The sequence below is a fragment of the Gastrolobium bilobum genome, unplaced genomic scaffold, assembly GCF_033153095.1.
Source record: "Gastrolobium bilobum isolate Gb01-03AN ecotype WA unplaced genomic scaffold, APGP_CSIRO_Gbil_v1 utg26468, whole genome shotgun sequence".
NCBI classification, from domain to species: domain Eukaryota; kingdom Viridiplantae; phylum Streptophyta; class Magnoliopsida; order Fabales; family Fabaceae; genus Gastrolobium; species Gastrolobium bilobum.
The window spans coordinates 443399-515140 of record NW_026898419.1 but is presented as its reverse complement, the minus strand read 5'-3'; the positions used below and the strand labels follow the sequence as shown (position 1 = coordinate 515140).

The 71742-nt window shown below is 33.6% G+C and overlaps 7 protein-coding genes across 8 annotated transcripts; 5 read left to right on the top strand and 2 right to left on the bottom strand.

Moving 5' to 3' along the window:
* The first annotated feature begins 12778 nt into the window (after positions 1 to 12778).
* Positions 12779 to 14954, top strand: LOC133316145 (protein TIFY 5A-like). The gene is made up of 3 exons (XM_061517860.1): positions 12779 to 12843; positions 12994 to 13129; positions 14769 to 14954. Exons 1-3 carry the CDS (start codon positions 12779 to 12781, stop codon positions 14952 to 14954), a joined length of 387 nt encoding a protein of 128 aa, XP_061373844.1.
* A 9618-nt stretch (positions 14955 to 24572) lies between these two features.
* On the bottom strand, positions 24573 to 29885 carry LOC133316122 (glycolate oxidase 1-like). 2 transcript variants are annotated; one of them, XM_061517835.1, is made up of 13 exons: positions 29805 to 29885; positions 29579 to 29627; positions 28490 to 28661; positions 28199 to 28323; positions 27370 to 27416; positions 27119 to 27196; positions 26540 to 26664; positions 26333 to 26399; positions 26172 to 26237; positions 25987 to 26056; positions 25791 to 25891; positions 25430 to 25534; positions 24573 to 25073 (listed from the first exon to the last, which is right to left on the bottom strand). In XM_061517835.1, the coding sequence occupies exons 3-13, from the start codon at positions 28633 to 28635 to the stop codon at positions 24888 to 24890; spliced, it is 1116 nt and encodes a 371-aa protein (XP_061373819.1). In that variant the 5' UTR covers positions 28636 to 28661; positions 29579 to 29627; positions 29805 to 29885; the 3' UTR covers positions 24573 to 24887. The 2 variants fall into 2 exon arrangements, with proteins under 2 accessions (XP_061373819.1, XP_061373820.1); XM_061517836.1 differs by lacking the exon at positions 29805 to 29885 and having other exon boundaries at positions 29579 to 29710.
* Positions 29886 to 31452: 1567 nt separating this feature from the next.
* LOC133316141 (pentatricopeptide repeat-containing protein At5g66520-like) lies at positions 31453 to 32409 on the top strand. Its single transcript, XM_061517853.1, has one exon. The coding sequence runs from the start codon at positions 31453 to 31455 to the stop codon at positions 32407 to 32409; it is 957 nt and encodes a 318-aa protein (XP_061373837.1).
* A 2507-nt stretch (positions 32410 to 34916) lies between these two features.
* On the top strand, positions 34917 to 35640 carry LOC133316102 (uncharacterized). Its single transcript, XM_061517800.1, has one exon. The coding sequence runs from the start codon at positions 35119 to 35121 to the stop codon at positions 35464 to 35466; it is 348 nt and encodes a 115-aa protein (XP_061373784.1). The 5' UTR covers positions 34917 to 35118; the 3' UTR covers positions 35467 to 35640.
* A 3467-nt stretch (positions 35641 to 39107) lies between these two features.
* On the bottom strand, positions 39108 to 40517 carry LOC133316140 (receptor like protein 29-like). The gene has a single exon (XM_061517852.1). The coding sequence runs from the start codon at positions 40515 to 40517 to the stop codon at positions 39108 to 39110; it is 1410 nt and encodes a 469-aa protein (XP_061373836.1).
* Positions 40518 to 48701: 8184 nt separating this feature from the next.
* On the top strand, positions 48702 to 58668 carry LOC133316115 (KH domain-containing protein At4g18375-like). The gene is made up of 8 exons (XM_061517826.1): positions 48702 to 48779; positions 49233 to 49843; positions 51319 to 51810; positions 52220 to 52459; positions 52699 to 52968; positions 54736 to 54791; positions 55227 to 55323; positions 56378 to 58668. Exons 2-8 carry the CDS (start codon positions 49256 to 49258, stop codon positions 56507 to 56509), a joined length of 1875 nt encoding a protein of 624 aa, XP_061373810.1. The 5' UTR covers positions 48702 to 48779; positions 49233 to 49255; the 3' UTR covers positions 56510 to 58668.
* Positions 58669 to 60253: 1585 nt separating this feature from the next.
* Positions 60254 to 67866, top strand: LOC133316107 (ornithine aminotransferase, mitochondrial). Its single transcript, XM_061517811.1, has 10 exons — positions 60254 to 60483; positions 61090 to 61198; positions 61430 to 61660; positions 62592 to 62751; positions 62858 to 62913; positions 63778 to 63930; positions 65149 to 65246; positions 66329 to 66409; positions 66924 to 67157; positions 67548 to 67866. Exons 1-10 carry the CDS (start codon positions 60344 to 60346, stop codon positions 67690 to 67692), a joined length of 1407 nt encoding a protein of 468 aa, XP_061373795.1. The 5' UTR covers positions 60254 to 60343; the 3' UTR covers positions 67693 to 67866.
* Positions 67867 to 71742: the final 3876 nt, after the last annotated feature.

Below are 71742 nucleotides of genomic sequence, written 5' to 3'. Positions count from 1 at the left end.
CCTTAAATTATTTATAAATTTTATTCTTATAATTTTTGTTATATTTATATTAGACATGCATGGGCTCTTAGTCCCGAGAAAGCCTCAATGGAGGCAGGGATTTATACTTTTTCTTTCTCATGAAAAGTTCTCTCACTTTCAGTAGACACAGCTAATGTGGAACCATTAGCAGAGAGAAAAAAAGTAAACAAGCTTTGCTATGAATGGCTCAGCAGGAAAATTTCTTCTTATATGACTGTAGAAGTATATATAATTCCAATAAAATATTACTGAAAAACAATTCCATGTTTCATCCGCACTAAATATATAATCTCACGTGATTCGTGGGGAAAATTTATTAATAAAGACTTACCTAACACATACCAAATAAAATTCTTTAAAATCGATGGAATCTTAGCTACTTAGCTACTCTTAAATAGCATATGTTATGACTTTTTCATTATTGATTGTTTTTATAAAGAATCAATTCTAACTGTGACTGTGAGTTTAAGGATCTGTGCTTGTGATTTCAAGCCTCTATATTTTATAAAAATAAAATACTTATTTTTCTTCCCAAAAACATATTTTACAATATATATCAATTTGTAAGTGAGTATGATGCATATTATTTTAATCATATGTTATGACATTTTTGGCTGATTGACCATTTTACTCCTCCTTTAAAATTATTATTTTATCCATTTTCTCAAACTATATATTAATTTGTCATTCTTCTTAAATTATATACTAATATGCTCATGTTTAACTAAAATTTGACCAAACCATTAAAAAAATGAGTTTTAGTCACGGTTTTGTAACTTGATGAAAAACCATAACTAATATAAGTGAAGATATATAATTAACATATATTTAAAAAAATGTTTCATTCAAATTTCTCCAGTTTCATACAAAATTTGTAAAGTTATTGTAATAAGGTAATAAATTTTATTTCTTATCTTCTCTTTGATGAATTTTATTTTCTAGAATTAATAGATACAAATACATTTCCAAAATTGTTTTCGCTCATATTCTTATATTGGGTATGTGTGTTGTGTTTGAGTTATGCTAACTCAAAATAATGTAAATGCTCATGCTTTATATACATATGTATTGTCACACTCATAAACCATAAATTGAGATAAGAAAATGGTTGCTCCACATGACTGGTAACAGAAGCATCAAGCATAAGATGTGTGCAACAATAAATCTTCTGTTATTTATTTATTTATTTATTGATAGCCAGATTCTTCTGTTATTTAAAAACAATTGCAATGAGATAAAATTTACAAAAAAATAGCCAAATGTCAAAGGCAAAAACTGAATATTTACTTGATGAATTTATACCACATTTTTACATTGAAATGAGCCAGATGACAAAAGCCAAAACTAGAGATTTACAAAAAAATAGTCAAATACCAAATTGCAAAGGCATCGAACATCATTTTATTATAATTAGTAATAGAATTTTTTTAGAAAATAATCAATCTACTTATGCACAGACAATGGCCAAACAGGAAAAAAATACTTTAGTTTCTAATCAAAATATTTTGTTTTTAAAAAATAAAAAAACACTTAATCTTGTCACTAGATTGAAATATACAATTTCTTGTAGATATTAAAAGACAACAAGAGCTCTTTGTACTGGGATAGATTCTGGGCTCACCTTTTGTTCTATGACATCTACAAACTCATGCTCTCCTACCATTGTTGGATTATATAATTTGAGTTTCGTAGTCTATTATTCATATTATTTTCTTCTCATTGCAACTAACCTATTTGATGCCTTTGGCATTTGATATATTTTTATTTTTATTTTTTTATAAATCTATAATTTCAACCTAAGCCATTTGGCTGATATTTTATTAATTTTTGTAAGAAGAGTAAAATAGACATGTTGATTAAATTTTTAACTCTGTTGTGAAGGACTTGGATGGAAAACAATATGGGGTAAATGATAAAAAAAAGTACAATGAGGCAAGTGATTCAAAGGCAAACCATAAGAGGTATTTGAACTTTTCTTAATAGAGAGGTAAAACAGTCAATCAGCCAGGCGATCGGAATAAAAATAATAATTAATATATTCAAAATAATTATATATATACAAAATACCATCTCAATTTCCTATTTCATCAAATTCTGAATGATATGATTCCTTATTTTATTTTTTTAAAATGTATGTCACATGAGATAAAATATTCTTGTATAATCTTAAAATGATATTATTTTAAAGTTTGAGGAAAATATATGTCATATTTAAAAAAAAATTATTTCTTTCTTGTGATCTAATGTTTTTTACAATGTTCTTTTGAGGTGAAGAACATAACTTTATAATTTATATCTACTACCTATAATTTTTAATTGCTTAACCAATATGGTTAGCTATTGTTTAAAAAAATTAATTAAAATAAAAATCATCTCCTTTTATTAATTTTTTTTTTTATCTATTATTTTGCGATTAATCTGATTCGGGATGGGTTCAGAATTAAAACTTTAAAGTCTTCCTAAATATGATACTAAAAAAGAACCAAATATATACTCTTACCCTCGTATGATAATCTTCCATATACTAATTGAACTGTTATCATTTGTTCTTTTTATTAAATTAAAACATATTTATTTTATATATAGTTTGCATTAAAGCACGTGCATTCTGAGGCGGTGCAATAAAAGTCAAAAGTCAATCACATTCACAAACAAGTGTGGCAATTTCGTCTCGGGTGTTACACACCACGCGGCAGCATCCCCATCTATCCAATCTCATCATGTCATGCGATCAAATTTTAGATTTGAGAATAGGTGGATTGGGACTTTGGGAGAACAAAGTCAAAAAGATAAGTGCACATTATAACATAAATGGCATTAAGTTATGAAAGCTGAGTAGGGTTTTTTTTTTGTCAGAAATTTAAATCTTATCTCAAATAAATTATTGAAACAAATTTAGGAATCACAGAACATGCCTCTTTTCAAAAAAAAAATTAGTCTCATTTTTTTTCCAATAGCAAAATTTAATGCACCCGCTATTTCAATAAAAAATATCATTTGGGTCGTACTCTTAGAATAAGGTGATTGAAAAAGATTGAATAAGATACCTTAAAGATTATACCAAAAAAAACAAAAAAAAACAAAAAAAAAGTTTTAATATTTCTCAAATACTTTTATCTTTTAAATTTATGAAAGTGGGTAAAGTTTTTCAAGAAAAGAAGAGAGAAATAGAAAAATATGAATTTAATCTACTTTTATATGAATGTATAGGATAAAATTATTTATATTTTATGGGAAAAGTATTTCTCCAGTCATCGGAGATAAAGTTGTCTCCAGTGAGTTCAAAACGAGGTCGTTTTGGGTTATAAGATTAAAAATTATAAAGACAAAGACTAATATAACCCTGCAATATATTATAATTACAAAAATACCTTGATTTCCGTCACAAAACGACGTCGTTTTGAGTTCACTGGAAATAACTTTATCTCCGGTGACTGGAGAAATCTTTATCCATATTTTATATGAAAAATATTAATCCCTAACTTAAATATAATTTATATATACGTTGTTGTATTGAGACAATAAATTTTAGCATTTAATTTATTTAATTTTTGGATATATTGATAAAAATTAAACATATACTTTATACAAATTAACTAAATCCTCACTAGATGAAAAATATTTAATATGTTCCAGGATCACCCAATGATTTAGTGCTCTCTCTCACAACACTAATTTTTTCTTTCCTTTTTTACCCATGTTATTTTTCTTCTTTTCCAATTTTACCCTTCCATTTACACTAAGAAACCACCTAAAAAATGGTGGTCTCGGATCAGACTAAATTCTCTCCACTAGATGAATCCAAGTTGCTTTTAACATTTGATTTATGGGGAATCATCCGTTTACAAATTTTTACAAATTACATTATCTTCTCCCGGTAGAAGATAGTGTAACTAGTGTTTTCTCGAGGAAAAATAATGTAATTTGTAATAGTTCATAAACAAAAAAGTTTGTAAATATAAGATTGATTTATTACCAGTACTGTTTGGTGCCGTGGCTAAAACAATTTGACACGTCCAAGTTTCATATTTGATCTCACATGCTATTTGTTAGGTACTGATTGTGATCAAAACCTACTCTCTACAAGATCAATTCGTGGAGCTTTTGAACAATCTAAACTGGCCAAAGAAAGAAAACCTACAAGTTATAAATTAAAATTATCACCCATGTGAGGAAAAAAAAGCATCCCTTTGACCGTCTGGTTTTATGGATGCCATTTTCAATTTTGTTTTCTTTATTTTTAATTTGAAGAATAAAAATATTAAAAACATTATTTGATAAAAATTGTATAATATGTTATCAGCATTAAATACATATTATTTAATAAAAATTTATTTATTAAATATACACTCTCTATTTAGATATATAAATAAAGGGTAAAAGATTTTTTCAGTCAATAAAGATAAATCATTTCTTATGAGCACAAAACGACGTCTTTTTGTGACAAAAATCAAGGTATTTTTGTATTTCTAATTTATTGCAGGATTATATTAGTCTTTATAATTATATTTTTTTAATTTTACAACCTAAATTGATATCGTTTTGGACTCACTGAAAATAGCTTTATCAGAAATACTTTTCCCATTAAATAAATTGGGTTATCAAACACATATTTTTTTCTCAGAAATTCTTTTTAAGTATAGAAATAAAAAATTTATTTTCTTTCCAAAAAGCATACCAAAGAACAAAATTATTGTGATACATACCTTAGTTGCACGACAAAAATAGAGAAAGTAATTTAAGAGTTCATTTATTTGGTTTTATTTTTCTTTAAAAAGGGGGCTTTTAAAGTTAAGGAACATGTTTAAATAATTTTATTTTTTATAAAAAATATAAAATTTGTTTTGATATTTTTTAAGAGCTAAAAGCGGTAACTTCTAAAAAAATTATATCACAAATCGTTTTTTTTTTTTAAAGAAAAACTGAAACAAACGCACCCTAAAATTGAAACTAAAACCACTTACTTTTTTTTTTTTGGTGTGGAAAACCACTTACTTTAATTACCAAAAAATAACCACTCACTTTATTATTTTGAGACTTAAATTTTATTGTACCGTTAGTCTAAAAAAAAATCTATTTATATTCAATAATCGTTTAACATATCATTTAATGAATATGACTATAATCATAATTGTTTAAGATGTCAAATTTATTAAGGGAAAAAAGTTTCCGATATTATTTTAGATAACTTTATCTAATGTTTATCAAACGGTGTCGTTTTGGAGTTGAAAAATTAAAAAATTAGAGTGATAAAGACTATTATAATCCTGAAATAAATTAAAATTACAAAAATACCATGATTTCCCGTCCCAAAACGACGTCGTTTTGATGAACATTATATAAAGTTATCTAAAGTAACATCAGAAAAAACAAACTCATTTATTAAATAGTGTGATAACATATTATGGGATGCAACTGCAAAACCATTTTACATTAAAACTGAATTAAATGGGCTATGCCCTCTTCATGTAAAAAAAAAAAACTGGATTAAATGTTTTTTTTTTTGGTATGGAAATGTTTTATTATTATTGTCATATAAGATACTTTCACAAAAACTACAAACTTCATTAAATAATATCGATTCATAGTAAATATTAGTACATCGAATTAAATTATTTTTTATTACAATTAAAATATTATTTCACTCTTCTAAACTTCGTTTCCATTCATTAATATCAAAAGTAAGATGTAAATATAATTGATGTTTCATTAATTTTTAAAACAACAAATAATATGAGTGTTTTTCTTTCAAAAGTTGGGGGGTATGTCCAAATTAAAATATAATTTATTTTAAAAATGGATAACTTTGAAAAAGTTAAGATAAATTATCTATTCTGTCCTATCGTGATGACAGAGATATCTATGTTTATATTGGATCTTTGTGCTCTATTTTCGGCATATGTGGACAAGGTAACTTAAAGATCAGCGGATCATTGTGTACTATAATAATGATGGTATAGTCCGTGATTGTGGTGTATGCAAAGTGACAACTAAGAGAAATAGTCTAAAATATGTATATCTTATTGATTTAACCATTTATTTATAGACGGATTATCTGACAGAAATATATTTCTGAGTCTCTTGACAATATTGGAGATCCAAATTCAACTACTTAGCTGATAATTAATTTACTTGATTTTTTTTATATTGTTATTTATTGAATCTTCTAAAGCACGAGCCTTTTTCATTTTCGTAATGTTGGAAAAACTCGGTTCCCTCAAACTCGGCTAAGCAGCCTTTGTGCAGAAGTCAATCAACAAGATCCTGATCTCGGATCGCAGCAATACCTCGGCCTGAACTTCACCAGGTCGGGAAGTGCAGCGGAAAAATCAAAACGAAAAACACAAAACAGAAGAGAGAGAGAAGAAGAACACAACCAGATTTAACGTGGGAAAACTTTCTCCAATGAAGAAGTAAAATCCCACGGGACCTAGTCCAGATCAAAAATCCACTATGAAAATAATGGTTACAAAGAATCAAATACACCAATGTGGTGGTTAACTCAACCTCTCCAACAATGGTGATAATCAAATTACCCTAGAGATGTTTCACTCAAACTTTCTTTAGAGATCTCTCAAATGGAAAGCAAGAAGCTTTGCTCAAACAATGAAATAATTATTTCTCAAAATTTCTCTCTAATCTCTTAACCTAGCCTCCACCCACAACTAATGAATATATAGAGGAGGTGAGATCTAGGGTTAGGGTTTTTAGGAAACCCCTCAATGGGCTTGGGCTTAGCATTGAAGGAGGAGGCCCAACAAATCTCCCCCTCCGACTTCTATGCGTCGGCTTCAGCATCAATCCGGCTCCTTCACAGCAGTCTTCAAATTTTCTTGCTGGAACCGGCTTTGTCATCATGTCGGACCAATTTTGGTCAGTGTGCACCTTGACGAGTTCGAGCTCTCCACCTTCCACCACATCTCGGATCCAGTGATACCTCACATCAATATGCTTAGTGCGGGAGTGATAGGTCGAATTCTTCGCAAGATGGATTGCGCTTTGATTGTCACAACCCAGCTCGTACTTGTCTTGATCATGGCCGAGTTCCATGAGGAACTTCTTCATCCACATCATCTCTTAGCTTGCCTCAGTAGCGGCAGTGTACTCAGCCTCAGTTGTCGATAGTGCAACACATTTCTGAAGTCTTGATTGCCAAGGGACAGCTCCTCTGGCAAATCTCATCAAATATCCTGTAGTCGACTTCCTCGAGTCGGCGTCTCCACCTAAATCAGAATCCGAATAGCCTTGCAACTCGGCTTTGCCTTCTCCAAATCGGAGACATAAGTCGGTCGTACCTCAGAGGTACTTGAAGATCCACTTCACTGCTTCCCAGTGCTCTTTGCCGGGGTTTGACAAATACCGGCTTACCATTCCAACAGCATACGCCAAGTTGGGTCTAGTGCAAACCATTGCATACATCAAGCTTCCGACGACGGATTGGTAAGAGACCTTCATCATCTCATCTTTGTCTTCATCAAATCTCGGACATTGCTTCTGGTTCAGCTTTATGTGTCCGGCAAGGGAGGTGCTCACTGATTTGGCTTTGTCCATGCTGAATCTCTTCAGAATCTTCTCAATATATTTCTCTTGACTCAGCCACAGTAGCTTCTTTTGTCTATCTCAGATAATCTTGATTCCGAGAATTTGCTTTGCAGGGCCGAGGTCTTTCATTGCGAAGGACGAGCTCAACGCCTTCTTCAGGGCGGCTATCCTCAATTTGTCTTTCCCTATAATAAGCATGTCGTCAACATATAACAACAAAATCAGAAAATCTCCGGCCTCATACCTCTTCACAAATACGCAGTGGTCAGCTTCTGTCTTTTCAAACTTATGATCAGTCATGAATGATTCAAACTTCTTGTACCACTGCCGAGGTGCTTGCTTCAAGCCATATAGACTCTTATTCAACCGACATACCAAGTCTTCTTGGTTTGGAGCTTGGAATCCTTCAGGTTGCTCCATATATATTTCTTCTTCTAAATCACCGTGAAGAAATGTCGTCTTCACGTCCATTTGTTCTACCTCAAGGTCCATCGAAACCGCCATGGCTAACATGGTTCGGACCGAGGTCATTTTCACCACAGGAGAAAAAATCTCCTCAAAGTCTACTCATTTCTTCTGATTGCAGCCTTTCACTATAATCTGGGCTTTGTATCTCGGCTTTTGTCCGTTCTCTTTATTCTTAATCTTGTAGACCCATTTATTTTTCAAAACTCGTCTTCCTTTAGGCAACTCAGTCAGCTCATAAGTCTGATTCTCGTGCAGAGACTTCATCTCGTCTTGCATTGCCTTTTTCCATTCTTCTTTCTCTGAGCTCATCACAACCTCATCATAACTCTGAGGCTCACCGTCTTCAGCAACAACGGTGTATTCATCAGATGGGTATCTTGTAGAGGGTCTTCTTTCTCGAGTTGGATATCTCGATTGTTCTTCAGCATGAGAACTCGATTCATCATTCTCATCCCGGATCTCATCATCAACTCGGACCTCAGTGTCTTGGTCATCTTCAGCTTGTTGCTAATCATCAATTCCTTCATTCTCTTGATTTTCTCCTCCTGCTTCAGCTCGGACAGGAGGGATGGGTTCATCTCGTCTGACACTAACTCGGACTTTGGGCTTCGAGATGTCATGAATGTTCTCACCTTCATGAAAGATCACATCTCGACTTCTCACTATCTTCTTATTGATTGGATCCCAAAGTCAGAACCCGAACTCACATCTCGGCGAACCAAGATAGATGCATTCTTTTGTCTTCGCATCAAGTTTTGCCCTTTCATCTTTAGGGATATGCACGAAAGCTCGGCATCCAAAAACCTTCAATTGATTATAGGCCGCTTTCCGACCTGTCCAGACATCTTCTGGAATTTCTCCTTCAAGTGGCTGTGATGGTGAGAGGTTGATCAAGTCAACAGCTGTTTTGATGGCTTCTCCCTAGAATGATTTCGGCAATCCGGCATTGGACAACATACTTCAAACCTTCTCTTCAATAGTTCTATTCATCCTCTTAGCAAGTCCATTCAATTGTGGAGTCTTGGGGGGGGAAGCGTCTTCTCAAGTCGGATCCCGGCCGCTCTGCAATATGCATCAAAAGGGCCGCAATACTCACCACCATTATCAGATCGGACCACCTTCAATTTCTTGTCAGTCTCCCTTTCAACCATCGCATGGAATTTTTTAAAATATTGGAGTACCTGGTCTTTAGACTTCAACAAATATACCCATACTTTACGGGAATGGTACGTCATCAATAAATGAAACAAAGTACTGAGCTCCTCCAAGGGATCTTTCCGACATGGAGCAGACATCAATATGGACGAGGTCAAGAATAAACCTGCGTCGTCTTGGTTGATCCGGTCTCACAAAAGAAACCCGGTGCTGCTTTCTAGCTAGGCAATGCGTGCAACTGGCCTTTCAACCCGGTCAATAATCCTTTCTTGTTCAAGATCTGGAGCTCTTTCTCGCTCATGTGGCCGAGGCGCTTGTGCCATAGCTCTAAGCAAGGTTTATTTTGAACAGAATTGGCTTCTCCGCCATTGATCTTTCCTTGCATCACGTACAAGGAGCCTTCCTTCTTACCTCGGGCCACGACCAAGTTTCCCTTGGCCAGCTTCCATCTAACACTACCGAAGTAGTTCGCTAACCCGGCATCATCAAGTTTGCCTACCGAGATTAGGTTCAAACGCATGTCAGGAACATGCCTTACATCTTTCAACACAAGTCGGCATCCGACATCTGTGGTCAGAGTTACATCACTGACACCAACAATCTTGTTGGTCACTTGATTTTCCATCTTCACGACTCCAAAATCACCACCTCGATAAGAAGAGAAAAAACCTTTGTGTGGAGTAACGTGGAAGGAGGCACCGGAGTCAACAATCCAGGTGTAGTCATCATATGCAACATTCAAATAATTATCCTCACCAAGGAGGAATATCTCGGTATTCGGGTTGGCAGCCACCACAGTAATGCTCTTGTCTTCCCTCTTCTTGGGAATAATCTGATCCGATTTCACAGAGCCGTTCTTCTCATCATTCTGCAGGGTCCAACAGTCTGGCTTTTTATGGCCTGTCTTTCCACAGTAAAAGCACTACAACTCATATTTCGGCTTTGACCGACCTCTGGACTTTTCTCGTCTGTCACGACCTCTACCCCTGCTTTTGCTTCTACCCCGGGAGTCGGATTTCCCTTTGTTTTCAGCAACGTTGGCCTCAGACGTGCTTGAAACACCTCGTTATCTTCTCCTGACTTCTTCGCTCAGGAGGCTGTCTGTCACGACATCCATCTTCAACTTTCCTTCTGGAGCTGAATTACTCAAAGTCACCACCAGAATATCCTAGCTTTCTGGCAGTGAGCTCAACAGCAGCAAAACCTGCATCTCATTATCAATTTTCATCTCAGCTTTTGACAGCTGATTCACAATACCTTTATAGGTGTTGAAGTGTTCAATCATGCTCATGTCGTCCTTGTATTCAAGCTTCACAAGTCGGCGAACCAGGTATGCTTTATTCCTGGGAGTCTTCTTTTGAATCATGGACTCCAGCTTCGTCCACAACTCATACGCGTTTGTGAACTTGGACACGTGCTCAAAGAGGCTTTTATCAATATATTTTCTGATCGTGGCTACCGTCTTCCGGCTCAGGATCTCCCACTCCTTATCGGTCTTGCCTGCCGGTCTCTCATCAAGGGTAATGGGCTCATGTAGATCTTTGCAGTAGAGATGATCTTCCATCATCGGTCTCCAATAGGTGAAATTATCAGCGGTCAACTTGAACATGTCTCCATCATTGGTTATGCCACTGGTCTCCATCTCGTCTCCCTTAGAACTCGTCGAACTCGGGCTCTGATACCACTGTTAGGAAAACTCGGTTCCCTCAAACTCGGCTAAGCAGCCTTTGTGCGGAAGTCAATCAACAAGATCCTGATCTCGGATCTCAGCAATACCTCAGCCTAAACTTCACCAGGTCGGGAAGCGCAGCGGAAAAATCAAAACAAAAAACACAAAACAGGAGAGAGAGAGAAAGAGAGAGAGAGAGAGAGAGAGAGAGAGAGAGAGAGAGAGAGAAAGAGAGAGAAAGAGAGAAGAACACAACCAGATTTAACGTGGGAAAACTTTCTCCAATGAAGAAGTAAAAACTCACGGACCTAGTCCAGATAAAAAATTCACTATGAAAATAATGGTTACAAAGAATCAAATACACCAATGTGGTGGTTAACTCAACCTCTCCAACAATGGTGATAATCAAACTACCCTAGAGATGTTTCACTCAAACTTTCTCTAGAGATCTCTCAAATGCAAAGCATGAAGCTTTGCTCAAACAATCAAATAATTATCTCTCAAAATTTCTCTCTAATCTCTTAACTTAGCCTCCACCCACAACTAATGAATATATAGAGGAGGTGAGATCTAGGGTTAGAGTTTTTAGGAAACCCCTCAATGGACTTGGGTTAGCATTGAAGGAGGAAGCCCAACACGTAACACATTTGATCATGAAATTTTCAAGGGTGGGAAGATTTATCCAAATTAAAGAATCACTTCAACCCAAAACTTTAAGGTGTTGGGTAAGAGCCTTTTTAATTATTTATATTATTCTTTAACACAAATTAAAATAGGGTAATATTTCTCTCAAATTGCATAAGAGATAAATATTTTTCTACACTCACGTACAATTGGAGGGCCCAACAAGAGAGAAAAATAAAATAAAATAGTAACTCAATTATCAATGTGATTATGTGACTGTAAAAAAATATTTCTCTCATTTTAACTTGAGTGAAACATTACCCATTAAAATATATAAATGCTTGCATAATGTATCTCGATTAGACGCTGTAAGTAATTGGCATTGAAAATTCACTTCGAGTGTTCTAACTTTATACTGCTATTCCTGAAAGCGTAGAAGTGACGTAAAGTCGTAAAGAACGAAAAAGCACAAACCCTCAAAGTCAGTTCTCTAAGCCGACAGGCTGACAGAATGTTTGGTTTACAATTAAGATTAATTAATCGATTTTATTTATAATATTCTATTGAATATTCATGCATACTTTTTTCGGTTTTAGTTTCGTTTCATACTGATCACCTTCATGAAGTTATAAAAAAAAGTAATAGTCGATTAATATTTTAAATCAACAGATAAAATAAAAAATCATCAAAAATAATTCATTAAAAACCAACTGTAAAAGCATTAGTTGACGAATATTAAAAAAAAATTATCAACCGAAATTGTTAATATATTAAATTATATTTTTTATTAAATAATTAACCGATAATTTTTAAAAAAAATTTACTTAAAATAAATTGATCTGCTTTAAAAATTAAAAACATTTATTTAATGGTTTGCATTAAATTAAGCACGTGTATTTGGAGAGGCGGTGCAATAAAAGACAATCACGTTCACAAGTGTGTCAATTTCGTCTCGGGTGTTACACATCACGCCGCAAGGATCGACATCTTATATCAATCTCGTCATGCCATTCGATCATTCGATGCAAATCGTGAAACACGTGCTCAAATTAAAAGAAAAAAACAGCTCCCACCGTTTCCTACCCGATGTTTTTTATTTTTGTTGTGCTTTACGTGTTTTTCAAGTACTTTTCCAACACCCATTTTGAACTCATATATACACCTTCTCATTCCCCATTTTTTTTTCAAAATTTTCTCTGTACAGCATTAACGTTATCTCTTTTTTTTCGGAAATTACGTCAACGTTATCTTTGGTTCTTCAACTTGAGTTTTCTCTTGAAACTCTCAAAGATAAAGAAGATGAGGAGGAACTGCAACTTAGAACTTCGCCTTTTTCCTTCCTGCGATTCCGATCCCCAACCAATGTAAGCAGTTTTTCTTTCTCTTATTCTCTTTTTTCCTTGTTTCAGTTTGTTTGTGAATTCTGATATCTGTCTATATATCTTCACTACCCTGCATATATTTGGATTCAGTTCTTAGTTTTTTCTTTTGGTTCTTTTGTTTCTCCAATGAAGGATGGAAGCAGAAGCCGGTGAGAGCCCACTACAACAATCCCACCGCCAAGACAACCACCACCACCAGAACCAGCAACAACCGTTGACTATTTTCTATGATGGCAAGATTTGCGTTTGTGATGTCACAGAGCTTCAGGTATATATATATATATTTTTTTTGTTGATGATTCATGATTGCTCTTCTTTTCTTTTTCTTTTTTAATTTAGTTTTCTTTAACATTTGAGTGTTCTCTGTTTTTTGGGCAAATCCTTCTGGTAACCTGAAAATTCATAGGATAAGTTAAGCTATTAGGGACTATCGATCCATTTTTGTAATTGTGGCTAATTAATTTGATTTTTAATTTCCCAGTATAATCAGATACGATGAATATTATGATTATCACTACGGTATAAATGGGTTACGCTCGGGGCGGCTCAACTTACATCAGATGGCTCACCCTATTATATATAGTTAAATAGAATATTTAAAAATTTTAAATAAAATAAATAAAATTATTATTTCAATAATTTTTAATCATAAAATAATATTATTTTAATTATTGAATGCCTAATAAATTTAGGTAGTATTTGGTAGGAGATTTATTTTGGGATTGATGAAAAAATGTGAGTGGATATTAAAAAATACTAAGTTTGATTCAGGTTTTTAAAAAAATACTAGGCAAATAAGATAAATGGGGAAATGACTTTTGTGTTGATTTTTGGATGAATTTCACTGTTAGAGAATACCACTTGAATTCGAAATAACTGTGGACCTAAAAAAACAAGTGTGAAGTTTCTCCCGAACATAGATTTTGCAAATTTAATTAAATTTCTCTGGTAATATTTCGGTCAACCAAACAACTTTTTTTACATTTTTCTACCAAACTCACTTTCTTTCCAACCATTTTTCTAGTAATTACTTTTTCATTTTCCTAGTAATTACATTTTCCTAGTATTCAAAAAATTTCTAAATTTCTCCTCAAGTAAATGACCTATTAAAGAGCCTAATAAATCTAGTAAAGTTTTTGTTTTTCAAAAATATAGGTCATAAATTGAGTCCAATAAATCTAGTAAAGTTTTTGTTTTTCAAAAATATAGGTCATGAATTGAGTTCACATAAGACTTACAGATCAGGTCAGACTTAAAGTATTTTATGCAAATCTGATTTATTTAGGCCAAAATTTAATCCAATCTAACCTCTTTATAACCCAAATTATCGCTAGTTATTATATATTATGGTAGGTTTTTTTATACATTTACTATATGATGAGTAACTACTATGTAACTTAATATTAAGAGTGCCTACCATGAAAGAGAAGGAGCGCGGAGAGAGAAAAACAGAAAGTTTTGTAAAGGACAAAGACCTTTGCTGACAAGTCGTTGGTGGTAAACCAGTACAAGACAAACCATAAGACGCAAAAACAGTAGCTAGGTACTGGTGTATCTGAAACTTTTGGCAAGTTTCCAAGTAGTTTCGGAGTATGAATCCATAGACTCATTATTTGACTTTTGACCTCAAAAATATTGGACACAACTGTATACACCGATACCTTAGGTGCATGTTTTTCTCAAGAGCGTTTTCTTTTATCCAAGCCACCTTATAATTTTATACTTTATGAAGGCAAATAAAATTAATGAATGAATCAATTTTTTTTAGTATAACCATGTAGAGTTGTAGACCCACTCTTTTATTTATATTAGGTGCTGGACTTTCACGTGTTGCCATGATTCATGATTTCAATTATTTTGAATATGAGAGAAGGAATTTTAATTGGGGTCATGTAAATTGCATGCAGGCGAGATACATTTTAATGCACGCAAATAAAGAGATGGAGCAAAGAATGAAGACACCAACTGGGTCAGAGCCATCTTCACCAAACTTATATAGCCCTGGCACTGGTCTTTCCATGAAAAGATCGCTTCAGAGGTTTCTCCAGAAGAGGAAGAATCGGATCCAAGAAGCATCCCCATACCATCACTAGCTTAAGTTGAATGAAGGGAAACGAATGAAAATTTTGGTTGTTTGTGTATGAAAAATTATGATGAGTTAGTTACATCTTTTGCAAACAGATCATAGTCCTGTGACTCAAGGGCTTGTAAATTATGTAGATGTGTAGATCAGGAATCCATGCTCACGGTTGTCAAGCTTAAAACAATTTCTTTATTAACATATTCGTTTTTTGGTTTATTGATAATGTCCTTTTTCATTTTGTTGAAGATTTAACTATTAGATCTTTTTCTAATGATGAAATACACTTCAATTTTTCTATAAAAAAAACGCTTGAATTTGATGATTGAATTTTTTTTTTTTATTTTAGTTTTCAGATCAGCATTAATGTATCAATCACAATAAAAAAAAGAAAAATGTTATTTAATTAATGTACCAATCACAATTAATATACCAATCATCAATCACAATTAATTTTGATAACAATTAATGTAACAATATTGGTACATTAATTGTGATTGGTAATTGATACATTAATTATTTGTGATACCATTGTTACAAACTCGAACGATATTTGTGAGAGATAAAATATATCAAACGATGTGTTATTGCTTAGGTCTCGAAAAGTTATATGAAATAAAATAAAAAAACATCTGATTTGGATATCCGAATCAAAAGGTATTGCCTTCCAAAGTGATTGGTGATTGGTATAATCAAAAGTTAATCTCATTGGTACACTAATTGTGATTGGTGATTAGTACGCATTAATTAAAAGCTTTTTTCCTTCATTTTCTTTTTCTATTGTGATTGGTACATTAATTTTGATTGAGCAACGAGATTGTGCCATATAGCACACCAAGTTCGCTACCCCTGGTAGCGAACTGAGTCCAGTCATCTTTTCTGCCACGTGTAACGAAATTATTGGTTATTGCAAAGAAGCCTAAAGTCATTTTGTTGGTTATTGCTCCTAAGTAGCAAATACATAATTAAATTAATAATTCTTATTATTTTATTTTATATTAATTGAATTCATTCCTTAATTATTTTTATTATTTACGTTATTTCTAGTATTTTTTTTATATTTCATTTATGGTGTTTTTATTGTTGAATATTATTGAAGAAACATATTTTGTCTTGAGTTTGTTAATTTTTATTAACTTCTTGAAGAAGTTATGTTTTATATATTTTATTAATTTGCAGAATATTGCAAATATTTACAAATATTATTATGTGACTGATTGTCAATGAAGGATATCATGTGAATATAATAAATTTAAAGTACATAATCAATTTTATTCTTTGAAGAAAGAAAATAAAACTTCAAAGTGACACTCTTAAATAAGGCAATCTAGCAACTTTATATTTATAAAAAAGGTGACCCCAGGAGTGGCCCAATTATACAAAGATTATGAGAAACCAATAAGTTCTAAAAATATGAAAAGAAGATATGAAATAATATTTGTGTATATATCATTGACCATGAACCTAAAGTTCACTGGCTCGTATGCTTTCAAGCATACCCCCCTCTTGAACTTGTACGTGGATGTAAACATGACGTTTACCATATGCACGGTTTTTTTGGTTGCATTATATATGTCCTTATGTCACTTGAAAGTTTGACATTTACATGAGTTTTTGAGACTCAATATAGAATCAAGTACTTGGAGCCCTTGATGGGCAATTTGTTTAATACATTATTCACTAATTAAACATTTAATGAAGGACATTTCTCGAAATTAGGGGGACAAAGCTAAAAGCTTAAAAGAATCCCGGGAAAATTATTTTGAATGAAAATAAAACCAAATGAATTATTTTGACTCATGTACAAGTATAATTGAACTTGAAGTTCAAAATAAATGCCAAATATTTCTGATCACAAATGAGTGATTAAGTCTCATATCCTTGCAGAAAGTGAGTCACATATAGTGGAGAATTTAATGAAACAAAATTTGTTTGAGTCTAGTCAACGACGGAAGCATGAATAAGACTAAATACATAAATCCGCGAAAAATAAAAATAAGTCACTCATCGTGCCTCCTGAAGAGGTCAACCGTGAAGAAAGCAAACCCGGTGAAATAAATGCAACTGCTAATTTTTAACAATCCCAGGAATACGAAACGACCAAATTTGAATGTCTTGGGAAACGACGAATATTTGGTTGATATTGACATAAAAGTATGCAATAAAACTATATTAATAAGGGAGAAAATATAATAATATTATCTGTCGCTGGCGACACCATTGCCTTCTCGGTAGCTCTTGTTGTCTCAAGAGATAATCTAGATCCAGAACCCAAAACCATTCAAGAATGCCAGAAGCATTCAGATGATAATGAATGAAAGGAGACAATTACGAAAGAACAAGGGTTTTTGATGAGACCCTATATCAATTATGATATTTATTCTCTTGTAATAAATTCGATTACATTCTGTTACTTGATCAGTATGGCAACAAGGATGCATATTAAAATGCATTTATGGACTTCGTGACTACAACGTCACTTGACGATGATATTTATATAAAAATCCCTGAAGGATTCTCCATACCCTGTATGGGAAGAATAAAATTCGTAGTATGTTTAGCATTGAGTTGCAAAAATCATTGTATGATGGTCTCAAAGGTATTATTATCTCGGCCTACAGATTGAGCATCTTCCAAAATGATTATTTTATTTTCACCAATGTTATTATATAATGATGGTCCATTCACTAGAAGTGAATATAGATCCATTTAGACAAATAACGAGAGAGGATTAGGACCTGAAGCCCTTAATCTTAAATGTCATATGAGCACTATTATACTCTGCAAATTGCAACAAGTCTGATATTGTATTTACAGTAGAAGTTCTAGCTAGACATAGTTTGGCCATTTAAGACATTGGAATGATGTTAATCATATTTTGGTTATATTCAAGTATTTACACATGATATGAAGATTTTACATTGGTGGAATATTTTGATGCTGACTATTTGTCTAATAATAACATATTAGATATGGATCTGTTTATGGAAGCACTGCAATGCTATGGAAGGCTATAAAAACTAAGCATAGTCGCTACTTCCTTAATAGATTACTTTCATCAGGGGGAGCGAATTAATTATGACTATTCCTGAAGGATGGAACCCTAAAGGTTTATTACTATAATTTTCCTTTGCTAAGATTTTCTTCCCAAAGGGTTTCTCTTGGCTAAAGGTTTTTAATGAGACAATTTATGCGAGGTTTTTAATTGCACACATCAGGTACTCTTTTTCCTTCGTTAGTTTTTCCCATTGGATTTTTCTAGCAAAGTTCTAATGAGGCATGAAATTAGCGTAATAATATCCAACAAGATGTGTTGTAAATAAAAGTTAATGATCAAATTGAATGAACATTACTATAATTTATTTCGGGAGAAGATTATGAGATAATCATTTTAGAAAATTGTAAATGTTGACCTATTCCCTTAGCTCCGGCATTAGCTATATAACTTAATTGAGGGGGAGTTATACACATTGCACTCTTTTTCCCTTTATCAAGTTTTTATCGTATTGAATTTTTTTTGGAGAGATTTTTAATGAGGCATATTCATAGTGTATAGTCATCCAAGGGGGGTGTTATAAAATATATAGTTTAATATGTGGGTGACTCTTTTGGTTGCCCATGTCTTTTGGTGTATCATGTAACCGCAACATTAATAGTGTATTCAATGTATTTATTCCTTTATTATGTTCAAAGTCCTATATAAGGACATGACTCTTGTAAGAATGTGGATGATCGATGAATAATAAGGTTCCTGCATCATACTCTATCTTCTTTCTCTTATCTCTCTCAAATCTTTTTCTCTAGTTTTATAACACGTGATCAGCATGATTGTTAATTCGTAGTACATAGTGTTAATTCGCTGCAGGAGAAGAAAACTTATCCTACTACATGAGAGTTATATTTCCCATCTTGATAAAGTTTTCGCCTTATGTATCATTTGGAATCCTGTCATCGTGGCTTGACAAAATAACATTATCGACTAAGTTCGCAAAGCCACCCTAAAGGAAAAAAGGGAGGAAAGCCGCAAAAGCTGTAAAGGGTTATTACAAATACGGTATATATATTTCCCAATATATATACCGTATTAGTAACAACCGTTTCCAGCTTTTGCGACTTTCCTCTTTTTTTTCCTTTGAGATTTCGACTTTGCAAACTTAGCCGATAATGTTATTTTGTCAAGCCACGATGACAGGATTCCAAATGATACATGAGGCGAAAAATTTATCAAGATGGGAAATAGAGCTCTCATGTAGTAGGAAAAATTTTCTTCTCCTGCAACGAATTAACACTATGTATTGCGGGTAGTACATAGTTATAATTTTAAAAGCTATTTTTTTCTCTCCTTAGAGGGTGTCGGCTGACGTGGCGAAGAGAAAAAAAACTAACTTTAATATTACAATTATATATTACCCGTAGTGCATAGTATTAATTCATTGCTGGAGAAGTCTCTTCTCCTACAACATAAAAAGTTGGGGACCTGACATAAATACTCTATATATTTGCAAGGTTCAGGAAGTAAATTTACATCATGTAACCCAAAATAGGTTCTTTTGGAATTAAAAAGAAAATATATATAGGAAATATGGGTAAACTCATATGCAGATGCAGTAGCGGATTCAGAAAATTTTATTTACGTCTACACACTTAGTGGCGGGGGTTGCGCTGCCCCTGAATTTTTCTTTAAAGAAATTTTTAAATGCATTAAAAAAATAAAAGAATATAAACAAGAAGGCAAAATAAAATTATTCACATATATCAAGCTTTGTTATTTCACGCATATCTCATTTTTTATAAAAGCTATTTCAAGCTAGAGTAAAGTACCTTTGGAATCCTCGATCAACAAATATTACAGGGCCCAATTTAATCCTTTAGAAGAAAAAGTCGACTTGTGCTTCCTCTGAAATTCAAAATAGACTAACGTGGGTCTTATTTGAATTTCAGAGGACCATGATTTCGACTAACTGTGTTTATTTTAAATTTCAGAAGGATCACAAGTCGACTTTTTTTTTCTAAAAGATTAAAATGGGCCCCGTAACTTTTGTTGAATACCCAAAATGTACTTTACTCTTCAAGATATTTCAAAAGAATTTTTTTTTTTGTCTGCACTTGCACACATAAGTAACCATGTAGATCCGCCAATGTGCGGAAGAGAAGTAAAATATTTAAAATATCTTTTATTTTCTTCTCAATTTCTAAAACAATGTCATTTGGATTTGTAAGAAATAATTTATCTCATATAATTTAAGAAATATTTTTTTATATTATATATATATATATGTGTGTGTCGGGGGTGGTGTGTGTGTCTGGTACAAATCGGCCTATTTTGACTATTTGATAGTTCTGGCAATTGTGAACTATTTCCAACCGAGTTGGATGGGTGTTGAACTAGTATTGGTTTTTGGATTATTATTGCAAAGTTACTTCAAGAGTATAGTTGGTGGATATAAAAGAATTAAAATACTAAACTGAAGTGCATGTAAAATAACTAACTTTTAAAATTCAGTTCATAAGCTAAACTTGTTTTCATGAATTAGGTTTTAAAGAATCAGTTCATAAATCGAATTGATTTTTAAAATTAGTTCAAGAGTTGAACTGGTTTAAAAAATAGTTTATAAATCAAATAGTTTTTTTTTTCATTTTCTCTTTTTTTCTTTATTTTTCTTTTTTCTCTTTATTTTCCTTATTTATTTAGTGGCTTCTTTTATTTTTATTACTTTATTTCTTTTATTTTTATTTTTTTAGAACATGTTCAACCCGAACAGGTTCCAAACCGTTTTCAAACCGAATCAGTTTGGGTTAAAAAAATATTTGATTCTTTGAGTTGAATTGGTTTAAATCAATTTGGTTCAATTCTTTAAAAAAATTCAGTTCAATTTGACCAATGCACACCCCTAATAAAACCCAATACCTCATCATAGAAAGTTATAACACTAATTACTAAGTCACAATTATTTTTGTCAAATGTAAAAGCATAAAAATAGCAAAAAAATGCAAGTTTCGACGTTTTTACTTAAATCAAATAATTAAACCGGGTCTTATAAAAAAAAAACTGAATCAAATCACCTTTTAACCCATAACTTACTTTTTTTTTTAAAAAAAAAAACCTATTTCCATTTTCCCAAAATCAAAATGTAATCTTCTTCTAGTTATGTGAAAAAAAAAACTCTTGATCGCTTGAGGTTGCTATTGTAGAGAAAGAAGACGGTGAAGCCATTGGTGAAAATTTGAAGTACTAAGCTGAGGTGGATTTTGAATAAATTTAATATGTTTTATTGCAAATGAACGTGTTACAGGAGCAAAAGAAAAGGACATTAAGGACATGCAACTATGCAAAATGATGTATTTGATTTGAATTAATTGATATAATTTAGAAGTTATTAAATTTTATTCTTTTGATATTTTGGAACTTGTTTGTAGAACATCTCTTTTTTATGCATATATTTTGGAACTTGTCTTATATAGTTATATGACTTATATATTTTAAATATGAAGTTGTTAATTGAATTTTGAGTAGCGACTTATGTGATTTTTTTTATATGCATATATATATAATTTTACATCTTGATCTTAAGTAGTAAAATTTTTACGTTTTGTATCATTTATACGATTTACGTTTCTACCATTTCCTTTCATTTCTACGTAGAAACTCGATTTTGACAACATTAATCACGATTACTTATTAAATATAATGCTTCTATTATTATATATTTTAATATATACCGATACAGTTGAACCAATGATTCACTTAACGAGCGAGTGATCCATTAACTCGCTGTCATGACCGAATCAATAACTCATCAGATTATAAATGCATACTAGAACGGAGAAAACTTCAATGATGCGAAAGCATCAAATTTGGTGCTACATTTTATTAAAATTGGGCCAAATGGCAAGCCTCTTAATTTGCGCTTAAAAAAGTCAATTTGCAATTGATATTTTTCCGTATGCTTGCCCTGTTAGCTTGAAGATTTGGAGAGGAAGATATAAAAGGGATTGGTTTAAAGTAAGAAATTCCGCTAAAAAATTAAATTAGTAAAAAAAATAATAATAATAAAATTTAAAATGGGTGTATTTTCTACACATAACGTTATTCCGCACCAAATAAAATAGAATTTATACAGACTACCAAAAACAAAATAGCATTTATACACATAATATCTCACTAAGCAAAACAACCCCTTTTAAAAAAAAGTATATTTTATAGTTTAGAAAACTTATGAGGGTTTTAACATTTACTAAGAAGGACATAAGAATTCCAAGTATACTTTTTTAAATTTAGAGAAAATTTTATCAGTATTTTTAAAAATAAAAAAATAAAAAATTGTAAGTGAGTATGTAAATTATTTTATGTACAATTTGTACCAAAAAAAAAATATGTACAATTGAAAAACTATATATTAAAAGAAATAATATTTAAAATTGTAACAAGGATATATATAATTAGTTCTAAAATTTCAAATTGAAAATTAAAACCAGTTAAAAATAATGTATGATTTTTTTTAAAAAAAAATTAAGAGATTTAGTCGCTTTTAAGAATATATTTTAATTTAATATATAATAGCGAATAAAAGAAATTTACGATTTTAATTTTCTATTCCCTGTCGTATTATCTTTATTTTCTTTGGATTCCATCCTTCCCAATCAATCCATCCTCTCTCCGGCCAAGTCCGAAACTTATCCAAAAGAATAATTGGCTGATTGAGTGATTTGGAAAGACAGATGTGAGTTGGTTGTTGTCCTGTCCTTATGAAAAACACAAAAATTGAAAAGAGCTGATAAGTACTTTAGAAACTTTCTTTTTTTTAAAGAAAAAAGTACTTTAGAAACTTGAATTATCTTAAACAAAATAATTCATCGTCTCCTTCCGCTTGGCAACAAGAGTCTGTCTGTTCATACCATCACTAAGTCTGTCTCTTGACTTAATTCCTTGAGGTCAAGGACGTCCTTGGGATGAGAACGTTACATGAGAATTTCACAAGTGAGAATTGCATCCGAGTAACTGAACTAGCTATCATTATAAGTTGTACACCAATACCGCGAGATTTGTTGTTGATCTGGACCATACTAAACGAGATGAAAGGTCCAGTCCAATAACAGTCCAAAAGGTCTAAAGATAAAGACTTAGTCAATAAGACAATATGTATGTTACGTGTACATGCAATCCCGATAATGCATAATTGGACTGATACTAGCTCAGTTTATAAGCCTTCTTAACTACCAATTACCAAGGAATATGCCTGGGATTCCAGTTAAGTCTATGTATCATAGCTCACCAAGAGCATCTCGCAGACAAGATAGGCTGACAAAGCTACCACAGTTTACCAATAAGAATGCATGCCGCCATTACTAAGGCGGTATAACTAGATCATGTCGCTACTATAAAAGAGAGGCTTAAAGCCTAGATAGGATCATCTTCTTCCAATATATTTAAGCTCATAACTCATATACTGAGTTGAGTATCAGAATGCCTGCAACATCTGTCCCAGAGTAATAAATTTCACCGACACACTATCATCTCGTAGATATCATCTCGTGTAGCAGAACACCAGATCCCGTCGCAATCACTCTTCCTTCATCACTAGAATCAAACTCAACTGTGTGTCATCAGACCTATCGATTTTCTGTTGCACCAATCAGTTGTTAAACCAGATATAAAGAAGATTAGGAATAAATTGAGGCTCTAGTGTAATCATCTACATCTAAGGGGCTAAGTATTTCAGTTTGAGTCAATTGATATTCAGCATTCTTTAGAAAGATAATACAGCTAAGTAAGAATTTTCATCTAGCATAATACGGCCAAGCAAGAGTTTTCATCCAGCATACCTTCTATGCAAAATGTTAATAAACTCGGATCAATCATTGATTCGATCAAGATATTAAGTCAACGGGTCAATGATTCAATTGGGTGGATCACGGATTGAACTGATCAAACCAAGTTTATATAGACATATATTAAGTATAATAATAACGATATATGACTCAAAAATGGTGTTGACTTAGTGATAAACTTGATAGGTTATAAAGTTTAAGTGAAAGGTTTGACTCCTTACAACCGCAACTTTATCAATATTTTGCATAAAATTTTAAAATATCTTCGAATAGCAATCGGTATTGATTAGGTGTCCGTTCAACCAATCGAACAGACCGGTTCAGATTTAATAACAATGCTTCCGCATGCTCTTATCATCTTATCAAAACTACCGCTGAAAAATGACGTAGTGTTTAATGCATTAATGACCATCAATGTTTTGGCTCAATTTTGTTCAAAGAAGACACTATACCATGCTAATAAACGTCTCCTCTTCTTACTTACTAAAATCACAAACAAAAAGGTTCCCACTTGGAGCAAGACAAATGTATTTTATTTTGTTTTGTTTTGTTTTTTTGATACAGAAAGATTTAATTAAGAAAAAAAAATTGCTCATGTCTTCCTAAGTTACTAAATCGTGCTAGGTAAGGTTGGCTCATCAAGCAGAAAACCTCAATTGTTATGAGTTTTGCTTCTGACTAAGTTAAGGTCAAAATGACTGGACCTCATATACAAATTTACCAAACTAGGATTATTATTATTTTTATTATTGGAAACAAAGACATGGATCACATGAACTATGTCAAGATGGAGAAAGCTCAATTAATTCAGGATGCTACAAGATCTTACGAGTTAAAGATAAATAATGAGAGATACATGATCATAAAACTTCAGCTTTTGCTAAGAGTCATGTTTTAGAGTTTACCAAATCCCATCACCAAGTTCAATGAAATGAGTCCAGGTAAAAATTTATTCTACAGAGAAAAAAGTAGCAGTTACTACTGGATGGCTCATTGTAACAACAAAGTTTTCTACTGAAGGATTAAATAAGAAGAAAGGTTTATTCTGAAATTCTTATTATTATTATTATGTGGTTGTAGATGTGTAACCTCTCAAGCTGGAGTCCTATATATTATCTCATAACCGGGGAACAATTCTTGGGCGGTCCCATTCTGTCACAACATGGTCACGAGTTATCTCATTGAGCGAACGGCAACCACTTAGTGCCATAGTTAGTTCAAATTCATCACGAAGCATCTGAAGTACTTTTCTTACACCAGCCTCACCATCAGCAGCCAATGAGAACAACACAGGTCTTCCAATCTGAAATTTGAGATCAATGGTAAATATATATAAAAATAGCAGGAATGTGGCGCTAGCTAGATTATTACATTCTAAAGAAACACTTGTAAATTGGCATAACTGGTTTTCAGATAAGACATCTTTGGTTCAAATCAGTAAAAAAAAAAAAAAGAGAGGAGAAAAGCATATTCTATGAGTTTCCTTGGCATTTGTGGTAAATTCTTAATCTGAGGAAATGTCTAAGATCATATGCTTCTTTGAGGAACTTAGGAACTATATATATATGGTTAGTAAGGCAAACAAGCCACATGTACCAATTATATCACCTACTGAAGTTAAGCATTCCTATGATGGTGATCAAACTATCATTCACTTACAAATACACCGCATGCTCCGAGAGCCAGTGCTTTAAAAACATCTGTCCCTCGGCGAATTCCACCATCCAGAAAAACAGGAATTCTTCCTTGTGCAGCTTTCACAACCTATCCAAGCCAGGCAAGCAAAATCTTAATAAAACAATTACAAAGGAATGTCTCTGCAATAACAAATATAAAATGATTCAAAATGTAACAGCTTTAAAGTTTAATGCATAATACATGATTAACTGAAATTTCACAAAGAATGGGTAAGACTTAAGTGGAATGATAACCCTGGAGACCTAATTCAGACTGTCAAGAAGTGATTCATTTCTATTTCATTTAATATGAAAATTTTCCAGAAATGATTAGGATGCAGTACCTCTTCCAAAGCCATGATAGTTGCAGGAACATAGTCAAGTTGGCGAGCTCCGTGATTGGAAACTATGATTCCAGCTGCTCCAGCTTGAATAGCTATCCTTGCTACATTATTAGCATAGGATTTGGGATTACATTCAAGATTGAGAAAACAATCCTAACAAAGATCAAACGGATAGGGTTGATTTTGATAAGCTTACTATCTTCAGCAGTAAGTACACCCTTCACTATAATTGGCAATGAGGTGATTGTTTGAAGCCACTTCACATCCTGCAACCAGGTTCACAGATTATGAAATCATATATGTAACAAGGTTTACCATAGTATTACTTCCACGATCAATGTCACAGATTACGAAATCATATATGTGAAAGATCTACATCACCTTCCAGCTGAGTGATCGGTCAACTTGGTTAGCGGCATAAGAAGCTAGACCAGAGTCAGTATTAGTCTGCAATGTGATCCCAAACAGTAAATAGCAACAGTAACAACAATAATATGACTAATAAGCCATCTGATTTAAAAATTTTCACACTGATCACACACCTTATCCAGCTTTCCAAGATCCAATCCTTCAAAATTCTTCAATGTCAGGTTTGGTGGCAATGTAAATCTGAACGAAAACCCCATCAGACAAGCCAGTAGTATATATCTTTAAAGTAGAAGATTTATTAATTCTAACATGATGACCCAATACGCACGTAAAGTTTTGTACAAGACCGTTCCTATTGAAATTTCCAAATGATTGCCAACCTGTTTTTAATATCAGCCTCCCTACGACCAAGAAGTGGAGTGTCCACAGTAAGGGCAATTGCCTTGAAACCAGCCCTTTCAGCTCTTCTCACAAGCTGAGTGACCACATTTCTGTCTTTATACACCTAGGACAAGAACACAACAGAAGCAGATTAGGTTATAACCCAAGATGGAGAATTTTGAATCATCATATTAATGTCTATGTAACTGTAGCAAGGAAAATAATATTTTGTTATTAAAAGGAAGTATGGAGGAAATTATTGCACAAGAGTCAAAGGCTACTTAGTGGATGGAAAAAAGAATATCATGTGAAACTGATGTAATATTTTCTGGTAAAAAGCATTGGAAACAAAATGCAACCTGTGGCAGTACGCAGGAATTAAGCCTTAATTTTCTATCACATTAAAGCATTACTAAAAGTGTAACTAAAAAAACTATACGACAATTCATACATGAAAAGCGAATTCCTGTTTTAAACTAAGTTTCTCTGAAATGTTTCCTTGACAAGAGGTAGACTTGTAACACACACATGAAAGAAAAGAGAATCATGAAAATAAGAAATGAGGGCAATATACCCACATAGAGTTGGAAAAAACGAATGCCAGGTCCTGTTGAAGCAACCTCCTCCACACTGGATGTAGCCCATGAGGATAGTGTCTGTGACAAAAAATTATGAAAAATGACTGAATAAGTACAACAATTGCATGCATGTAAGTAGGCCTATACAATTTCATATTAGAGTCAAATATATAAGAAAACTACAATGAAATAAATGTAGTTCTTAATTGAAATCAATCTTAAGTAGAGAACAAATATGGTGGAAACTAAACCATGATTGTGCCAGCTGCTGATGCTGCTCTAGCGGTAGCATATTCTCCTGCACAAAAGTCGCATAATTTTGTTTTAATTCAGAAGTTTTTCTCAATTGTAGGGGGAAAAATAAACTTTAATATAAAAAATTGAATCAGGGACTCTTTTGCTTCAACAAAATAAAAATCTGCAAAGCTAATGTTTAATTTCTGATTAAAAATTTATAATTTGCAGTATATACTGGAAATAACAACCACAACAGTCAGCACAAAGATACCTTGTCATGCAATTAAATGTGAGGAAGCTACATATATATTATGGCATTCTATACTTCTTCCTATAACCATTCCAACTTAAGGTATGGGAATGCATAATTCTATGTTTATAGCTTTTTGAGTACTGTAGTTATATAAAACTAACAAAACAGTGGGTGCAACTGCAATGGCAATATGTTAATGTAACGCAGACGAATGAGTTTGATGACATACTGTTAAGAACCTTGAGGTCACCACCCCAAAAGCTAGCTCAAAGGGTGGGAGTGCCCAAGGCCTTATAAACTCCACATTAGTTGCCCACACAACCAATGTGGGACTATATATCTCAACACGCCCCTCACACGAGAACCCACTAGACTTGAAGGGTGGACAACATACAAGCCCACCTACATGTGGAAATTCCACTACAAAGAAAGTGGGAGGCGGTGAGATTTCGAATGTTCTGATACCATGTTAAGAACCTTGAGGTCACCACCCCAAAAGCTAGCTCAAAGGGTGGGAGTGCCCAAGGCCTTATAAACTCCATATTAATTGCCCACACAACCAATGTGGGACTATATATCTCAACACATACCTTCAGGGTGAGCCATCTTTTGCAAGGCTGTGGGAGCAATCATGATAGGCATTGATATTTTGAAGCCCAATACAGTCGTTGTCAAGTCTATCTTGCTTACATCAATAAGAATACGTGGTCGGAACCTGTTTTAAGTCAACCAAATAGATATTGTGAGAAGGGCTTCAGCTAATAACACAATGTTAAAAAAGAGGAGATTAAAATTAAATAAAGGAAGCACTAGTCGTAATCTCATAACAGTGGAAAATCATAATGTGTCCTTGGCAATAAAAGGAAAAGGAAGTAGATTACAGAATCCTTGAGAATGCATTTCGGTTCTCTTTCAAAGTCCACTGATCCTCTGCCCCTGATGCATAATAGTCATAAACCATCTTTGGCAATTTTTCCTTTGCGATTGCCTCATACTCGGTAACATTAGTTATCTCCATCATCCCCATATTTCCTTATAATGTCCAGGGATCCTCTGAAAGTGAGTTAAAAATACAGTATTTAATTAACATGAATTCATATCAAATGCATTCCAAATCCAAAGAAGGTATGCAACATCTATAATACATAGTTCACTGACTCATTCCAGAACACTATAAAATATGCTGGTTAGTATTCTGTATAAATGCAATCTTGGACAAAGTGAGAACTAAAAGCAGAACGTAGCCTTTTGGTGCCCCTCAATTGTATTTTAATTATCCACACCACAGTCATAGAGTAGTCTTTTATAAAGGGAAAAGAGCAAATCCCAGTGCCCAAGAGGCTCCCCCACTTACATGAATAGGAGTGAGAGTCAATTTTACCCTTATATTTTTGCAAATAGGTTTTTTCTCATACTTAAATCAATAACCTTCTGATCTGATCACAAGTAGCAACCTATGTTGTTGCTGCTGCAAAACTCGCAGTGTCAACAAAGTAGTCTTTTATGAAGAAAAAAAAAATAAGTTTTGATTCCATGTTAAATTCAAGATTAATCAGTCCCCATCACATGAACAGCAGGATCTTCTGAACTTTTTCCCGTCGAACCCCACTTTCCGGGTTCTTTTTGCTTTATGTGTTACTGATGAGTATTTGCACAAAACAGAACCAGTTCAAAATTTACCCATTCAAATTATTACAAGGGAGCTAGAACAAGATTCAGAAGAAACCCGTAATGGAAAACAAACAAGGAGATTAAAGATCCAAACTTTCCTAAATATTTAAACTTCAAACAATACCCAAAACAATAAATTGCGATCATTGGGTGCAAAAAGGAAGGAACCGTAAATTAAGACTATAAAAAAAAGTTAATCAAGTTCATTCTAATCAATATAATACAAAATTAAAATCCAAACGTGGGACTAAGGAAGAATGAGAATAACACGAATATATAAGTTGAAGGGGAGAACAAACCTTTGGCAACCAAATATTGAGCTGGTGAGAGGTGAGGAATGAGATGGAGCTATGAAAGGAGGAGTAAGAAAATATGATGAGGAAAGTGAAAGAAGTGTTAAAGTATATAATAGAGCCAAAATGAAATGAAACAACAGAAGGGAAATAATGAAGGAATTGTGTAAAGTGACAAAAGAAAGAGCATCATCACATGAAATATTAATTAGATATGCAGTGAGACACGCACTTGTGGATTGCTTTCCAAGGTGGGCGGGCAATCAGACAAAAACTGTTTCATGGATATGTGAGCTTTTGTATTTGATGACCATGTCAACCATTTTTGGCTCTTGTTCATTGGTTATTCGTTCCCTTGTATGTTGTATGTCAACAACTTTCTGGCGAAATACGACGTATATGTTATTTGATTGTTCTGCACAAATATTTTTCTTGGGACGATTATACTGACTTTTTTATATTTATTATTTTTATAGAAAAATATTTCGGTCATATATAAGTTATCTGCATTTATTCTTAAAAAGACGTCTTAACAATTAAAAAATATAATTATAAAGATTATAATAACCCTAAAATAAATTAAAATTATAAAAATACTATGATTTCTGTCCCAAAATGATATGTATTGCGCTTACTGCAGATAACTTATTATATGCAGTAAGTAAGTAAGTACAAAAAAAAAACGAACTCTTACTTTTATGATCGTTGAATATATTTAAATAAAGAGAGAAGTGTTTTTCAATTTAAATGACATAAAATTATATTATTTTAGTGTATTTTTATATATTCCTTCCTTCATTTTTATTCTTTCTAATTTTATAAAAAAAAATGACAAATCACACAAAAATAATATAGTTTCATTAAAAATGATATAAGGCTATGTTATTTAAAATAATAAATATTTTTCTCATTATATTAATAATAAGAAATAATTAATATAAGTCGTTGAGATAAAAAAATATATATATATTATTATACTTGAGACCGTTAATTGAAATATAATCAATGATAATAAAACAAATAAGAATAGAAAAATTAAATAAATAAATAAACAATATAATCATCTATTTTTTTATATTGTTAAAGATATTTTTTTTTGAATTCATATTTCTTAGTAATGAATTTTGATGATTACATTACTTGAATAAAAATCCAAGAGGAAAGAAAAGTGCCTATTGCGGGTAGATTATTAAAACTCATATTTGTCCATTCTATTTCCCTTTTAGTTTTTTTTTTTTTTTTTAAGAAAATAATATTTATGGAAATAATATGATCCGGATGGTATTTCTGTTTTTTTTTTTGGTATTTCTAAATGGATGAGAATGATGATTGTGATATCTAATTGATCAAAACATTATGGTACAGGCTGTTATAGGATTCTACTTAGTCATCACATCACAAGTGGGAGAATGAATAGTGAACGTTTGTTGGTGAAGATGGAATAATGCGTTAACCATGTTTGTACTTTGTAGTCAGTCACATTGATGGGTATGTTTTGTGATGGCATCATATTGAACCTTATCCAGCGATCCACAAGGGTCCCTCATCTTCTCCAACTCCAATCCCTGTTCCTCAAATCATCCCTTCATCATCACCCCAACTTCATCTCCCAATTCCTCTTATCAGCATGTTCCTTGTCCCTCCCTTTGGCCAAATCATTCTTCCAAACACTACCCATTAACCCACCACTCTTTGCTTGGAACACCATCATAAGAGCATTCGCTAACAGCACAACCCCACTTGAATCCCTCAACCTCTTCCGCCACCTTCAAAGGTCTGGCCTTTACCCTGACAACTTCACCTACCCTTTTGTTCTCAAGGCCTGTGGTCGCTCTTCCTCCATTGCCCTAGGCGGGGTGCTGCATTCTTTGACTTTGAAGATGGGTTTTCACTCTGATCGCTATATAGGCAATACCCTGTTGAAGATGTATGTAGATTGTGGCGCGGTTGGGTTTGCACGGAAGGTGTTTGATGAAATGTATGTCAGAGATGTTGTGTCTTGGAGCTCCATGATCGCTGCATATGTTGCTTGCAACTCCCCATCGGATGCATTAGCTGTATTTCAAGAGATGAAGCTGGCAAATGAAAAGCCAAACTCGGTTACTTTGGTCAGCTTGCTATCTGCTTGTACTAAAATGGTCAATGTCAGTGCTGGTGAGTCCATTCATTCCTACATTACCAGGAATCACATGGAAATGGATGTTGCTTTGGGCACTGCTTTGTTTGAGATGTATTCAAAATGTGGGCAAATTGACAAAGCCCTTCTGGTTTTCAATTCAATGCCTAGAAAGAATTTGCAGTCTTTCACAATCATGATCTCTGCTCTTGCAAATCATGGGCGTCAAAAGGATGCTATTACTCTTTTCACCCACATGGAGGATATCGGGTTGCAACCAGATAGTCTATCTTTTTCTGTGATTCTGTCAGCATGCAGCCACATGGGACTTGTTTCTGAGGGCAAAAATTATTTTGATCGGATGGTGAGATTGTATAACATAAAGCCAACTGTTGAGCATTATGGATGCATGGTTGACTTGCTAGGAAGAGCTGGCTTGATTCAAGAAGCTTATGATATCATCAAGAACATGCCCATGGAGCCCAATGCTGTCATACTGAGGAGTTTTCTGGGTGCATGCAGAAATCATGGGTGGGTTCCTAGTTTGGATGATAATCTTCTGTCTAAACTGGAGTCTGAATTGGGGGCAAACTATGTACTTACTGCTAATGTTTTTTCCATCTGTGCTTCCTGGAAGGATGCCAATGACTTGAGGTTAGCCATGAAACAGAAAGGGTTGAAGAAAACGCCTGGCTGTAGTTGGGTGGAGGTGCAAAATTGATATCCAATTATCCAATATATTTTGAGAAGTTCTACTATATGTTTTGGTTCAGAGAAGCTTGCCTTACTAGCCATTTTTCTACATCCTTCCTATATTCGTTGAATTATTAATTGCAAATAGATACATACACAATCACAACTGTTAGCTGTTAGGAATTAGGACTGACCAGAAATTGTAAATATAGATGAGTTTAATTCAGGTTTCAACTCTTCTGTTAGGGATTGTGCTTGATCTTCCAATTAAGTATTGTTCATGTTTAAGCTACAAATTTTGCATGAATGGCATATACAGAGAACAATAGGAAGCAATGCTCGCTAAGTTCTGTTAACTTTTGCCAAAAGTGCGAATCCACAGATAGTAACAAGGGCTCTTCACTTTAGTAATGACTATTCATAGGAAAGAAAGAAGCTTGGTTGGCAGAATACTAGATCGTTCTGGATGTATGACAGCCAGGTTCTCTGGATATTCCCTAACTATAAAAGCATCTGCACTTCCTTGTGCAAATCGTAATATGTGCGAGATTGAATTTCTTATCAGTGGTGAGTTTCTTTCAAGTATCCATTAAAAGTTTCCTTCCAAGCATCCATTCTGTTTGTGATTCAATTTTCCAAACACCATGTTGTAATTATTACTCCTAGTATCAACTAATAGGCCTTGTTCCCTTTTGAATTGGTACATCAAAGTGTTCAATGTCTTTGTCTACTTTTGTCTATGCTTGGCTTTTGATTCTGTTTATTTTGTGTATGATTACCCCCAAGCCCCAATAGGTATTATCTAGTAGAAAGTGGCTTTGAATTTTTTTCCTTGTTATGTGCCTTTTAGCATGTGATGAAGGGCTGGCAATGCCATATAATATTTGCCTGCATTTTTTTCTTCATTCAAGTCATAATTCCATTAAATCTTGCTTGTTTGTCACTCATACCATTTGTTTTGAGATGAAAACTCCGAAGGAGTTTTGTGCTGATGCAGTTTCTGCTGCATCTGACTTTAATGAATTGAATGCTTCGTATGTTTATGATGACCAGGAATGTTTTTTTTATTTTCTCAAACAATTTCCTTTAAAATCTTTATTTTCTCTTTGTCCTAGTATTTTGTGTTACTTTTGTTTATTGTCCAGTCCCAAGTGTCCAAATTAGATCTCAGGTTTCTTAACTGCATATTTTTAGGTCATTTTTGCCGTGGGAAAGGGTGTCCATAGTTTTTTCATATTGCGTTAGACCATTCTCTTGCAGCTGCAGATGTCACTTACTTAAGTCTACTCTTATTTTGCCAGAGTTCTTCCACGAATTTTCAGATGAAGTTTGATTGTTTGAGGAAGATTTTCGTGGGTACAAAGGCACATAATTCTTAGTTCTTAAGAGATTTCTTGACCCTCTATAATACAATTTATTTTCGTTGTTCTCAACCCCTAGAGTGGCATGGATCTTAGTCGTGACCCCATCCCAATCATCCTCCGAAAAATAAAGGCAATTATTGACCATTTTTAGTTATCTGTCTTATGATTGGCTTTCTTCCTTCAAATTATATGTAGCTTCTCTTAATCAAGTGATACTTCCAAAGTCTATTTTAAAAGTTCTGTCTCATACTAGGATTACAACTCTAAGAAACTCTAACCGGAATCCTCCAACTACAGTCTCTCCCACATTTTCCAATAGAATTTCAATCAGCATTTTCCAATAGAAATTCCCATATATTACATTTTAATAGTTTCTTTAGTACAAATTTAACATTTGAAATAAAGGTATTTGTGAGTAATGTTTAGTTTTTTATCACAATTTTTTTATTAATAATAATGTTTCTGATTTATAGAACTCTCTTGGTTAAACAAACAGACTGGAACCAGCATTTCTCACTTCTACCAATGATGAAAGCTCAAAGCTGGGTAAAGTTATTCATAAAATAGTCTCCTCTACTTTTATTCCAGACTGACGCTCCTTCCTGGTTAAACATTCTTATAATTGGATGAGAACAAAACTGCAGGATCATAGCCTTCAAAAATTGTTTCTTTTACCAAAAAATATTGAAGATACATATTCCAATCTTCATATTATCATCTTCGTTTGCTGCAGTTCCAAAAAGAATTGGGATTCAGTTCCCTTATATATTAAATGCATTGTACTCAAGGGCTGAGACAGTTTCCATTTAACTATTTTACTGTATGTTATTGTTTGACTAGTTGGTGGGATGCACACATACTAGAATTTCTCCTCATGAGATAGGTTTTTACAGTTTCTTGATTAAGTCATGGTTAAACAGTGAAACTCAATTCATTTTTTTGCGTCATCTCCAATGGTAATTGGTAAATGGTCCACGTTGGCCCAGAGTAATATTATTTTGCCTTTATTCACAATAAGTTAATTATATTCCCTACAGATCAAAATGTGATAAAAAGTAAAAAAAACCATCAAGGCTTAGAGATTCTCCTGATTTATTTATTTTTTACCTTCTATTCTTAGTTAATTACATAATGTTTCATTTCAGAACCCCCACCCAAACCACCACCACAAAAAAAGAAGAAAAAAGAAAGAAAAAGAAACGCATGATTGTTTCTATTGATGTCATAAATGATGATTCACAATTCCACTGAAATGTACTGAGATAAATACAAAAATGACAGCTGGCTTTGTACCTGAGCAAGCTTTCTCCCACACACACTCTATGCTTTAGTTTCAGAGCTACTACTACTGTGCACTCACTCTTCCCACTCACATGGCTTCTTCAGTAACCAGATCAACTTCAGGTTTCAGCTTCTCAGACCACTGGCTTCTAATGGCAACCACTGCTCTCATTTGTGGCTTTCTGGGTTACATAATCTATGATGCAATCATGGCTACTGCATCTGAGTTGCTGCAGCGTTTGCTGGTAATTTCTCCATTGCTCTTAATCATCATTGTTCACTGGCTCTCCACTGGCAGACACTTAAGCATCCCCATACCAGGATCTGAACCCAGTGCCATCCACAGAGCTGGTGGTTCCCCTTGGGGTGTTGCCTTTGTCCTTCTTCTCCTTTTCTTTCTCATTTCATATCAACCTTCTCTGCATGACCTTATGTCTTAGCTTGTGTGTTATAATTAAGCTAAGAAAATGCAATGCATGTCACTCATATGTAGTGGTGCGTTGCTTGTAGTTTTAGAGTTGATATGGGTATATTAGCTTCATGTAGCTTATAATGAAGCTGTTTCTAAGCAAACTTGAAACAATATAATATGTATTTGGTATCAGTATGAAATGGTTCTTTAACTAAATTTGGGTATGTTGTTCCTGTAAACTTGCAATGTCTCTGCCTCTAAAAATGTCCTTGCTTTTATCTTGTAGCAAAATTTTGTAGCTGCTTAAAGTTTCGATCTTTGCTAACCTGTGGCAGATGTTTGTCCTTTTTCTGAGAAAATTGCAATGGCCTTGTGTCAAACATCAAAACTACTCAGAAATTGGATTATCAAGTAACCTTTTTTTTTTGTGGATTTCATCTGCTGGTGTTCATTTATAATCATGTTATTATAAGATTTAAATACCATATTTCTCAGTCGTAATTTTCTCTATTTGGTAAAATGAGTTGAATTCTTATGATTTACAATGAAATGAACATTTAATTTTTCCTCTACCCTCTTCTGATTTAATTTTTCCTCTGCCTTTTTTTTGTTCTGTTTTGCTGAGAGGTTGTTAATAAAATATTTTGGGATTTAATGCATAGAAAGTGAAACTTCTAATTTTGCTCCTTCAATTTACTGATTCCCGGTGGCCATTAGTGTCATGTGCTGGCATGTTATTGAAAGAAGTAATTCAACTGCAAGGAAAGTCATGTACCAATGAACTGCAAGGAAAGTAAAACTTCAATATTTTTTTAATAATTATAAATCCTCTCTACCTATCGTGCTAAAGAAATTATTGAATGCTTTTTATAATTTGAAAATATTTAATGTAACTATTTTTATTATTAAATATTAAGGAAAAATATTTTAGGGGAATATAATAAAACTCATTTTTTTGAATAAAAAAAAAACAAATCGAGGTAATTGATGGTGGGAACTTACTATCAGAAATTTATTTAGGGTGTGTTTGGTAGAAGATTTTGTTAAGGATAGCTAGGTAAATGGAAGTGGTATTTTTGGGTGTTCATGTTTGGTATCATATTTTAAAAAAATTTGCTAGAGAACTCATTTGCCTAGTATTTGTTTTTTGTGTGTAAAAACATTGTTGAATAATGCCACCTACAAGGTGGTATTTACTGATAGATGGGAAAATTTAAAAAGGATTGCAAGCAAGGAGACCAAAATGACTCTGATGTTTAGGAAAATTACAGCAAACTAAAATCATATTTTCCTATTTTATTTTAGTCAAGGGTTGTTGCGGTAATTTAATCATATTTTTCCACCTATATTTTACCTTCAACCAAACATAGACTTATAAAATTTTACTCAATTTCCCTAGTAAAATTTTGGTCAACCAAACAATTTTTTTTAATTTTCCTACCAAATTTCATTTTCCACCATATCCCTAATAATTATATTTTCCTGGTAAAAAATATTTTCTCCTCTATCAAACGTCATCTTGAGAAATTTGCTTACAATGGAGATTTTAAAAAATTCAATAAATAAATTACTAGTTTGCTAGTACATGTGTGTAAGATAGCCCTAAATTAATTTTCTTGCATTTGAAAACAAAAGAAAGTTCTTTTTTTAATTCCCCATTGTTTATTTTCACCTTAAGAAGGTCTCTTCCATGTGGAGAACTTGAAACTTCCTCAAAACACACCTTTTCACTTGTTATTGTTATCAACTTATCATCATCAAAAGATTCAATTTTTTGTCGTACCCTGCGGCGATATATCGGTTCGGACCACTCTTTCATAAGTACATTGAACGACGGGTTTAACCTTTATCCAACGCACATAAAATTAAAAAAATTGTTGTACGTGCCAAAATGGATCAGTCTTAGCTAAACAAAAAAAAATTGTCATCAATTAAAATTAAGAATATGTTTGACTTATATTTTGTTTTTAATCCAACGCATATATTTTTATTAATTAATTAATAATTGAGGGCGAGCCTCGTCTAGGTTTAGTGCTAAAATTGAATTAACAATAGCACCTCAGAGTCACATTGATCAATACACTCTTGTGGTAATTTCATATTCAAAAGTTTTTTTTTCTTGTACAGCTAGTATTTGTTTTAATAATAACATAAATCACTTCAACGTAATTATACTTTTTAGCAATAAATACTTATGCAAAATAAAGTTACCCCAACATCTATATCTCATTCTTGAGCTCTTGCCCGTTTTGTTTTAATTCATATAGAGTAATAGAGGTGATTTAGACTTTGAATGCACTTGAAGAATTTCCATTACTGTGCTAGTTATCATTATCATTCGTTTAGAGCTCTTGCCCATTTTTAGGGTTTATTTTTTCTGGAGATAAGTTATTTGCAGTAAACTCAATACGACGTTATTTTGGGGCGGAAATCATGGTGTTTATATAATTTTAATTTATTTCAGAGTTATAATGATCTTTATATTTATAATTTTTTAAAATTTCAATACTAAAATGACGTCGTTTTAAGAATAAATGCAGATAATTTATCTGCAGTAACTGCAGAAACATTTTCCCCTAAAAAAAAAGCTAAAAGCTGTTTGGAAATTACATAAAAAATTTAGCTTAAAAATTACTTAAAAGCACATATTTCAAGAAAATTATCTCTCTCTATCTTTATCACTCTTCATTTTAAAAAAAAGCACACAATTCAATAAAAATAGATAAGAGCTTAAAAAAAAGCTCCCCCTAGTGCATGTTTGGATCCTCTCTTTTTTAAGCTAAAAGCTACTTATAAGCATAAGCTAGGCCAAACAGATTTTGGAAAAAGCTCTTATAACGAAAAGTTCTTTTTTTATAATAAAGAAAAAAGTTGAAAACTAAAAGCTCCTAGGAGCCTGTTTGGAGCCTCCTAAAAGCTTTTAGTTTTCAGCTTTTTTCTTCATTATAAAAAAAGAGCTTTTCGTTATAAGAGTTTTTTTCAAAATTGTTTGGTCTAATTTATGCTTATAAGTATCTTCTAACTTACTTATAAAAGAGATAATACAAACATGCACAAAATTCACGCTAATTTCTAACCCAATTAAAAGAGAATGAACCAACCCAATGGATGCTAGTTAAAAGTTGTTGTTTGAAACTATGAAGTAGGAGAGGAGGGTAAAGATTGGGATTTCCTATAAGATTCTCTGCCTCTCCCAACTCATCGAAACAAGTACTAAGGTGGGAATCTTTTTCATGTTGCCAGCAAACAAGGGTGGTTGCGGCATGCTCATTAATGTCAGAAACAAACAACACTCCTGCATTCACTTCCTAAAGCCTGCTATAGACAACAACACTCGGGGAAGCCCTTCAGAATTGTGACCCAGGCCCAGCTTTTCACAAAAATATATACATTAAAAAACAAATATGAAAGGCCAAATATGATTCTTTTTTTCTTTTTAGTATTTACCATTGCATAGTGCACGAAGTCCAATTATTGAAGCCACTAATGTGGTGCCAGCAAGCATTTCAATGCATGTGACTTTGTATGGATAGTTTCTATGCACATTTCCAACGAGAAAATGAACTATGAAGGGCAATTTTAATGAGATTTTGGACCTCCCAAATATGGATATGAGTAAAACATTTATATAAAATTTAATTCTAGTGTTACAAAATGGAAATTCAGGAATCAGATAACCAAGTTTAAAACCAAGGTAAATAGGATGACTTGTGGATCACCCATCCATGATGAACTTGATGAACTTATGTTGCTATCGTGCCAAGATGGCTTTATCTCTGAAGGGCCTTCAAGTGGTCCATCAGCAAAAGAATTGCCATTTATCTGTCTCATGTTCAAACAAGAGGGAATTTCCAAGTATGAAGAGAGGTTCTTCCTGTTTGGCTGATCACTGATGCAGAGCTCACTGTTTCCTCTTAAATCCAACCTTTTACCTAACTTTCCAATGAAATCATCAGGGAGCTGTAGAACACCACTCAGCCTATTGTGGCTGATATTCAGTTGGTCTAAGTTTGGGAGTGAACTCAAATATGGTGGAACTGGCCCACTGAGGCTATTATTACCTAGGGAGAGAGCTGTAAGGTTCTTTAAGGAAGAGAGAGAGTTGGGTATGGGGCCATTGAATCCACACCCTGATAAGCTCACATATTTGAGCTTCCTGAGCTTCCCTATGAACTGGGGTATCTCTCCTTTAATGGGGTTGTCATCAATGAGTAAATATTCTAAATGTTCCAAACTTGACAGGCTTTCATGAATAGTCCCAACAATGAAATTTTGACTCAAATCAAGCAAGACTAACCTCTTGAGATTTCCTAAAGTAGGAGGTATTTTTCCAATAAGCTTGTTAGAATGTAAATCCATCTTCTGGAGAAGTTGAAGTTGTCCAAGAGAATAAGGCAGAATCCCTTCAATTATATTGCAACTGAGGTCCAAAATTGTCATGCTTTTCAGACCTCCAATTTCCTTGGGGATTTGACCACTTAAGTTGTTATAACTAAGGTCAAGTTGCTCTAGACAAACCAAACCACCAATTTGGCTTGGGATGTTTCCTTGTAAGCTGTTTTGGGACAGGCTCAGGACCCTAAGACTAGCAACATCTCCCAAACTTGGAGGTATTTCTCCAGAGAGGGTTGGATTAGATTCCAAAGCAAGGTGTTCTAAGGAAGAGAAAGGACCAAAGAGAGTTTTGGGTAGAGTGACTGGAGAAGCAACAAAACAGTTAAAAATTGAAAGGGTTTTCATATAATTGAGTTTTAACAAGGACTCTGGTAGGTAAGCAGAGGGTTTACAAGGTGGGGAGAGAATATCAGGACCAATGTGGATCTTTGTGACATGAAAGATTGGTGTGTCATTGTCACTGCTAACTTCACATTCAACACCTGGCCATGGAGTGTCTGTACATGGCTGTGGATGTGCTTGGGCCCAGTCAGGGTCTTCCAGAATAGCATCCATCACTTCAAACAATGCCAACAATTCCTCCTCTTCCATTTTCATGTGCCCCTTATGTAAGTTGCTTCCTATTGACATCATTTCACCCTCAAATACAAGGAACCAAACAAGAAGAAAAGACAGATAAGCCATTTGAGACACTGCCTACTAGCTACTAGAAGCTTAAGAGCTCAAATAACCCACAAATGGAATTGCAAAAAATGTGGATTTGGAGCCAGCTGAAAAGGCCTAGTTCTTCTTTCTCTATATAAGCTTTGTTGAATGGTATTGTTGATGGCAAAGGAGAAGAATGAAAAGGTAACTCAAGACATCTTATTTTTGTATCAGCTGTGAAGGCTGCAAAGGAAAAACCAAAGGTGGCATCTTTTCTGCCAAAAATTTTTGTTGACTGTGAGGGTGACAGTGTTAGTTTGCATGGAAAAGGGTGTGAGATGGGAAGACAAATGGACTACCATAAAGGGCAATGTAATTTGCCAGAACAGTCAAATTGCTAATTCAGAAAAAATGTTGCAACGATAAGACATGGCAGTGTGAGCCTGGGATAAAGTAATGAAGCCGACCATACAGTGATGATCAACAAAGATATACCTTTTTCACCTATATCCATGAACTCTTCCATCCTTTCTTTCACTTCACATACCCAATTTGATTGGCAGTATTATTAACTAGTCTATTATATATGCTTTCCTTTACTGGTGTACTATGAAACATTGCTTCCATTCTTTCACAATTCATATTTTACCCGTTTTATTTATTATAACTTCCTGAAAATGAATCTAACTAGTACTCAGCATCATGTGTTACTCTTTGTCTCTCTTTTTTCTTTTTCTTTTTAATTTCTTGTTATTTGAATGCTTGCTATGTGTATGCTATCCGATTAAGAATTTTGAAATGTTGATGCTTCTTTTGTAGAATTTATAATGTATAACGATAACAAGAGGAAAAAAAGATGTTTGATATAAGTGGTGATTAATGATTAAAGTGATGTTGATGATATATTACTACTTGTTAACTGCAATATATATATATATATCCATATCACTTTGTTCCTAGTTCATTGCCTATGACAGGTGAAATACAAAATTTGAGCCCACACCCCTCGGAGTTTCAAATAACATTCCCCTAACCAGTTCCTTGAGCTAAACCATTAACATTGTCCATATTATATAATGACAAAGTGGTGGCAGTAAAATATTCCCCATATTTTGTGAAAGTGTGCAGGGCCTGCACAAGTTCAGTTTGACCAAAATGAAGACAGAGTCATCGGATTCAAAAGCTCCAAAACTAAAATTAAGGGGGAGGTTTTATGCCCATAGAGGCGAGGTTGCCACTATAGGCTCTGTAGTTTTTAAGTAATTTTTAAAATTTGGATCTAGGTTTTGCATTTTACAAGAATATATATGTTAAAACTTAAAAGGGTGGAGCTCTAGAACTGAGGAGCTTGTTAGCTCCTAGTAATTAAGATTTTATTTGATTTAAAGTATTTGGTTATGATAAAATGTCTGGCAAAGAATAACATTGTTTTTATATAAAGGATCTCTAGCATATATAGGATTATCGGTGTAAATAGGTTAAGCTAGGTTTTGACTTAAGTAGTCTAAGTATGTATAAAATATTTTAGGTCTAGCTTGACTTGTTAGCCTTATATAAGCTCAAATTATAAGTCTGATTTGACTTATATTTAAAAAATAAAAGTTTTGGCATAGGCTTATTAGCTTGTTTAAACCTATTAAACATTTAATAATTAAAAAATTAAAATAATAATATTTTATTATTCAAAAATATTAAAATAATAATTTTATTTATTTTATTTAAAATAAATAATATAACATAGGCTGGACTGTAAGCTCATAGGCCCGGTATGTAAAAGAAAGTGTATGACCTATTTTTTAAATAGGTTTTTTTAAAAGTTTTGGTCTGCTCTATTTGACTATATTTAATAGGCTCAGTCTGATCTGATGTAGGTTAGACCGTAAGTCCTTATAGACTAGCATAACTCATTTACGGATAAATTGGTGCATATTATTAATTATGTGTTACTTGCACTTAATATTATTTAAAAAACCATGAATTTACAATTAACAAATAATATTATTAATAGGATTGCAAATAAAAAATATATAATTTACTCATATTTGGTTAACATCCTAGATTTTAGCTGCATGCTCATAAGATATTTAAACTTTGGGAAAAAAAGTATCTAATGTTATTTTCGATAATTTTGTCTAATGTTCATCGAAACAACATCATTTTGTAATTAAAAAATTAGAATAATAAAGACTATTATAACACTGAAATAGATTAAAATTATAAATACACTATGATTTCCGTCCCAAAATAACGTAGTTTGGGTAAATATTAGATAAAGTTGTCTAAAGTAACTTTAGAAAAAATGAACCGTTAAACTTTTACTTATTTATCCTTTTGTAAATCAATAATAATTTATTTTATTCATTTAAAATAATATTTATTTAAAGTTTTTACAAGATACTATTTTTTAATATTTATCTTTGATTAAATTAACCCTTAATTATTCTATAAAATTTTCTCATTGCATTTAGTGAAAGTTTTTTCTCACGGGCTATCCATCCACCTCACTAGTTATTGCAATTGGCATGAGAGAAAGATAAAACGATATATTTGTAATTATTGGAAACCAATAATTTGGCACCCAAATCAAATATAAGTTGCATTCGACTCATTTGGAAATAATAATTACATGAAGCATGATGTTCCAAAGAAATAGCTCTCTTTTACCTTTGCTATTTGCTTAAATGTTGTATTTGTTTTAGTTATGTTGCGTTTTGCTATACAAATGTTTTGTATCGTCACTAAAGAGCTCAGTCATATCTTTTCCTACTCCCTAATTTTTTTTTTCTCTTGTCTATTTATTTTTGAATTTGTGTATCTTTTTTTTCTATTTTTAATTAATTTAATTGAATCCCATAATCATGAGAATCTGACTTGTTGGAATCTAGAAACACTACGAGCCTATTTGTCATTTTTTTTTAAATTAAAAGTTACTTTTAAGCTAAATTTTAAAAAATAAGAGCTTAAAATTAAAATTAAAAGTTATTTGATGATTATATAAAATTATGCTGATATTTTTTAAAATATGAAGATAGAATAATTTGTTATAGGATAGATTATCAGGATAAAGTCTAAAATTTATAAATACAAGTTTAGAATAAAGCATTAATGTCTCCTACACACATAAAAGTGTATGTTGTAACGCACGGCCGCTTGAAGAATCAATGACTATTGTTCACATACTAACACAAGACTTTTCAGTGTGCTTTTTCCTCACTCGTACATTTCCTGAGAAAACTTTTCAGGAGGTCACCCATCCCAGAATTGCTCCAAGTCAAGCGCGCTTAACTGTGGAGTTCTTCCGTTCCCGAAAAGCAGATGCATCTTGTTAGTATATGTAGTATCAATTAATTCTTATAAGCTAATCTCAAACTGTGCAGTCTCATACCTGCACAGTCTTTGGAATCTCTCTCTTTCGAGTGTCGATTCGATTCATTCATGCATGTAGCCCCCTGCTGAGCCGCTCCTTGTCCATGCCTCTTTGCACCGGCGATCACTCCCCGCCCTCGTCAGCGCTCGGGATGTTACATATGTGGCTCATGTTAGGCCACATGAAAAGAGAAGATAAAAAAGAAAAATACGAGCCTCACACATCTTCTTGGAAGCTTCTAGTTTTTAGCTTTTTCCTTTATTATAAAAAAAAAACTCTTTTATAATAAGAGCTTTTATAAAAGTATATTTTTGCTAAATTTCTACTTTCAAGGCGGAAAAAATGAGACATGTCAAACCGACATTATATATGTATGTATAACAAATGAGAAATATTATATATGTAGAGGGAAAAATATTTTTGTTTTTGTTTTTTTGTGTACATTAAAGTGAGTGTGTCTTATTATAAAGAGAAGAGAGAGAAAAGATTAATAAAAACATTTTTTTTTATATGAATGTGGTAGAAAAAAAATTTATAGGGCAGAAACATTAAACTCATATGTAGCTGGGCCACGAAATTTATAAATAAGTACAGGTCAATTATTAGAAAGGCTAGAGATAGAAGCTTTGATGTTCATGTAATGAGCCCACAGTTTGCAAAGTAGAAGCCCATGATTAGTGGCCCACAGATGCACTTAAAAGGAACAGAGAAAAGTTATGGGCCCGTGTACAAATTAAGAAACCTTGGACCGAAATTTGACTTTGGCCTGCTAACCTGAACTGCCACGTTTAAAAAGAAGCGGATTATCATTAGTCGAACCTTCAGTTCGTATTAGCTGTGATTTGAGTTTAATTTTTTTATTTTTCCTATTCAATAAATGATATATAATTTCACTATAAATCCTCTTTCCTAATTTCGCATAGGGGTGTGTCTCCCATGATCTAAACATTTTCTCAAAAAAAAAAAAAAAAACTACATGCTTACAACGAATGGAATAAATTGCACAAGAAAAAAGAGAGAAAGAGTAGTGGCAACGAGTAAGGTGGTAGGGCTAAGGATTTATACTAAGGCGATGCAATGTTGAAAAAAATAAGCATAAATTATTATTAGATCATTATCTTCCTGTTTATAAATGTTTAATGTTTGTTGGTCCATGATTTGATCCTTGGTCCAAGCAATTTTGGAATTCTTCGAGAGCCAGATGGGAAAAGGCTCCACCTTGACGGGAGATTAGTTTTATTCTTGATCCGATAGCGTAGTCCAATGTACCTGTTGTATCAATAAGGAGGTAGTCTTTGAAGCCTTACTCTGAAACCAAGGTGGAAAAGGTTCGGCAAAAAAATTAATTTATTGCTTTTTTAATAAAAAAAATTACGAATATGTAATCGTTTTAAAAATAATTACAAAACTATTGCACTCAAACACGCCCACATGTTCCCATGGAGAGAGAGACACTCATGTGGGGCGTGACCTTCTGGCAGAACATGCCCAAGATGGGCGTGACCAGGAGAGAGACACGCCCAACAGGGGTGTGACTTCCCTGGTCTATTAATGGCTCATTTTTCACATTTTTCTCATTTCATCCTTCACTTCCTCTCTCTAAACCACTCCTCCAACTTCTCTCTACATTTCTTCTGGAGCGTTTTGCGCAGCGAAGCCCTGTCTCTTTTTCAAGTAAGTCCGTATTTATTGTTTATCTTTTTTATTAACAACAATAAATATATGATAGTTATTAGTGACTTAGATAATTGTTAGTAGCTTAGAAAAATATTAGTGACCTATGTAAGAGAATGATTAGTGACTTAGAAATTAGATAGGGACTTAGAAATTAGTTAGTTACTTATAAATTGGTATATGCTGGTGATAGGAATTAGTTACACACTTAGAAATTAGTTTGAGACAATTAATAATTTCATATGAATAACACTTGCAAACATATTGACCTTTCAATTAACTACGTTGTAATTAAAGTTTGTAAAAAAAATAATAGAGTATGCAATATTAATTTAAATTGAATTTAAATTAATTAATCTATTTAAATATAAATTAGAATAATGTAATGTTCTTTAATGTATTTATTTTTATGTTAATTTAATTGAAATTAATATAACTTAATTTAATTCAATTCAATTAAATGCTATATTTAATTAAGTGCAATTAAATTTCATTTAGAGTAATTTATTATATTATCAATAGTCATTTGTGTATAATTTTTTCATTTGTACTAGTATTCTATTATAGCCCATTCGTCTTCTTCGGAGTCGCCGCGCTCTGGATACGATGGTGATTAGAGCTGGCAAAATGGGCCGAGCCCGCCGGGCCGGCCCGCCCCGCCCGCCAAACGGGGCGTGGCGGACTGAGTTTTCTAAACCCGCTGCCCGCCAAGCCCGCCCGGGCTGATTTTTTTTATTTTTAGTGTAAAATGTGACGGACTTGGCGGGCAGCCCGCCCCGCCCGCCCAAACGGAACGGGGCGGGCAGAGATATCTAGCCCACCTTCAATGGCGGGGCGGGGCGGGCCAGCCCGCTTTTTGGCGGGCAGGAGCGGGCAGCCCGCTTTGCCACCTCTAATGGTGATGCTGAGTCATCCGATCCTTGTACGCATGTACTTCCTGGACCCTATAGGTGGGAGGTACTTCGCAAGAGAACACAACGCACTCACGTTTCACAACTTGTGTGGAACGAGGATAAGGTCAGGGGGTTAAAAATGAGGCGAGGGAAACTTCAGGGGGACCCCGTCATGACTCTATACAGACATCGCCTGCTTGTACTACGTAATAATAATAATAAAATTGAATTATTTTATTAAGCAAAAATCGCAGCAAGAAAACATGAATAGTTGTTACAAAGCATACATTCATGATGTTCTGGTACTTGACTCGATGTTGTGTCATGATGTACTACGATACGAGACTCCCCCAAATCATGCCATGGTTGAAGTTAAGTACCCGACCTGCCACATTATTCGTCATTGACCGATTCACTCGCGTCCTCTACAAGAAGACGATCCTCCATTGCAATATTTTCCTCATCATCTTCCTCATAGTCCTCATCCATAACCCAGGTAAGGTCATGTTCATCTTCCTCATACATGTTAACAGCTGGAGCATCAGATGAGGATGCATTAAGAGGAGAAGTAGAAGTAACTGACCTCATTGGTATCACAACATCCTCCGCAATGACAATATCCACATACAACTCTAGGAAATCCTTTCTAGATTGGTTCAAGAACTCTTCCATTACCATATCGATGTCTTCGTCATCGACCACTTGCAAACTAATGTATTGTTCACATTGTCATAATCTTGTTATGACTAGAGTGATCGATTGGTTGTCTTGAAGACATAATTTTTGGCGTATTTTATGATGCAGCTTCGCAACCGTTGAGTTCCGTTTAATACGTGATGGCCTTTTCTCCCCTACAAAAACAACACCACGACAACCTTCCTCTTTCCTACCGTTAAAATATAGAACAACACGAATAATATCAGAATTCGAACTCATTCTTAAAATTAAAAAATAAACAAGTGCAAAAAAATGTGAGAGTTTAAGAATAACGAGGGAGAAGAAGAGTTGTGAAGAGTGTGTAGAGGGGTGAGAGTTTAAATAGACTACATCTAGGTTACTCACGCCTAGAATGGGCAAGACCTTCCTCTGGAACACGCCCTAGCTGGGCGTGTCTTCCTCATAGGTCACGCCCCTAATGGGCGTGTCTTTTTCCTATGGGTCACGCTCCATTTGGGCGTGTTATGCCAGTAGGTCACGCCCCACGTGAGCGTGTCTCTCTCCATGGGAAACGCCCCGTGTGGGCGTGTTTGAGTGCAATAGTTTCGTAATTATTGGGTCAAATTTAACGGGCCAAATTTATTATTAATTAATTAATAATTTTGATCCAATAAATTATAACAGTTGATGGACGAAAATCAACGGTTAGGATCTAAAATAATATAAGTTTATATCCTTTAAGATGACAGATGTTATTCCCTTCGTTTTTACCTAGAAACTCGATTTTCACTACATTATTGCCAATCCTATATTTAATTATAAAAAACATAACAGAACAGAAAGAAGATGGAATGCATGAATATTTTTAATCTTAAATTTAGTTTTTTATGCTATGTAGGCGTGTTTTTAAGCGAACCAGAAAAAAAAAGAAATGAAAGAACGTGGTGGAAAGGAAAGGACAGACGGAGAAGAAAAGGGTTTTTTTTTTTTTTTTGGTAATCAAGAAAAGGAAATTTAATTCTTTGTATTTGTGTTTATATTATATATTATTTTAATATTTTTTTGGAAACAACTTACATTTACTAATACTAGAAGAAAAATAAACGTTGCATTTAATAGAAGAATTATTGTTATAAATTATAACACAAAAGAAGAAGAATTTTATATATATAAAAAAAAGAATAATTTCTTTTTTGATTTTTTTATGACGATAAGATTTCTCATCTTACTTCAAATAATTTGTCTGATATAACATACAAAAAAATAATGAGACTCATCAAGAAAAATAAAAAATAAATGAGTTTCATATGCTTTTTTTACATACTGCACGAAACAAATGAATTCATGCAATATAAGAATAAATTGATTCATGTATATGAGATAATATTATTTTTTAAAAAGAATTATTTTTGTCAATCTTTTTAATTATTTCTTTTTTAAAAGTAAAATATACATTAATGCAAAATAATTTCTTCCATCGTACACAATGTCATAATAATTATTACTTTTTATACCAAAAAAATTACAATAATAATTTATTAGAATTTAATTATTCAAAATAATTTAAAAGAAAGAAAAAAACGCGAAATAGTATAAATAAAAAAACGGAAAACCTGTGTTGCTATCAGACATTCAGACTTGACCCCCTTTCCTCTCCACTCTCTGTGTATCAAGAATTAGGGTTTTAAGTGTCCTCTTGTTAATATTCAGGTATATTCAAAATCTTGAGATTGACATGTCCATCTTAAATCCGCATTCTTCTCCTTCTGCATTAACTCTTAGTTGAAGCGTTAAAGAAAAAGATTTTATTTTCTTTATTATTATTAGTTTCCCTTTTTTCCTTTGAGTGAAAATATAGCTTCATTTGATAAAGGGACCGTTTTGTTAGAATCATCCTTGTTTCAATTTGGCTGCGTTAATGTTACTGTTGTGATAAGTAATAGCTTTAGAAGTGAGTTTATGTAGGTGTGATATTTCAATAGCTAGATTTAACAACAGAAAATGGCTAAAGTTTGTAGAGTTTTATATCTTGATTTAAGCTTTTTAATTTTGACTGAAGATAAGGGCATGAGGGAGGGAGGGTGGTCACAGAGATAGACAAACAAAAAACATGTTTTGCTCTGGTTATATATGTATGTGTCTGAAAACATGTTTTGCTTTCAGGAGTTGTGCTGATATTTTGGAAAATGAGGGAGACTGGAAAACGATATCATTCACAGAGAGACCATGATGGGAGCAGAAAAAATCAGAAGCGATGGGTGAATGACAAAGATGAAAAGGGCAATGATGAATTGATTGTTTATAGGATACTCTGTCCAGATGAACTTATTGGGAGTGTTATTGGTAAGAATGGGAAGGTGATAAATTCCATAAGGCACGAGACCAGGGCAAAGGTCAAGGTTGTGGATCCATATCCTGGTGCCAAGGATCGGGTTATAACAATCTACTGCTACGTTAAGGATAAGGAAGAAGTTGAGATTGATGATGAGTTCGATGGTAAGGAACCTCTATGTGCTGCCCAAGATGCTCTTCTCAAGGTTCATGTTGCCATTATGAATTCCATGGGAACTGTTGGAGATTCTGAGAAAAAACGTAAGGGTAAGGATGAATGTCAAATCCTTGTTCCATCAAGCCAGTCTGCAAATATCATTGGTAAGGCTGGGGCTAACATTAAAAAGCTGAGAAGTAAGACAAGGGCAAATATCAAGGTTACTGCCAAGGATACAGCTGACCCAACACACTCATGTGCTATGGAGTTTGATAATTTTGTCTTGGTTAGTATATTCAATATTATGAAACTTACTATTGAATGATTTATTGCATAGGTTCATAATCACTTTTCTGATTAAATACTAGCATCTAACCTCATACAAACATATGCCAATAATAATTTATTGTAGTGGTAATGTAATGATGATCTTAATGGCATAAAAGGCTGAACAATTTGTCTCTCTATTTGTAAACATTTAGCATAATCATGTTTGTGATTTTTTGCTGACTGTATGTGTGCATTTTTATTTTCTCACACTAGTGTGCAACTATACATCTCGTTGTGTCATCAGTAAACTATGCAGTATGCAACATAATATCAATATCATATGTATGTCTCGTGCATGTATCCCTTACTGAATACTTCTTCCTTAGAAAATAATCACTGCAATGACAAGCTGTGGCTTCCATTGTTGAAATATACACTTTGTCTGACAGAAGTAAAGAACTGCTCTATGGTTGTTGAGACAGTAAGTAAAACTGAAACCCCAAACAGGTTTTTTAAGCAAGTAGGGTTGAAGTTTCTCTCCTCTCTATCCGTTCCTAAAATTCTCTACTCAAACATTAACATTTAAGCTCCATGCTGTCACATGTGTATTGCATAGATGGCTGGTTGTCATATTTTTCTTGCTAGGTATATATCGAATGATGGAAAGTAACAAATAAACTAAAATTCAACTACATATAGTGATCCTAGTGGAATCATTTTTTCCAGTCATGAATGATATAATAAAATAATAGAAATTTTAACTATATAACATATTGGATAAAACTAGGAACCTTAGTCCCTTATGGGCTTTAATGCTTAAATGTAAAGAACCAATTCAACCCAAAAGCTCATGCTTAAGAAATATAAAACATTAATGTAACCTCACTCATCAGTTGGGATTTAATGTGGAGTGGTTCTTTACATTACATGAATGATGAAAAATTTATGAGAAATACTTGAAAGACCAAACCACTCCACATTAAATCCCAACTAGCGAAGGTAGGGGTGAGGCCAATATTTGTACGTAGCCTTACCTTTGATTTTTAAATTTTTTAAGAATACGATATTACTTCTGCTTTATTCACTACCATTGGAGAATGCCATCATATCTATATTTATGCTATATATTTGCTTTATAGTGAAAATTCAGTCACTGCAATTGGTAGCTAATGGAGGCTCTGATGCAAACATACATTTCTGCTCTGATTGTGAACCCTACTCTGTGGACCATCCTAAAGCCATTCGTATAATGGTAGAATAAAAAATTTGTTTGGATGCTGTAGCACTTGTTTTGCTTAAATATAACTCTATATCATATTTAATGACTATATCCATTTGAATTGTAAATACATTTTTCGTACATCTAGTTTCTTAGAAATTTCTGCAATTTCTATATCTTTTATCATATTTTTGCAAGGATTTTTTTCGCTTGTTAAAACAAGTTCACAGTAAACTTTTATCTTACTATATTCTTTCTTTCATTGTGAGTAGATCACTGGTGAATCGGAAGCAGTTAAAAGAGCACTATTTGCAGTTTCTACTATTATGTACAAGTTCAGTCCCAAGGAGGACATCTCTCTTGACACAACTGTACCAGAAGGCCCACCCAGTATTATCATTCCCTCTGAAGTTCCAATTTATCCATCTGGTGGATTATATCCAGCTTCAGATCCTATTATCCCACCGAGATCTGTTCCTCAAATTATAGGTGCTACAAACATGCAAGATCTTCAAGGTTATGCAGATGCAACAAATACATGGCCTCTGTACTCATCCGCCCTTCCAGTAGTTTCTGATGTTGGTGCTTCCCAGTCTGAGGAGTTAATTGTTAGAATGTTGTGCCCCTCTGACAGGATTGGGCGTGTCATTGGGAAGGGAGGGAGTACAATAAAAAGTATGAGGCAGGCAAGTGGTGCTCGTATTGAGATTGATGATTCCAAGGCTAATCATGATGAGTGTTTAATCATTATAACTACAACAGAGGTGCACTATCTTGGCTTCTTCCATTTTTTCCTATAAAATAGAATTTCTCATTCAATATTTGAGTAATTTGTGAGGTGACAGTCAAGTATACAGTTTCTTCACCACTTTGGTGCTAGGAAGTAGCTCCCCCCGCCCCCCTCTCCCTCCCCAAGTCATAAATGGTTATTATACAGCCAGTACAGGTGTACAAGTAAATGATCTTAGCACCCTATTTTTGTTTGACTTAAAAACTTCTACAAATGGTTGAATTTCATGATCAATTTTATACTTGATTTACTAGTTGGTGGATTGTGTTGTTCCCATTTTCTCCGTACTATGCGTGTAACTATCCTTTTGCTGATATATATTGATAATGTAATCTTATTTTATCATAAAATGGAAAATGATCATGTGGATATGTATTTTGTAGTCGTCAAGTGATCTAAAGTCCATGGCAGTTGAAACTGTTCTGCTAATTCAAGGGAGGATAAATGATGAAGATGATGCCATGGTTTCAATCCGACTTCTAGTTCCATCCAAAGTGATAGGTTGTATTATTGGTAAAAGTGGTTCAATCATAAATGAAATACGGAAGAGAACTAAGGCAGATATTCGAATCTCTAAAGGCGATAAGCCAAAATGTGCAGATGTGAATGAGGAACTCGTTGAGGTTTGACTTTTTGCTTCATCACTTGTTTAATTAGTATATTTATTTGCAATACTATTTGTTACGAAATCTTTTGTATGAAAGCTGTTATGAATCTCTAATGACAAATTATGGTTGGGGAAATGAAAAAGCATAAAAGTAAATAGGTAACTGATAAAGCGCAACAAACTTATTTTCACTTTTCTTCATTTGCGAGTCGTTTTTTTTCATGTTTATTTTATTCAATGTTCTTTTGGATTTAGGTGGGTGGCGCTGTTGATTATGTAAGAGATGCACTAATCCAGATCATCTTAAGACTCAGAGATGACGTATTGAGGGAAAGGGATACTGGCCATAATCCTTCTATAAGTGCTGAATCTTTGTACTCAGGTGGTGCTGGTCTTTCGTTGTCATCTGTGCTGCCTTCAGTTCCTTCTGTTGCTGCTCCACTGGTTTATGATCAGAGGGCTGAAAGTGGAAGTGGCTTTGGGATGCTTTCTCCAAGCAGCCTGTATGGATATGGATCTTTGTCGGTATGTCTCCTTTTTTCTTGCCATATGGTCATATTGTAACTAGTCCTTACATTGTGATAATTTATTTTTTGTTGGTATATCATGATTTATTTTTATATCTTATTGGTGTTGGTTCTGATTTGAAGTTCTAGGATTATTCAATATATGATATATGGAGAAAAATATTAATTTTTATTTTTCCTATTTCATGTTAAATTTCTTTAAGTGTTTAGTTGTTTAGAGATGTACTCTTATGTCTTATCTCCCTATAATATAAGAAAATGATGATTTTTTTCTTACTCTTCATTATGTATAATTTTTTTTATAAATAAGAGATAAAAGGAAATCAGTTCCTAGGCTACACCATAAACTGTTTTTAGTAAGTATTAGCATAGCCTTTAGCCTGTGTATCACTGTTTTTGTATAACTGTTTTACAGTTCTTATTGTACTTCTGGATCTACTGAATCATCTTCTAGATTCTGTTTCTGATCAGATAGTTAGTTAGATTGTAGTTAGCATCTGACTCAGATCTGAGTCAGACTTCAGCTGAAATAGTGTAATCAATCATATGAAAGTTATGGAGTCTTTTCTCATTTTCTCTCCCTTTCTCACCAAACTCTGATATTAAGAATGTATGATAGAAAATTTCAATTAGAGAACTTTTATTTTTGTGTTTTAGTTTGTTTTGGAGGATCCCTTTTCCTTTTATTTCCTGGTAGTTTCTTTTCACTCTTCATCTTAATGGTTTTTATTTTCTTTTTCATAAAAAAATACTTCTAGAGTAGAAAACAAGTTATTATATGAGAATGTATTCTTTTCTTAAGAGGTGTTTTCTTGAATATTTTGACAGAAGAATTATTTACCATAAAGTTACATATTTCTCATCAAGTGATCATTCATTTTTTTTTTCTAATAAAAGAAGAAATTTATTAAGACGAAGAGAAAAATTACTCTGACAAAGGAGGGTAAGGAATCTCCCTAGACAAAAAGCTAAACAGAAGACAGCCAAGGAAAAAGAGAGAATCGATGTAACAAAACTTCCCAGTCCCTCAACATATATCTTTTGGGAACACAATTATTAATATTGCAAATTGCTTTAGTATACTATATGTTCAAATTATAGGGATTAGGTAGTAAAAGAGGAATAGAGATTAGTGATACTCTAAATAAGATACAATTAGATTGAATGAGAGGTGTTATAATAAAGCACTAACACCTATTTATACCAATAATTAGGCTAACTGATCAAGTACTAGTGTAGTCCTCTACTTGTACAAGCCTAGCCCAATAAGACTACTAACAACATGAGACTCCTAACATAATTTTAGGAAAAGGATGTTTTCACAGCTTTAACATATATTTAAGAAGCCGAAATTTTATAACTACGCAAATTTAAATTGTATCAGATGGCTCCTTAGTTGTGTGCTTGTATGATATATCTTCTATTCTTTCCTTGGGGCCGTTTGGGTTTGAATAAAGTTTTTATGAAGTGGATGAAATGGTGAACATTGATGGGTCATGGATTTCTTATTTCTTTTACTTTTATTTTTGGGTGGAGGGAGTGTGGGGATTGTGGAGATGAGTTCATAGAGCTATTCCTTTTTTTTTTTTTCAGTACATCCTTCCCTCCACTTCAGCTCGGAGCATCTCTCTTTTTCTATTACAAATGGCTAATAAACTGCATCCAGCCTTCATTTTCTTTCTTCTTTTGTTACATGTCTACATTCCGTTTTTAGTTTCAAATTTTTTGTCACTGATCTCTTCTTTTGTTTGATTCTATGTAACAGATGGGGGAAAATGGCTATGGATCTGCATCTTCATATGCCAACAAGCTGTATGGAGGGTTAGTATATATTTTTATAAAAATCATGTGAAATACTTTACAACTGATTTAATGTTTGTTTGGGTTGGAGTTTGCAAAATTGATGTTGGATGAACTTAATTTTGGTAAAGTGGGTTTGCAGTGAAGTGATTTATGGTTGGACACCTATATCTTAAAAATGATAATTTTGGTCATAAGCATTTCCAATCCAATGTAGAAGCAACTCTCTCACTTCCTCTCAAAGTATGGTTTGTGAATAAAATTCCATTAGGCATTCCCCAACTAGAATTTTGCCAAACATGTTGATTTGAGGATGAAACGTTGTTTGCACATTCTAAATGAGGGTTTGAGCCCAACTAAACATTCTCTAAATCCCCTTTGTTTTCTTTTCTTAACCTTATATTAATTTGGTTATTGGTAATTGAACTTATGTTATTGTACTTTCATTGTGAACAGTTTTCCTCCTTCATCAACTCTGGATATGTTGATTCCTGCTAATGCTGTTGGTAAAGTCTTGGGTAAAGGAGGCGCAAATATAGGCAATATCAGAAAGGTTGGTTCCCCCATTCCGAATTTTTTATTCTTTATTCTATTGTAAGGGGAACTAATTTGTGGTTTGGAAGTTATCTGTTGTTTTTACTTATCTTAAAATTAATGCAAAGTGAGGGCGAGCCTTGGAGCAATGGCAAGGTTGCGCCGGTCACAAAACGTAAGGGTAAGACTGCGTATAATTGACTCACACCCCTACCTTTGCAAAGTTGGGGAGCCTTGTGCAATGAGGTTTGCCCTTTAAAATTGATGCAAGGTTTGGTTCCTGCTTCTGTATGTTACTGTCCCTGTATGCTTTTCAATTGTAATGAACTGAACTGAAAAGAATTGCTAATCTGAAAACTTTAATATCATATCATGTAAGGAGGCCAAAAGAGTCTTAGCTGAGAAAAGCAGATCAAATAGAAGATAATCTGATTAAAAGGGTGGAGTCTAAATTGTTTTACTTAAAAGTTTGGCTGTTGATAGAGACCCCATGGTGTTGATTTATCCATGTAGCCAACTCACCTACTAGGATAAGGCTATGTGGTTGTTGATATCTCAAATTCAATTCTTGGTGGTGAGTATTTTTTGATTGCTCGCTTAATTACATTGTATCTTTTCAGTCCAGTTATTCGTAGGAAGGTAAAAGAGGGATATCTGATTTTCATATCAGGTGATTTATCTTGGATGGAAACAATTTGTGATGAAACTAATTAGAAAAAATAGGTTAAGGACTTCCCTCTTCTTTGATCAGTTATGTTTTTAAGTTTTTCACATTTGTTAGACCATAGTGCTATTTTCCCAGATGTCATCTAATGATATCCTTCCATCCAAACTATTTTGTGAAATGTTTTCTTTTGCTTATGCTCTTTTATTCATGACACAAAATAAAGGTTGTATATATACTTGTTCTGTTTGATATCAAGGGCTAGAGTACATGGCATAATCAAGTTTATTCAACTTTGGCTTATCATGAAATACCAATTTCTTTATACTCTCATACCCTAATACATGTGCATAAAATAATGCAAAATTCGCTTCATTTGTTGTCTACTTAATGCCTTGTTTCACACCAGATTTCAGGAGCAATGATAGAGATTTCTGACTCCAAATATGCCCGTGGTGATCGTATTGCCATGATATCTGGCACACCTGAACAGAAGCGTGCAGCTGAAAACTTGATCCAGGCATTTATAATGGCCACCTGAATTATTTAAATTTTTTCTGGGGGTTTTGAAGGTGAAAAGTTTAATTCTTGAAGCGTATCTTTGTTCCTCTCCTTAGTTCCTTTGAGTTGGTCCTGGAGAGAGAATATTCTATAGGGTTCTTCAACTTGACTCCTGCTTCTTCCATAGAAGTGGCTAACAAGATTGTGCTTGAGGGATCCATTGCTGGTTTTGTATGTAGGAATTATAGTTCCTTTCCTTTTTCTTCCCTCAATCTACTCTCATCTGTGTTTTGTCATAGAATTGTTGGATCTCTCTGTCCTTTCTTAATGTTTGTCTTTGGCTAGTTGGAGTCATCTCTATCTCCATCAATTATTTTCAGAGCAACCATAAAGCAATGTTTATTTTGTTTCTGGTGATTCACATTTCACACTCTTATTCACCTTTCTTGCTTAAAGTATCTACCCTAAAGATGCAAATGAGATGTTGAGTCTCTAGTATTCTCCACTTTATGGTATCCTTGATTATCCAAGTAATTTGGTCATAAGTGGGAAAGTTGCCTCATTAATTTGAAAGATTTCAGAAAACTCTGGATCATCTTCTTCCCTCTGATCTATTTCCATATCTTGTAATCCTGTCATACATGAGGGCATTTGCAACTAGATATAACCATCTCGTTATTATCGCACCAAATGTGATTCATTATATATGTAGAAAAATGCTAGAAGCCAGATTTCATTTGTTGAATAAAAGAAATTCATTAAGACAAAGAGAAGATAAATACAAAGAAGTAGGAGGATATGATTTCCTCCTCCTTAGGCGTATAAAGAAAATTTTGAACATCAAAGAACAAAGAAAAGCATCAATGACTTTTGGATGGATGAGTGGTAGGTCTTATCCAAAGATCACCCTTTTATGCAAGAGAATTCTTGCAATTTTTGTGGCTGTGTAGCACTAATCATACCTATTACCTGAAAAGCCTCTGGGATTCATTTCATAGAAGTTGTGTATGTGCTTTTCACTTATCTGTCTTGCGATGGATGCCATTCGCAAGGAAATACTTGCTAGCTGCTACAATATTTCGGGGTAAGACCACGAGGTGTCTCCACACCCCGTGGTTTCTAGCTGTTGCATTTTATTGTAGTAAGCCTTCCCCTCTTCCATGTAATTCAAAATTGTTTCATTGGATCCCCCAAATTCCATCAAGGGTGGCTGTTGTATTCATGCTATGATCTCTATCTCTGCTACCTTCAGCTTATGTTGTCTGGTTTACAGCTCAACATTTAGTATCCCAACTGAATTTGGATTATAGTTAATTGACTTTTGGTGACCCTGATAATATCCTGCTCTATTTTTAGTGATTTCTCCCAAGTAAAAAATAAATTTGTAGGCAGCAGCTTGGGGTTTATTCACATATTGCTTTCTGAGTAATATGACAAATAATAGGATGCAACACCATTAAATCATCTTATTTCAGCATCATTTCCCTCATTCGTACTGCCATCTTTTATTGAACCATTGTCTTTGTCCAGATTACTTGTTGCCATGTTTCAGCATCATGGGCTCAAACACCCTTTCTCTTATTTAAATATGACGAACCTCTGTCCTTCTATTATATGCAATTAACTAGATACTCTGTCAAAATTTTGCTTTTCCTAGCAATTTGTGATGTACAAGTTTTCTTCATTTTGCGTTAGTCATATAGATTATTTTATGCGGTATCTTAAACTCTCCCCACAATCATATCAGCATGATTATGCTCGTTAGAATATTTTTCCAATCTTTGAGGACTATTCCTCCCTTGGTTCTAGGTCACTGTAGACTTTCGAGCAGTATGAATTCCCATACTGGATTCTATATGCATTACTGTCCATTTTTTTTGCACAAGCTTTGATTATTCTGCTATAATTTTTACACGTAGGGGTGTAGTTTAGTTTGAGTGTGGTCATTGGGTGCAACTAAGACATTTTTGTCTTGTAGGTATATCTGTGGTATTATTTTCTTGTGAGAGCCAGTGTGGTTCATTGGGGGGGTAGAAGCCTATTGAAAGCTAATGTTAGTTGTTACTATTTGTTTATAAATTTGCTCTTATCTTTCACATTACTTAATCTAAGCAATATATGTTCATTGTACATAACTTCATGACAATCGATATGACGATGAATCATTCATACATGTATTTATATATAACCAGGAATATAAATGGGTTTTATATCCCTCCTAATTACTTGTTAGGCGCACCGATCCTTTTGATTTTACATTTATTTTGGCGAAAGAGGACGTTTTTAGTGCACCGGGAGCATGTGAGCCTCCCGTTCAATCGATGACACTTGATCAAAAATTTTATTCTCTCTTCCGAACAAATTTTACAGAAAATGCAAGTTTTTTATTGGCTTGAAATTTTTGTGCACCGGTGCACATTAAATATTTTCATTCTTTTGACTTAGTTTGTGATTGACTTTTCAATTATCTTAAAAAAACCAAATGGAATTTTGTATTGTACTTTTTTTTATCATTCCATAAAATTTATGATTGCCATAGTTTTTTATTTTTTATTTTTATTTTTATTTTTAAATTTTGAAGTCTGTCAATTTTCATGACTATTATTTCTCATGATGGTGGAGAAATATCGATTGTGAACTTACGCTACACCGTCCCCACTTCCCACTGAAGCAATTCAAGATCGAAAATAATAAATATCGCCATTGAGGTTTATGGTGGGAAGTTCCTTGTTTATAATATGTTTTGGAAAGTGGAAATCCAGCGTAGAAAGCAACTGGAATATGAGCGTATTGCCATCACGTGTCACATACGTCATTTGTACATTCACGCAACGTGATGGGGATGGAGCTACTCAATAAAAAAATGAAGCAATAATGTTATTATGAATTTTTTGATCAATTATTTATAACATTGAAGGACAATAATAAAAAAAATATTAGTTGTAGGTAATATATAAAGTAAGTATCAATTATTAATAGTTAGAAATGATGATGAATTATATTCCAGGTTGGAATCGGATTAATTAGGTAATTAGTATATCAATGAACAATTAAATTTTTTTTGAGTAATTTCTCTGAATTATGTAATTCTCCTCTCGTATTAGTATGTGACTTCATACTTATTTATAATTTAATAGAATGAAATGAATTCTGAATAAATATTTTATGCGGTGTATTATTTAGTATTTATTTATTTTTGAACAATCCATAGGAATGGCGAAACCGAAAATTATGACATCCAAATTTGTCGTTTTGCAATAACAGCGGTTTGTGATCCATTCTGATAAGCTTTGGCAGTTGCGAAAAACGACAGCCACCGCAATGGACATAGACACAGTGGATTGGAATGACATGATAGTGTTACCTTATGGTACTCCTTCAAAACATTATAAATTCAATTTTTCAATATTTAGTGTACATAAAAAATATATTATAAAATCAAATTAAATCAGTGGGATGTAATAAATAAATAAAATGGGATAAGAACAGAATCATTAGTCTTGAATGATATGATAGTCTTACATTATGTCACTTTTTCAAAACAATATAAGCTAAAGTCTTGAATGTTTAGCATACATATAAAATATAAGGTAAAGTCTTGAATGTTTAGCGTACATAGAAAAACAGTAATACACGAATAACTGATTATTAGAAAATAAAATAAAATAGAATAATAATTTCTAAATACAGTGAGTTGTAATAAACCAAATGGGATAAGAACAAAAGTAATCAATTTTTTTTTTTTAATAAAATTGAATGAAAAGGATGTTATTAGATTACCCCAGCAACAATTGTTAGAACGTAGAAGTGTAGAACACACTTTCATCGTACAGTCGCGAAAATCCTAAGAGAATTGACTGTCTGTCTGTCATCAATGGCTGCCATGAGACCAACACAGTATTTGCTACGAAGGGCATGCAGAGGAAGTAGGAGTTTTGGGGTTGCCCCCGAAATCAATGCTTCTTCCTCTTCCCAGAAAATCATTGACAAGGAAAATGAACATAGTGCCCACAAGTATGCTTCTCTTTCTCTTGGTTATGTTCTGTTGTGTTCTGTTGTTACACCTCAAAAGACAAGATTTTGGTTTCTGGGTTTATCTTATTTTCTCTTGACTCTTAACTTTTCGTGTTCAAATCTGATGATTTTCTCCCACTTTGATCGAGTTCAACCTTTGTATGTTGAATGAATGACGTGTTATTGAATCATCCATTGGTATGTTTGAATTGTACTTAGAAAAACAAAACATAAAACTAATCATGAGTGGTAAGCTGAAAGTGCCCTAAAAAATTTCACTTTTCTAAAATAAACATGCTGTTTATTCTGTTCTTTCATGATCTTAGCATCAAACAATCTAGTAGCAGTATGCCAATCCAGTAAAGATTTATGAATTTCTGTTTATCTTCAACTTTCATTATGCTCTTGAAGCACTTCCTTGTGGGTATTAAACTTTTAAAGTACATCTACATAGTACTTTATTTTAGGTACTTGCTTGAGGGTCTTGTCAAGCTTCAGTGCCTTTTCCTTTTATCCCCTTCATTTGTCTAGAATCTAGATAGTTAATGAGTTTAATTAATTGATTTAGGTCAAATATTGAAATGATCTTTCCTGTTTCAAATGCAGTTACCATCCACTTCCCATTGTATTTTCTCAAGCAAAGGGAACGTCTGTATGGGATCCAGAGGGAAACAAATATCTTGATTTTCTATCTGGTTACTCTGCAGTTAATCAGGTAAGATTGACTGGATCTTGGTATTTCCCAACTCCAAGGCTCTAGATCTGGAATTTTTCTTCATAATAGTGCCCAAATGAATAAAGATGATTATATACATTTTTCTGTTTCCTTTGTGGAGTGAGTTTATTGCTGTGGTCAATTCCCTTCTACCACTGCTACTACTTTTCCTTATTTTTTTGGGGGAAAAATTGGCATGGAATGATTTAAGTGCTTGTCATTTTGCCTCAGGGACATTGCCATCCCAAAATTCTTAAAGCATTACAAGAACAGGCAGAAAAGCTGACTGTGAGCTCTCGAGCCTTCTACAATGATCGCTTTCCACTCTTTGCTGAGTATCTGACAACCATGTTTGGTTATGATATGGTACTTCCTATGAATACTGGTGCTGAAGCTGTGGAAACAGCTATGAAATTAGCAAGAAAGTGGGGTTATGAAAAGAAAAGAATTCCCAAAGATGAGGTATAACTATGAGAATCATGCTAATAGTTGTAATATCTTGCATTTTTCAAGATTGTGGGGTCAAACTAAAATGTTTGCTTAATTTGGACTGTTGATATCAATTCAATGATCATCATTATTTGTTTTTACAAAATAGCTTGTACGCAAACACTTATAATTCTCATGTTCTGTTTACTGTAATGATTTACATGTTTTCATACGCATTTACTATGGTGAAGTTTGAGGCCATGTTGTAAGTTGGATAGCTTAAAATGGATAAACAAAGTGGCCCAGTACACAAAGCTCCCACCGTTATGAGGCTCTGGAGGTTTTGTTTTGGGGGGGAGGGGGATGTGGTTAGATTTATACTTCCTAAAATAGATAATATGGAAAATACAATTATCTAAGGATACGTTGAGTTGAAAACCAGTCTACTTGATGAATATAATTATCTATTATAATTTTTTTTCTTCTCTGTGGATAAATTGAGGCATCTGTCGATTTGAACTTTGACAACACTGCTACGGACACTTTTAAGTATGATTTGACGTATCTGAGGTGACCTAGTCTTAAGAAAGTTTTTGCTAACTTGATGTATCTGAGATGTATAATTCTTTATGACTAAACATGGTATTCTTCCCGTGCAAAGGGAAATGTAGGAAAATTATTCTCCCCAGATTATAGCATCCTCTTCTCTGTTCTACATATGCTTGCATATTTTGAGTTTTCCCTTGTGTTTACTTATTTATATTTCATGTATTTTTTTTTCTGTTGTTCAGTAATAATCTCAGGATTCTACTATTCAATTTTACAGCTTGAAAGTCGTTTTACTATATTTGAGAAAACAAGCATATGTCCTTTGTTGCTATTCTAGTTTCGTTATTCTTTATATGAGAATCAGATTCAATTATTTTATCATATGAATCTTTGTGCTCATGGACACTGGTTCCAGGCTATTATTGTCTCATGCTGTGGCTGCTTCAATGGCCGTACACTAGGTGTCATATCTATGAGCTGTGACAATGAAGCTACCCGTGGTTTTGGTCCTTTATGTCCTGGCCATCTTAAAGTTGATTTTGGTGATGCGGAAGCCCTTGAAAGAATTTTTAAAGGTCCTTAATTTTCCTGTACACTTTTTCTTTACTTGTTATCAGTATAATTTGCTTTAGCATGACATATCTTTAAGGTTTACCATTTTAATCTTCTCATGAACTGCAGAAAATGGACAAGGCATAGCTGGATTTATTTTTGAACCTATCCAAGGTGAAGCTGGGGTATGTTTTATGAGAATACTTATTTAATCAGCTTGGCAACACTCATTATGTTAATTGAATTGAGATACTAATGAAGTTGCTACGTACTCCTCTCTTTATTTTTCTCTTTCTCTTTCCAATTTGTTTTCTGAAATCAGAACATAGAGAAAAGAGCGATATGTATGTTTTCGATTAATTTTTTTTTCCATGCTGCATGGTTTAGTAAAATACTTAATGCATGTCTAGAATGGAAAACTGCTATAGCAATTTTGACATATTCATTCTCCATGGATAGTAAATCAGAAAAACATATCATAAATTCTTTATTTAGTGAACTTTTGTTTAATGAAAAGATAATCTACCAATGTTAAAAAGTTCCTTTTGCTTGATATATCACGTAGAACATGTCTGACAACTAAAGTTTTGAATAAATTTACTGTTTTTTATTTCCCCGTTATTCCTTGAGCTTGTGAAATACACTGTTTTCAAAATTTGTGTTCCTTCGTTGTATGTTATTGTACTAGCCAATTGAATTGACATTTTTATATATTGTGGGTGTTTGTGGTTTCTTCTTAGCAGTCCATCTTTCATTGTCTTTCTTTCCTAATCTAATTTAGTAATTTTGTCATTATACTCGTGTGTCAAACTGGTTTCATCATTTGTTCTATATAGTGTATAATGTTATGAAAAATATGAACTCCTTATTGCTTGTTCAAATTCTTTGGATTCTATTTTTTTTAGATGAAAAGCTTCTCTAGGGTACTTATATATCTCATTCTGTAGAAAGTCTCTGACATTCTTTACACATTTTTTATTACAATTTTACTTCTCAAAGTATATTGTCTCCCTTACATTCTTTTAATATATGATATTATTTGTTTAAAGGTAAAAATTCCTCCAGATGGCTATTTAAAAGCTGTTAGAGATCTTTGCTCCAAATATAATGTGTTGATGATAGCTGATGAAATACAAAGTGGGTTAGGAAGATCAGGGAAGATGCTGGCGTGTGACTGGGAAGAAGTTCGCCCAGATGTAGTGGTTAGAAATCTCCTTTACCTCTTATGTATTGTATATCTCTTGATTAATTCCCAACACTATAATATGAACATTATCCTTTGATCATATGATTATCAAAATACATGGGCAACTCTTATTGCAAATTTGATCATGCACCCTTTAATAATTTAGGTTCAGAGGTGTCTTTGTGACATAGCAATAATGAATTATGGACTTAGACTCGAAATTGAAACTATATGGCAAGAAAAAAGCATGTCTAATTAATTCCAATAGATACCATACTTCCTTTAACCATATGATGTCATTCTTTGGGATGCTTGTACTTTTTGTGTTTGACTAGTAAAACTGATATCATTGTTAGGAGCAGTTATTCTGTTGACTTAGTCGTTTATTGGATTGGAGCAGTATGGTCAGATAGTGGATAGAAGTAGTTAGTTTCCATTGTGTTAGTAGGGTAGTTACTAGCATGTTGGTAGTGGGCAGTTATCTGAGTTCCAACATTGATATTTAAATTAGAGGAATGTTATATTTATCACCATTTTAGGCTTACCATTCTTACTACTTGATTGGTTATCGTTGAATCAATTTGAAATCAACTTTTGAAAAAGAGAAAAATAAATAAATAACTGCCATTAATTTCAAATTGATCCAACGATAACCAAATACATGGTAAGCCTAAAATAGTGATAAGTATAACCGCCCCCTTTAAATTATTGTATTATTGAATGAAGAGATCAGAGAGAAGAATTATTTTGTACACTTGTGTGCTTGAGGCAAAGGTTTCTCAATAGAGCTCAATTTTTTTATCAAAAAAATTGTAGGTAACAATCGTGTTTGGATTAGTTTCTCTAAAAGTTTAATAAAAGAAAGTTACTTTATGGCGGAAAAGCTTTTGGATATAGAATGATTGCCAAAATCTTTTTAGTTTTTCCTCCTATTCTGTATCATAGATAATGTAGAAATTTCAACTTGCAAGTATGCAGTTCGATTGTATGCATTCAACTAACTACCTCTTCAAAGACATGACATCCAACGCTATTTTTTTTCCCTCCAAGAAAATGAGAAATAAGCGGTCTCTGCTGCAAACTCCCTTTGTTCTTTCTATTTTGTTACCTTTTTTTAGGTTCTATTTTGCCACCTACCCAAGGTGGTGTTGTTGATGTTGATGCTTTTAGGTTCTATTTCCTTTTTATGCCACCACACTCATAGTAACTTTTTTTTACATGTCTTTTTACTCAGATACTTGCAAAAGCATTGGGTGGAGGAATTCTACCAGTTAGTGCAGTGCTTGCAGACAAAGATGTGATGCTTTGTATAAAACCTGGACAGCATGGAAGGTTTCATTTTATTATAAATTTATAAATGGTCTTTATCATCTGCTCCCTTTATTTAGCATCTTCTTGCCAATAGTTGTCAAACATTTATGGTTCTGCGAGGCATCTGTTTCCATCCTTAACATGCCCTTGATTAGTCAGATGATGTGAAGAGACAGAACTCTGCCTTCTGTTGGAATCTGTAACTTATAAATATATATTTTGTTTTGTTTGGGTTATTATGTATGTAAGTTCCGTTCCAGTTGATATGAATACTAGGAACGGTTTCAAAAAGGTCTACTTTACTCAGTATGAAATAGATTTGTTAAAAACCTTGTAGTCATGGCTGGGGCATATCTTCAAGTGTTTAGGACATTTCATCAACTACTTGATGAATTATTTGCATGCTTGGGAAGCAAAGTGATGAATTTGATAGGATCATAGGACAAAATTAGAGTTCTCCATTTGCAGAAGCTATCAATTATATTTTGAGAACAGCTGGCTGAGATAATACGATTTTCCACATGGTAAATTCCCATAAGTCAAGCTTTGGACTTTGCTGATGGTACGTATGGACACTGGCTTGGTCATTCTGTATTATACTCATATGGGGCGAGAAGTTCTAATGGTAGGAAGCATCTGAAAATTAAGATAAATATTGTTGTTTGAATATTGAGATTATTATTGTGATAGTATTCTTATTATTTTGCATTTCAAAGTCATATTGTGGATTTAAACACCTATGTTCAAGGCAGCAACTGGAGCATCACTACCACATTAAATAAAGTACACTACTTTTAAACCCAATGCCCATTAAGGGAAGTATTTGATCCTTTAAGGGTGCTAAAATATTTTCCTAATCGGCAGCAGGTCTCCAGGTTTATGAACCAAATCAGACAGCCCTTGGTTTTTCTTATCAAACTGATGTCTTCATTTTGGATCTTGCAAATGTTACTCATTTTTAATTTTTCCATCCTTTGCGAATTTTACTTTCAGTTTTGCATTCATTTCTTTTGATGTAATTTGCCAATAATTTTTTTTAATTAAAGGAGGGAAGCTGAGGTTTTATAATGCTGAAGCTTTTCTTTCAATATTATTGTTCACAGTACATTTGGGGGAAATCCATTGGCCAGTGCAGTCGCAATTGCCTCACTAGACGTGATCAGAGATGAGCGACTTGTTGAGAGGTACCAATTGCATTGCAAAATCTTGTATTCTCAATTAATACAGACTTGACTGCAAGTCTTGACAAGTATGTTTTTTTCTTACTTGGTTCATTTCATTAGGATACGTCAGCCTGTGAAATAAAATCTCTAATACTAAGGCCTAGGTTCTGGTAGTTGAATAATTGTATGAAATATTATCTTATGTTCCTATCTTTAGGTAAATTTATTCATTATTTGTATTTTCAGTCTGTTAAAGTTGCCAAGTTTCAATAAATGCTTTGTTATAATTTGGTTCATTTATTCTCTCTACTGTGAATTTCTCTTGAGAAATTATTAATATATAAAGGCAAAATGATTTCTGCAGCTGCTGTACTTACAGCAATCAAGGATCCGCGTCCGGATCCTAGGATACGGCACCGGATCCTGAGTTTTTTTTTTTAAAAAGCTGTGGGGCCCACTTTTCTGTGTCAGCTGTAGATAACAGAAATGTTAAGCCCATATATAAAATATGCTTTTGATGATTTACATTGAACAGATCTGCCCAAATGGGAGAGGAGCTTATTCGTCAGCTGATTAAGATTCAGCAGCAATATCCCAATTATGTGAAGGAGGTACGAGGAAGAGGATTATTCATTGCAGTGGAGTTAAACAGCAAAAATTTGTCCCCTGTATCAGGCTATGATTTATGTGAAAAGCTTAAGGATAGAGGAGTCCTTGCCAAGCCAACACATGCTACAACTATCCGCTTTACTCCTCCACTTTGCGTGAGGTAAGCTAGTGATCAAAACGGTCGTATGCACACTGCTAGTGCCAGAAGATCAACCCAATACAGTATATCAAAAAATTTACTTTTATCAAGTACATAAAATTAACTGCAATGATAAAATTCTCACATCTGCAGCCAGTGTTCTCACTGTTTTTTCAGACTCTGTTGATGATGGTTTCTTTATGAACACTTAAAAGTCACTTAGATTTTGTTTGTTGAGTACTTAAAGTTCTGCCTCTTGGAAAGTATTAGCTTTATATAAGCATAATCTTAAAGGAATATTGCCTCTGGCAATTTTGTGTCATTATGTCCAAAAGGACTATAGGTTACTTGTACATTGTAAGTGTCTCTGATTGCTTGTTCTAGGATGTGACATAAACTAATATTTTGCAGTGTGGATGAGATCCAACAAGGTTCTAAGGCCCTGGCTGATGTTCTGGAAGTTGATGTACCAAAGATGCAGAAGATGAAGCCCAAAGATGCTTCTCCTGTTGCCTCTAGTGCATGTGATCGTTGTGGTCGAGTCTTTTATGGTTAACCAGATTAAGATCTATGAATTTTGTGTACCTTTTTAATTTTTCTTTGGAAAAAGATGTCAAACGAAGAATGTCTTGAATGGTTAGAAATTATAATGTCAATGGTTAGAAACTATGTCCATATTCAATATGATATTATTAAATAAAAATACCCGAGACAGTGAGAATAGATGGAATTACTATTTTGTAACCTAAATTTGGATTTAAAAATATATACGGGTTAGGACTATGAAACACCGATACTTCTAAAATTTTTTTTTCCATCATATTGGATATGTAACCCAGACGAATACGCTTTCGATACCCATTTTTCCATATCGGATGGGTCAACAAAATTATGAAGGTCAAATCTCCCATCTCCATTGTGCACCAGTAGCCAATCGCCGTGTTGCACCACCGTGACCCACTTAGAGCTCCTCCGCGTCGTTCGCAAACCAGAGGTCTTCGTGTGCCATCTTGGTAGTTCGCCGGTCTTCTTCGTCCTCCTGCTTCAACATATCACCACTGTTTTATTTTTTTATTTTCCTTCCCTAAAACTATTTTTATCTTCCTTACCCAAAACTAGCCATCGCTTGAGATGCTTGTAAGTTTTCAAGAAAATAAAGATTAAGTTTAGCGATGTGGATATTTTTTCTTAAAAGAAAGAGCCCAAGAAAGGTTTGGCCATGTAGTTTGTTTCGGTGGGCTTGGTACACTAAGCCCATTAATCTTGGGATGTTAGTTTTTTTTTTTTAAGTAACTATTTGTTGTGGTAAAATATCATAAAATTAAAAAGACAAGTAATTATTATAATAATATTAAATAAATAGTGCAAAAAATTAAAATAAACAAATACATGATGTGGATGTAAATAATGGGTGCTATTTAGATTTTCATATTTTATACTCATGTTTAGTCAATTTACAAATACCTAGATAATGTGAAATACATTCTTTATATTAAAAATATTATTTAATATATATATATATATATATATATATATATATATATATATATATATATATGAGATTGAATCTTTTGATATCGGTGTCAAATTTTGAAATTTGATATTAAATTCTAACCGTTGATTTTCGCCAATCAATAATTATTATTTATTGAAAATCAAACTTATTAATTACTATTAATTTTCAATAAACAATAACAGTAGATTAACGAAAATTAACGGATAGGATTTGGTGTGAAATGTTAAAATTTGACACCAATATTAAAACATCTTGCACCTATATACATATATATATATAAAGTTTTACTTGAAAATTTTGGTAGAGATAGAGAGGGTTAATCGTGTAGGTGTAGGATAAGATAAATGTACATACGAATGAGAAGTCACAGTACAATCCACAAGGACCAACTACGCCACTATGCAATCGAACAGCAAGCAAATTATGGAATGAATTGGGTGGCAGGTTGTTATCATGATCCATAAGACTATGAAGGCATATTGAATGGAATTTCAACGGAAACAAAAACTCTTTTGCTAGTTTCTGATTTTGTGTCTATCCTTAATGCGCCGTGCAATTTGCTGACGTTGCCATAAGGTTGTGGATAAATTTCTTCAGCTATTTTGTTATATATAATACCAAGGTCCTCTATCTCTATGGTAGGCGAGTTCAGGTTTTTATTGATAATGATAATGATGCTTTTATATGATTAGGGTGGGATATCAGTCTTTTATTACGTATCAACCTTGGTTCGTCCAGGCTCATGACAAAAAAGGATTACATGAGACAAATGCTCAAATTCTTAACTAACTCAATCCAAAATCCACCACCTTCTATCTTATTCTACCCTTCTCTCTTTGAAAAAAACATTCCTTGCACTTGCAAGAGTGGGTGCATCTAAGTGAGGGAATAATATAGGAAACAGAAAATGGTGAACAAGCCTCCACATGCTAATTTTTATGCCTGCAGAGGCAATGCATTCATGGACCAGTTGAATAAAATATAAATAATGAAATAAGCACGAAAATGTAAAAGGAAAAATTATGTTAAGCATGCATGCATGGATCATCGGGATAATCTAATAAGAGCCCGTTTGTTTCGCCTTCTTTAAAATACAGCTTTTATCTCTTCTTTATTTTAAAAGTGTTTTTTATTAAAGTTAAAGTTATTTATACTTTTATAAAAATATTTAGTTTTTGAAAAAAATATTTGGCTTCCGACAAACATCCAAACAAACTTAAAGTAAGAAGTGCTTCTTTTTCTTGAAAAAAAAACAACTTTTCCAGAAGAAAAAAAAGGTCATCCAAACGGGTCATAATTGTATTTGACATCATCACACTAGAATTTTGGAGCATTTCAGGTGGCAGTTGCTGCTTCAGGCTTTAAAACCTCTCTCAAAAAGACTAGAGACTCGCTATTTTTTTGGTTTTGTTCTGGTTTGTTGTGGAAGTGGAAGATAGATAACTGCAGGAGCTTCCTCCTTCAATACTAAGTCCAAGCCCATTTGAGGGGTTTCCTAAAAACCCTAACCCTGATTTCCACCTCCTGTATATATACTCATTAGTTGAGGGTGGAGGCTAGGTCAGATTTGAGAGAACAAATTTGAAAGGAAAATTATTTGATTGTTTGAGTAAAGCTTTATGCTTTGCATTTGAGAGATCTCTAGAGAGAGTTTGAGTGAAACATCTCTAGGGTAGTTTGATTATCACCGTTGTTGGAGAGGTTGAGTTAACCACCACATTGGTGTATTTGATTATTTGTAACCATTATTTTCATAGTGAATTTTTTGATCTGGACTAGGTCCCGTGGGTTTTTACTTCTTCATTCAAGAAGGTTTTCCCACGTTAAATCTGGTTGTGTTCTTCTTCTCTCTCTTGTTTTCGTTTTGATTTTTCCGCTGCGCTGCCCGACCTGGTGAAGTTCAGGCCGAGGTATTGCCGAGATCCGAGATCAGGATCTTGTTGATTGACTTCCGCACAAAAGGCCCCTGAGCCGAGCTTGAAGGAACCAAGTTTTCCCAACAGTGGTATCAGAGCCCGAGTTCGACGGGTTCTGAGGGAGACGAGATGGAGACCAGTGGCATAACTCATGATGGAGATATGTTCAAGTTGACCGCAGATAATTTCACATATTGGATACCGATGATGGAAGATCATCTCTACTGCAAAGATTTGCATGAGCCCATTATCCTTGATGAGAGACCGGCAGGCAAAACTGATAAGGAGTGGGAGATCCTGAGTCGGAAGGCGGTAGCCACGATCAGGAAATATATTGATAAAAACCTCTTTGAGCACGTGTCCGAATTCACGAACGCGTATGAGTTGTGGACGAAATTAGAGTCCATGATTCAGAAAAAGACTCCCAGGAACAAAGCACACCTGGTTCGCTGACTTGTTAAGCTTGAATACAAGGACGGCATGAGCATGATTGAACACCTGAACACCTACAAAGGTATTGTGAATCAGCTGTCAAAGGCTGATATGAAAATTGATGAAGAACTGCAGGCATTGATGCTGTTGAGCTCGCTGCCAGAAAGCTGGGATACTCTGGTGGTGACCCTGAATAACTCGACTCCGGATGGAAAATTGAAGATGGATGTCGTGACAGACAACCTTCTAGGCGAAGAATCCAGGAGAAAAGAACGAGGTACTTCGAGTACGTCTGAGGCCAAGGTTGCTGAGAACAAAGGGAAATCCGACTCCCGCGGTAGAAGCAAAAGCCGAGGTAGAGGTCGTGACAGACGAGACAAGTCCAGAGGTCGATCAAAGCCGAAATATGAGTTGAAGTGCTTTTACTGTGGAAAGACAGGCCATAAGAAGCCAGACTGCTGGACCCTGCAGAATGATGAGAAGAACGGCTCTGTGAAGCCGGATCAGATTATTCCCAAGAAGAGGGAAGACAAGAGCACCACTGCGGTGGCTGCCAACCCGGATGCCGAGATATTCCTCCTTGGCGAGGATAATTATTTGAATGTTGCATATGATGACTGCACCTGGATTGTTGACTCTGGTGCCTCCTTCCATGTTACTCCACACAAAGGTTTTTTCTCCTCTTATCGAGGTGGTGATTTTGGAGTCGTGAAGATGGGAAATCAAGTGACCAGCAAGATTG

Bases quoted from the DNA above. Each gene is read 5' to 3' on its own strand.
- LOC133316145 (XM_061517860.1), top strand. From the start codon at position 12,779: ATGAGGAGGAACTGCAACTTAGAACTTCGCCTTTTTCCTTCCTGCGAT. The intron at 12,844-12,993 runs GTAAGCAGTTTT...TCTCCAATGAAG, and splicing joins GATTCCGATCCCCAACCAAT to GATGGAAGCAGAAGCCGGTG. The intron at 13,130-14,768 runs GTATATATATAT...AATTGCATGCAG, and splicing joins GTGATGTCACAGAGCTTCAG to GCGAGATACATTTTAATGCA.
- LOC133316122 (XM_061517835.1), bottom strand. From the start codon at position 28,635: ATGGGGATGATGGAGATAACTAATGTTACCGAGTATGAGGCAATCGCA. The intron at 27,417-28,198 runs GTATGTGTTGAG...ACTTTTGTGCAG, and splicing joins AAAGATGGCTCACCCTGAAG to GAGAATATGCTACCGCTAGA. The intron at 26,057-26,171 runs GTGATGTAGATC...ACCTGGTTGCAG, and splicing joins ACCGATCACTCAGCTGGAAG to GATGTGAAGTGGCTTCAAAC.
- LOC133316141 (XM_061517853.1), top strand. From the start codon at position 31,453: ATGGGTTTTCACTCTGATCGCTATATAGGCAATACCCTGTTGAAGATG.
- LOC133316102 (XM_061517800.1), top strand. From the start codon at position 35,119: ATGGCTTCTTCAGTAACCAGATCAACTTCAGGTTTCAGCTTCTCAGAC.
- LOC133316140 (XM_061517852.1), bottom strand. From the start codon at position 40,517: ATGGCTTATCTGTCTTTTCTTCTTGTTTGGTTCCTTGTATTTGAGGGT.
- LOC133316115 (XM_061517826.1), top strand. From the start codon at position 49,256: ATGAGGGAGACTGGAAAACGATATCATTCACAGAGAGACCATGATGGG. The intron at 49,844-51,318 runs GTTAGTATATTC...CATTGTGAGTAG, and splicing joins AGTTTGATAATTTTGTCTTG to ATCACTGGTGAATCGGAAGC. The intron at 55,324-56,377 runs GTTGGTTCCCCC...GTTTCACACCAG, and splicing joins ATATAGGCAATATCAGAAAG to ATTTCAGGAGCAATGATAGA.
- LOC133316107 (XM_061517811.1), top strand. From the start codon at position 60,344: ATGGCTGCCATGAGACCAACACAGTATTTGCTACGAAGGGCATGCAGA. The intron at 61,661-62,591 runs GTATAACTATGA...CACTGGTTCCAG, and splicing joins AAAGAATTCCCAAAGATGAG to GCTATTATTGTCTCATGCTG. The intron at 62,752-62,857 runs GTCCTTAATTTT...CATGAACTGCAG, and splicing joins CCTTGAAAGAATTTTTAAAG to AAAATGGACAAGGCATAGCT.